General features: G+C 35.9%; 2 protein-coding genes and 1 pseudogene across 2 annotated transcripts; 2 read left to right on the top strand and 1 right to left on the bottom strand.

Annotated features, from left to right (window-relative positions):
* The first annotated feature begins 30,128 nt into the window (after positions 1-30,128).
* On the top strand, positions 30,129-30,434 carry LOC145039651 (secreted RxLR effector protein 161 pseudogene; annotated as a pseudogene).
* A 1,026-nt stretch (positions 30,435-31,460) lies between these two features.
* Positions 31,461-35,273, top strand: LOC145038538 (GDSL esterase/lipase At1g29670-like). Its single transcript, XM_078986870.1, has 5 exons — positions 31,461-31,830; positions 33,733-33,857; positions 34,132-34,377; positions 34,550-34,787; positions 34,916-35,273. Exons 1-5 carry the CDS (start codon positions 31,578-31,580, stop codon positions 35,128-35,130), a joined length of 1,077 nt encoding a protein of 358 aa, XP_078842996.1. The 5' UTR covers positions 31,461-31,577; the 3' UTR covers positions 35,131-35,273.
* Positions 35,274-44,366: 9,093 nt separating this feature from the next.
* LOC145041961 (GDSL esterase/lipase At1g29670-like) lies at positions 44,367-50,900 on the bottom strand. Its single transcript, XM_078990219.1, has 5 exons — positions 50,592-50,900; positions 50,384-50,508; positions 50,024-50,269; positions 44,924-45,182; positions 44,367-44,790 (listed from the first exon to the last, which is right to left on the bottom strand). Exons 1-5 carry the CDS (start codon positions 50,830-50,832, stop codon positions 44,567-44,569), a joined length of 1,095 nt encoding a protein of 364 aa, XP_078846345.1. The 5' UTR covers positions 50,833-50,900; the 3' UTR covers positions 44,367-44,566.
* Between the last annotated feature and the right edge of the window lie 21,189 nt (positions 50,901-72,089).

The following is a 72,089-nucleotide window of genomic DNA, read 5'->3' as shown; positions in this document are numbered from 1 at the left end:
CTGTAGCACCAAGACCTGATATGCGATCAGTTCCACCAGATACACGACGACAAACAAATACCTGACCAAATCCACCTTTCCCTATTTTTCTTTCGACCTTATATTGAGGTGATCCACCTACTTGAACCTGAAAATCAATCCTTTTTATAAGTAAAAAAGCATTACAAAAATCGAATGAGGAATAGACAAGATACCCTTTCATGAAATAGGGCGGTATTCTCTTCTTCTTCCTGGCCTGTAACCCTGTTAGCGCTTTAGCCACCGCTTACATCCGCCATTGCTACTTTGAATGTCTCTTCTTCGGTTTCCTCTATTCGCTTTTTATCCTCCTCTACTTCAGAAATGACAACCACCGACTATTTTGCTAAACCCTCTTTCTTCTTCTTAGTCGGCAGCCTCGGCTTCTTTTGTTGCTTCGGCTCAACACCAACCGTCGCCGCTTCCCTAGCTGCAGTCGCTCGAGTTTTAACGTGATTACCCACCAAATGCTCCGATCGCTTATTGCGCCTACCTTCTCTCTTCTTCTTCTCGACTACAGGAGCACGTGCACGGCGTACTCAAAATTTGTTCAAATTGGGGACAGGACAAATGGAAATGGAATAAGCCCTAAGTTGGAAATGAGGATGATGACACGTGATTCACATCAGGTTATGACTTTAGGGTTGCAGTGGAAGAAGGAGAAAGAGAGTTGTTGGGATAGTATTGCTTTCTTCACCCGATTTCTTTCTGCATATACAACACACGTTACGAGTTACAGTTCGTATGGTTATCTACTCTTATTTGGATCCGATTCCGACCCATTTTTAGCTTTGGATCTGACCCGACTCATTTTAACTTTAATATCTTTAATTAAATTCACTGGTACACAATATAAACAAATATACAAATTATGTTATAAAAAAATTATAATTAATAAGTTATCTAAATTAATGAAATATTATTTTATTAAATAATTAATTTTTAAATTCAATTCAAAATCAACACCTGTGGGTTCCACGGGTTTTAACCTAATTGTTTAAATAGTTTTTTGAAACTTTATAATCAATTTGTATAGCTTATAATCATTATAATTTAAGAAAGAAAGTAGATTAACCTTATTGCTCATAAATATCAAATCTTTTCTCGCAAAAAAATGATTAACCATTTTGCCCCTAAATATTACACTATGACATTATAAATCTTGCCTTATTTCTTAATAACGTTTTACAAAATAGCCAAAAAAAAAAAAAAAAAAAAAAAAAAAAAAAAAATTAGTGTTTTTTTAAAAAATAGTCAACCAAATCATAGGTGATATCTCTCTTGTGATTTCATGGTTGCTAAGTGCGATCTTAACTAGTTGGGTTGTAAACTGGACCATTTTCGGTTCATGACCCGAGACTAATGTATAAAATGGTTTTTCTTTTTCTTGAAATCATGGATGGCTAAGAGTGTGATAACACAAAAAAAATTGAATGATAATATTATAATTAACTGAATATATAAGTTTTTTTAGAAATATAATTAGGTGTAATTATGGAAAAATAATGAGGTTTAAACCTAAAAGATAAAATTACAAAAATATCCCTATGGTTTGCTAAAAGTCACAAAATCAGTCCCTGCTAATTTTTTTTGACGAACATGGTCCCTGTGGTTTCCAAAACTTGCATCAATGATCCCTTTTTGCTGACGTCATTACTGTTTATCCGTTAGTGTAAGGGTATTTTGGTCTTTTCAAGTAGCAAAGACTGGGTTTGTGATTATGGGTAAACTATATCGACCATTTATGTATTTTTTTTCTATATTTAATGTCTATGATTTTGTGACTTTTCCACCTATTTACTTTTTAAAATATCACTTTGAACTTTGAAAAATGTTACTTTAACCTCTCTATTTTCTAAATTTTTGTGTTTAACCCGTATTATATATAATTTTTTTTTATTAATAACTTTTGTTCGCTAACCTAAAAAAATTATTTTTACGTGTTTATTTTCAAATATTTGTCGGTATAATTCAAGATAATCAAATGTTTCGACTATAATTTAGAACTTTCTTTCGTTATTTTTTTTAAAGTTATATGTTTTTTTTTTAAAACTTGTCGGTTTAAATTCGAGCTTATTTTCGACGTAGTTTTTTTTTTTTTTTTTTTTTTTTTTTTTTTTTAACTTTATATACGTTTCCTACGTATGAGACGGGTCATATATAATAACTTTTGTTTGTTAATTTTAAAAAATATATTATATTCGAGATTATCTATGTTTTGATGTATTTTGTATACATTTTATGCTTAATTTTATATACATTCCTCCATATCATTTGGATCATATATAATAACTTTCGTTTGTTAGCTTAAAAAAATATAGTATATTCGAGTGTGTCTATGTTTTGACCTAACTTTTGTTTCATGTTTTTTACGTATCAATATAGATTCGAGTTCGTCTATATTTCGACGTAATTTTTTTTTTATGTTTCGTGCTTATTTTTATATACGTGTTTTTTTCATTCATGTTTTTTTACGTCGAAATGCAACTTTTATTACTATAATCACCAACATTCAACTTACAAAATTCAAGCTTATAATTACGTTTTTATCTATTATATGTGAACAAATTTATACGTAGAAACATACATAAAATAAGCACCAAAACGTTTTGCGAAACATATTTTTTTAACGTTTTCGTGCTTTATTTTCTGTACGTTTCCTACTTATGATTAGGGTCACATATTATATATTTTTTATTATTTAAACTTTCGTTCGTTAACTTAAAAAAATCTTACTTATTTTTTATGCACGTGCGGATATAAATTTAAGTTTGTCTTTTTCTTTATTTTTTATGTTTTGATTTAATTTTTTTTGTACATTTTGGTGCTTATTTTATGTATGTTCCTACGTATAAGTTTGTTCATATATAATAGATAAAAGCGTAATTATAAGCTTGAATATTGTAAGTTGAATTTTGGTGATTATATTCATAAAAGTTGCATTTCGACGTAAAAAAAACATGAATGAAAAAAACATGTGCATAAAAATAAGCACGAAATATAAAAAAAAAAAATTACGTCGAAATATAGATGAACTCGAATCTATATTGATACGTAAAAAACATGAAACAAAAGTTAGGTCGAAACATAAACAAACTCGAATATACTACATTTTTTAAGCTAACAAACGAAAGTTATTATATATGACCCGAATGATACGTAGGAATGTATATAAAATTAAGCACAAAATGTAAAAAAATTACATCAAAACATAGACAATCTTGAATATAATATATTTTTTAAAATTAACAAACGAAAGTTATTATATATGACCCGTCTCATACGTAGGAAACGTACATAAAGTTAAAAAAACTACGTCGAAAAATAAACTCGAATTTAAACCGACAATTTTATAAAAAAAAACCATGTAACTTTAAAAAAAATAACGAAAGAAATTTCTAAATTATAATCGAAACGTTGATCACCTTGAATTATACCGACAAATATATGAAAATAAACACATAAAAATAGTTTTTTTACGTTAGCGAACAAAAGCTATTAATAAAAAACAAATTATATATAATACGGGGTTAAACACGAAAATTTAGAAAATAGAAGGGTGAAAGTAATATTTTTCAAAGTTCAAAGTGAAGGGTTCAAAGTGATATTTTAAAAAGTAAATGGGTGGAAAAGTCACAAACTCATAAACATTAAATATAAAAAAAAAAATACATAAATGGTCCCTATGGTTTACCCATAGTCACAAACTCAATCCCTGCTACTTGAAAAGACGAAAATACCCTTATACTAACGGATGAACGGTAACGGCGTCAGCAAAAAGGTCCATTGATGCAAGTTTTGGAAACCACAGGGACCATGTTCATTAAAAAAAATTAGCAGGGACTGACTTTGTGACTTTTAGCAAACTATAGGGACCATTTTTGTAATTTTGTCAACCTAAAAAGACAAAATTGCAAAAATGGTCCCTATGGTTGGCAAATTTATATGCTTTTAATTCAAAACAAAATGTTGGTGCACCAATAGTTCAAAATTTGATATTTTTAGTGATTTTGGTCCCTTAACACCTAAAAAGACTATTATACCCCTCCTAAATTTCATTTTCCTTTTATTTTGACAAAATTACAAAAATGGTCCCTGTGGTTTGCCAAAAGTCACAAAGGTAGTCCCTGCTAATTTTTTTTGATTCAAATGGTCCTTGTGGTTTGTAAAACTTGCAAAGTTGGCCCTTTTTACTAACACCGTTAGTAAAACGCCGTTAGGGACTGAATCTGTAAGGGTATTTTCGTCTTTTCAAGTATAAAGAGACTGAATTTGTGACATTTAATAAACCACAGGGACCATTTTTGAAAATTCTTTGAAAAAATGAATTAATTTGCTGAAGGAAGGAGGGAAGGTTCGAACTCACGACCTCCACCTCCCTTTATTGCCAAAGTCTTAACCAGTTGAGTTGAATGCTCAACTAGTTATTTGTTCCTAAAGCTAATATATATAATAATGAAACCGTTAATATTTAAATAATAAATAAATTAAAAAAACATTTTTTTACCTAATTTTTTTTAATAAAACAAAATGTATTTTAGTCGTATTATAAAAAAAATTTACAAACAATTTTTATGTATTTATTTTACGTAAATATATTTTTTATGTCTTTAAAATATACATTTTCGTATAAAAAATATGTTTTCGTAAAATATATTCTTTTATGACTTAGAAATAATAATAATTAATACTACTCATTACATAAACAATATATATATAAGTTCTTTTGGGTCGCTAGTTCTCAAATACGTATTTCATCTTATTTAACATACATATTTCATTTTATTTAAAATACGTATATCATCTTTATTAAATATATATAACCGAAAAAATGGTTTTAAAAAAACCGATTGAACCAATCGTTTTGTAAAAACTGTTTTTTTTTTTTTTTTTTTTTTTTTGTTGTTGTTGTTTAGATACATAACAAAATCGTTTTTAAGTTGTTTTTAATACACATAACCGAAAAACCGGTTTTAGAGCTTGCAAACAAAAAGAATTTATATATTTTTTTCGGTTATGTGTATTAAAAACAACTTAACAACGATTTTTTTATGTATCTAAAAAAAAAATAAATAAATAAAAATAAAAAAAAACGGTTTTTACAAAACGATTGGTTCAATCGGTTTTTTTAAAACCATTTTTCGGTTATATATATTTAATAAAGATGATATACGTATTTTAAATAAAATGAAATATGTATGTTAAATAAGATGAAATACGTATTTGAGAACTAGCAACCCAAAAAAACTTATATATATTTTTTATGTAATGAGTAGTATTAATTATTATTATTTTAAAATTATAAAAGAATATATTTTACGAAAACATATTTTTTATACGAAAATGTATATTTTAAATACATAAAAAATATATTTTACATAAAATAAATACATAAAAATTGTTTGTAAAAATATATTTTTTTATAATACGATTAAAATACATTTTGTTTTATTAAAAAAAAAATTAGGTAAAAAAATGTTTTTTTAATTTATTTATTATTTAAATATTAACGGTTTCATTATTATATATATTAGCTTTAGGAACAAATAACCAGCTGAGCATTCAGCTCAACTGGTTAATGCTTTGGCGATGAAGGGAGTTGGAGGTTGTGAGTTCGAACATTCCCTCTTTCTTTCAGCAAATTACTTCATTTTTTCAAAAAAATTTCAAAAATGGTCCCTGTGGTTTATTAAATGTCACGAATTCAATCCCTTTATACTTGAAAAGACGAAAATGTCCTTACAGATTCAGTCCCTAACGGCATTTTACTAACGGTGTTAGTAAAAAGGGCCAACTTTGCAAATTTTACAAACCACAAGGACCATTTGCATCAAAAAAAATTAGCAGGGACTGTCTTTGTAACTTTTGGCAAACCACAAGGACCATTTTTGTAATTTTGTCTTTTATTTTAGTTCATTTATTATTTATTATATTAAAAAAAAATTACTCTAAAAGAGGTCCCTCTCGCTATCTCTCTCTCCCCTCCATCTGCTGCTAATTCTTTAAAACACACACAAACACGGACCATCAAGAACACCTCCACCTGACCTCCTCCTGCCATAAACGTTCGCCCCACCACCATCCTTCACCAACCATCTCCATCTTCTCCATCGTTATATCCCACCAGACGTCTCTCTTTCTCATACCTGAAACCCATATCGTTGGAGCTATCTCTCTTCCCTCCCATCATCGGCTGATAAAGAGCTTTAGAAGCTCCAACGTTTGTCACCACCAGTGAACCAGAAAACCATCGTTGACAATCTCCCCAACAACCAGCGTTTATCACGCTTTCTTGATGAGGGCTGATTATTTTCGATTTTTGGATCTAGAAGGGCCATGTTTTTGACCCGAAAAGATTCTCAGCTTTTGATATTCATTGTAGGCTCCAGGTTTGTTCTTGATTTGGTATGGTGTGGTCTAGTGTCGAATTTCAGTTTGATTTGGGGAGAAAAGGTTGATCGGTTGTCTTCTCTGACAATTAGGGTGGGGTAGGTGGGATTTTTTTTTGTGATGTAGATCCAACAGATGGTGGTGGTATGATAACGGTGGTTTTCCAAAGCACTTATTACGTATGCTCTTGAGTTGCAGTTTGAAAACACGGGGCTGTTATGGAAGCGCTATGTTGTGGTAATAACCAAGGGCAGAGGCTAATAGAGAATGGAGATGGCGACTGATTATGGTGGCTAGAATAGATAAACAAGGGTCGCGTTCTGCCACTCCCTTTTCTCGTTGATTATGAAATGGGTTTGATCTTTCATTATTTATGTTGTTGTGAAACCAATAAGATGCACAAAAAATTAGACTATACTCTACATGTTTAGGGATCTAGAAAACAATAGAATACCAAGAGAAACGATTCTCTTGACTCTATCAGGTCGGAAAAGATTAGATGTCGAGCGACAGTTGTGCCTCAATTGTGTCCCACCACAAACGCCTGATATGATATGGATTTTCATGGATGCCAATCTATTGAGGAAGGAAGATGTGGTGGCAATGGTTTATTGAAGTTTTTGCGGTAACAATGGTCGACGATGGTGGAGGCAGTGGGTTGAAGGCCGGTGATGGGTCTTTAACAACATTAGAGAGAGAGAGAGAGAGAGGTAGGGGTGGGGTGTTGACTTAATAGGGGTGGGGTGGGTTTTCTGTTTTTTTTTTAATTAAAATAATATGAACTCAATTAAAAAAAAAAAAAAAAACAATCAGTTAAGGGTATAATCATCATTTTAGGTAGGATATGAACCAAAACCACAAAAAATGATAACCATAAGGATCAAAACTACACAAAAAATCCAATTTTGGACCAGTGGTGGACCAACATTTCGTTTTGTACCAAAAACATATAAATTTGCCAACCAAAAGGACCATTTTTGCAATTTTGTCACCTAAAAATAGTTATTTTCAATGGAGGAGTAAATTCGAGCAAATCTTAAGTTTTTAGCACTATAATGTTATGCATTATATAAATCTCAAGAAATCAAGCAGAAAACCCACTAGAGATGTGAAAAAGATGGAGAAAGGAGTGAGATACAGGAGAAGAAAATTTGTTAATATTTTGGGTATTTTGCTTGGAATTAAGGTATTTAAGGAGAAGAAAATTTGTTAATATTTTAGGTATTTTGCTTGGAATTAAGGTATTTTCTTTTGATTTAAGCACAATTTTGTTGTTTGAGTAGCTTTATGTACAAGCGTGTTTTGGTTCCACCTCATGTGTTAGTCGTTAATTTGATGAAAAAAAAATGTTTAATTTTTGGTGCAAAGACTTATAATTCATCTCGTCATTGATTGATTTTTGATAATTGATAATGGGTATATGTTATAAGAAAGTGGAGATTGTTAATGATTATTTTAGAGATATTTATTTGACTAAGTTTCTAGACAAAACTCAGAAAAAAAAATAGCAAAAATACTCGAGTTATGAAGATGAGTATGTGGATCTCTTTCTTTTTAGGTGGGCTTAACAACAATTAAATTATTAAAAAAACAAATACATTAAAATGTACCAAAAGCTACACTAGATTAATGGTCAAATTTTGTTAAAATCCGGATCTTAATCTTAAGATCTTAAAGTTTTAAGATCCTACAAGCCAAAAACGATTTCAATTTCACAATAATCTATATGAAGCAAGATTTATAGTGGGATCTTATGTACCTGACTGGGACCTTAAGATTTTAACAAAATCCGATCTCACCTCTATAGTTTTATTATGTAGCCGACTCTTAAAATTTGTTTATTCAACTTGAAATTTATCATCGCAAGTTGCAAAAAACTTCATACAACATCATTACTTCATCAATTTATTACAAATTAGATAGGTTATACTCATTTTATTCCATTTATAATCTTAAATCTTTTGTGATATAGATCATAATGATTTTGTTTGTTTTTGTAATTAAGATGTTTTATTCCTAATTTTTATGGGTTACAACAACAAAAATTATTTTCATTTTTAAAAAGTTAAAGTTGACTTCATATCGACGTCTTAATCGACATTGACCGATAATGTATAATGCTCGTTTAAGACCTTACGAACAAATTTGAATATGTTTTCATTTTGATAGGATATTCCGATTTCGATCTAATCTTAAGATTTTGATCTTGCAAAACATAAAATGATGTTAATTAAGATTCCAATCTTGGGTCAAATCTAGAAAATCACATAAATGCCTTGAGCTCCGTCTACTATAATCTTTTTAGGAAAAAAAAATGGACTCTTTCACTCCCTAAAAGTTTGATATATTGTGTTCTTTGAAAATTGAAGTTACATAAACAGACCTTTAACTGTTAATACTTTGACGACTCCAATTTCTTTTATAAATGTCATTGTATAAATGTTACGGAAAATAAGAATTACAAAAAATATGGTCCTTAAAAGTTTTTAGTAAATTACAAGTTATTATTATTGTTATTATTAAAATACGTAGGTTTGTATTTCAAACGGTTCAATTGTTTTAACATTTTAGTATTTTTTTAAGAATGAAACTTTATTAATTTGAAAATGTTGATATAGCAAAATATACTACTTGTATTAAAATTATTACTGACGATTTATTTAATGTAAATGGATGCATGTAGCGTGGCAAGATTTGGTTAAGACCTAATACCAACAAAGTTAATTTTTTGTGTGCTGTAATTGCTCGAAAATAAATGTTTATCATGTGATTTATATGCGGTTTTTTATTATTTATTGACAATATTTTTTATGATAAATATAGTTACATCTAAATATTATTTGGACATGTTCATCTGCTATGTGACTTCTTATGATGACATATTTAGTGGGAACGGGTGGGTGTATGGTTATAAACGAACCGAACGAATACAAACAAGACCTTTTTCTTGTTCGTTCTTTAAAGGTAGCCGAATAAACAAACGAACATGAATGGATAAACGAACACGTTTTCTTGTTCATGTTTGTTCTTTTAACAAATTACCTTGTTTATGTTGGTTTGTTTGTGTGCATAAACAAGTTAAACGAACATACACGAACGAACATAAACGAACAAAGATAAACAAACAAAATTGAACATATATAAAAATAAATAAACATATAATATAGTAGGGGATAGAGAATATACATTACAACCCCACCTAAGATTAGGTACTAAACCTCTAAAATATATCGTTTTAACATGTTAAATATGTCCGGTTTGGTTTCACTTGGTAAATATATCATCCTCCATAACATTTTTTTCTCTCATTATTGTTTTACCATCTTTGTTTTCTTTCCTCAATTATCGTTTACTACTCCACCCAAGTGAACATTACTAAACCCTAGACCTAAACCCTAAACCCTAAATTTAAACCCTAAACCCTAAACCTAAACCCTAAACCCTAAATCTAATCTCTAAACCCTAAACCTTAAACCCTAAACCCTAACCTTAAACCCTAAACCCTAAACCCTAAACCTAAACCCTAAACCCTAAACCCTAAACTATAAACCATATTGTGTCGATCTTGAATTTACATCTTGAAGTATTAACCGTAATCTTTATATAGTAAAACAATGTATTTTCAAGAGGCTTAGTACCTAAGCTTAGGTGGGGCTGTAATGTATATTCCTTTTTCCCAATATAGTATTGTAATACAAAACAACTGAACATATATGAAGATAAATAAATATAATTGAACGAACATAAACAAACGTTCATGAACATAAATAAACAAACGATTATTGTTCATGTTCGTTCGTTTAACACAACGAACAAGGATTTGTGTTCATCTTTGTTAATTTATTAAATAAATGAACATAAATGAACTTCCCGCCGAAGATTTCACGAATGGTTCACCTAACGTTCGGTTCTTTTACAACCCTAGGTGGGTGTTTAATAGTCGTAAGTATGACGGATGTGTGTGATCGGCGAGGATGAAATTTTTTGGATATTTAAAATACTTGTATACAATGGATGTGTTGTGCCAAGGGGAATCAAGCATTTAGTTCTTTCTTTTTATAATTAATTGCTCCTCTAAACTATGTCATTGAGTGATATGTTCTGTTGTATGATTTATTGAAAATATATGATAAAACTATTTGTTATTTTAGTGACATGTATGTGCAACACAAACTCACTATGTCCTAAGATTACCTATTTAGAAATTTCAAATATGGACAACCTAGGAAAGTAGTTAGCAAGTGGTAGTGGAAAGGCCTAGAAAACGATTAATCAATAAGACAACTGATAAGTTTCGCAAAGACATATCATCCGAAGCTCTTCGGTCGAAGACCTTATTTTTTTATTTTCATTGCCTCCGCTATAGTTTACCCAATAAATAACTGTTAGAATTGATCATGGGATGTGTTTGGATAGTTATATTTTCATATTTATTATTTTGAAAAATTGGGGTGTGTAAAGAGCCACCTACCAATTTTTTTTAAGTTCCCAATAAAGCTTGTTAGTTTTACTTCGTTTTATTGATTTGGACGATGATTTCTGACATCTTTGACTATGATTTCGTACAATTACACTAGTCGATATATAAAATTTTCTATAAAAAGATTGAGGTAGTAGACAACACAACAACTCACATGATAGAATATATTACTGCCTTCAACAAAGACTATACAAAAGATCTCAATGTCAAGACTGAGAAGGATGACAAAGTGTTTGAGAAAGCTGAAGAGTTTTTATCTAGTTTTAAAGAGACATTATTCAAACTTGATCTTTCGACTATTCTCACTAAGGGGGAGACTGTAGAATCGAAAGTTCTAGTAAGTAGTCAAATGTTGTTGTTGAATTAGTGTCTAAGCCCGTAAATATATTTGATAAGTACTTGACCAGGTTGTGCATGGTCCTTTTGGGTTGCGTTCACCAAAGCAACTTGACTGAAGAAATGATAGAGAAAGAGGTTATTATGGTTTATTAATATATTATAAGAATAATATATATTAAAAGAGAAATTATATTTGTTTAGTTAATATTGGTCAAGAATTAATTAAGAATTAATTTTGTGATTAAAAGAAGTTAACTAAACTAGGGGGCTAAACTGTAACTATGTGATAGTTGTAAAGTAGGGTAAAGGATGCCCTATAGGATAGGGTGGACTAATTCAAGGGGATAAGACCCTAAAATGCATCCATGTTAGGCTTCTAGACTTATCTTATGGGCTGCTTGGTAGGCAAGCAACCATATAAGGATAATGACAGAAACCCTAATCCCTACACCTATATAAGGACCCCTTGGCTTAGGAAAATCAGCTACTTGATCCTAAAAGTTCCTAGAGCTGATTTTCTGCCTCTCCCCCTCTCTTTCTCTCTCTTTCCTCTCCATTTGCTCTTGGTGTTTGTGAGCCATTAAAGGTACTACAGTTGTGGTACTTGCTTTCAAAGACAAGAAGATTCAAAATTTAAGTTGTTATTACAACATAACAACAAGATGTATGTAATCCTTTCTCCTTCATGAATTTCAAAATTACTAAGAGCATGCTAGGGTTCTTCATGTGTTCATAATGTTGTGTAGATAATAGTGAAAACATAGATCCAAATCTAGGGTTGCATGCACACATAAGATTGTTTATATAAAACCCATCAGTGGTATTAGAGACTTTGGTTTTGTTTTCTATTAGCATTATACAAATGTATGAACTTGACACTTTAGGGTTTATGGCCAATAAACCCTATGAGGCATGATTTTCGAAATTAGGGTTCTTGAACCCTGAATTTCAAAATTTGATAAGGATTTTTCAAACCCTTTCCTTAGCCCCCAAGATATCGAATTCTAGGGTTTGCCAACCCTAGGGTTTTCGAATTTAGCATCCTCCCCAAGATTAGATCCAAAATTTTACGGATTAGGATAATGCCATATCTCGTAATTATCTTTTAATTGTTTAAATGTGGTAATTAAATATTTTGAATTATCACATCCCATATTTTCGAATTTTAGGGGATTTAAGGGATTAGGTTAAATTAATTGTTTGATTTAAAAGATAATCCTTCAAGATTTGATAATTAAAATTAATTGTTTAATTTTAGGATAATTATTAAATCAAGAGTTTTAATATTTAATTTTTTTTAAATTAAAAGGTTTTAAATTTCAAAATTTTTAAATTGAATTAAAACCCTAGTGTTTTAAAATGTTTAAAATATACCCTATAGTATTATAATATTACAAGATTAATATATATATATATATATATATATATATATATATATATATATATATATATATATATATATATAACTTAAAATGCTAGTCTTACCGTTAGTAGGTCACATTCAGGAAGCCGATCTATAAGTGGGGTATAAGGTTATAGCCTATAAAATGATCGTTTAATGGGTGTCCACTCTCACCCACCACTTCCTTGATTGGTCCAGAGTCATTAGCCGAACGGGTAGGATAAGGCAAACCCTTCCTCATTAAAAGTATAATTAATTATAAAAGTAACTAAATGTTTTTACAACAATTCTCAATCTTAGTTACTTTAGGAAAAGTGAATTGATGCAATTCCATGAAATTACACTTTGCACCCCTGCTAAGACGTTAGTGGAGCGCGTGCGGTTAACCGATACACTAATTGGACTCTAAGCATTGGTGGCAAAGGGTGACTCATTGTTTATCATAGTTCGATGGAGCGTGTGTGGCTAATCGGTACATCGAATAGGTGATTGTAACAATGAGGGCACCATGTACATTTGCATGGTTATTCACACCTGCTTTGTGTTCCTCGGCATCCCAGTCACAAACTAGAGGGGGCACATCAAGATTTAAACATGACATTGAAAAGTTGAATGAATCTCAAAGGAATCTAGGAGTTTTCAATACATTTAAAACTTAATCTCTTTTTTGTTTTTCATGTTGGAGAATTAGTGAATCGTCATTCACTTACCTTCAAATTATTTGCATGTTAGATTACGACATCCCTCTTCTAATTTTTAAATAATGTTGTTAGATCCTAGCCCTAATTTCTCATTTGGGTGTTTAATTAGGGATTCATTTCTAATCAAGCTTTGTTCTTTTCTATTTCAGATGTCGAACGTCAACAACAATGCTTCCGGCTCGAATTCTTCCGGCTCGTTCTCACTCATGAATTTGTGTGGGAGAGTGATATTTGACAGGACCAATTTCAATGATTGGATCCACAACATCCGAATGGTCACTCACTACGAGCACAAAGGGTATGTCCTTGATGAGAAGCTGAAGGAAATCAACCTCAACTCTGCCACTGCTGAAGAAATCGTTGGCTTTGAGGCCCATGAGCGTGATGCCACGAAAGTCCATTGTATCATGCTAGCGACCATGACTGCAGAACTCCAAAATTCCTATGAGGACATGTATCCCTATGAAATGCATCGAGACTTGGTGGATCGGTACCACCAAAGTGCGAGGCAAGAAAGGTATGAGATCATCACTTTGATGATCACTGCCAAAATGGGTAATTGAGAGTCCCTTACCGCTCATCTGCAAAAGATGCAGAGATATGTTGATCGCCTGCTGAAGTTAAATGTTAATTTTGATGAAGAGCTGGCAATTGACATCATCCTTCACTCCTTGCATCCCTGCTACAACCAGTTCCGCATGACCTACCACATGAATAAAGAAGAGGTCACCTTGAGCAAGCTTCAAGGCTTGCTAAGGATTGTTGAGAGCAGTCTCAAGGATAAGTTTGTTGCACTGACTCCCACTCGCACTGCTGCTCCTGTCTTGGCAATAAGTCAAGGGAAGGGTAAGAACAGGAAGGCTCCTTCAAAGAGCCACCACAAGGGAAAGTCCCAAGATAGCACCTCTTCTAGTGGAACCAAAGTTGGTTCTGCTAAGCCCCACTCCAACCCTAAGGAGGCAGAGTGCTACCACCGCCACAAGATAGGGCATTGGAAGAGAAGTTACCCAGAATATCTGCAAGCTGTCAAGGATGGGAAGATCAAGCCATCTTTCGCAGGTATCTACACAATTAAATCTAATGATTCATCGCATGATATTTCATGGGTTCTTGATACAAGATGTGGTTTTCACATATGTTCTGATTTGCAGGGACTAAGAAAAATTGTGATGTGGAGCAAGGAAGGATAAATCTAATCATGGGAAACAGAAGAGCATCGCCTGTCACCAAGATTGAAGTTTATTCCTTAGTGATTAGTAATGGATTAGGTTTAGATTTAAACAATTGTTTCTATTCGCCAGATATGGCAAGAAACATCATTTCATTTCATGGTTTATATAGACAAGGTTTTAGATATTCATTTGATAATGAAAAGGGCTCTATTTATGCTTATCTTAACAATGTTTTATATTTTGAAGCATTGCCTTGTAATGGAATATATGAGACTATGATGGTTGTAGATAACTTAGGAAATGATGTATTGTGTGTGGATTCTTCCAATAGTATCGATAAAGCATGCTTGTGGCATTGTCGTCTTGGACATGTCAACAAGAAACACATAGACCAACTCCAAAAGGATGGAGTGCTGGAGTCATTCTACCTTAGGGACGATGACGTGTGTGACTCTTGTTTACTTGGAAAGATGACCAAGTCACCCTTCACTAGCACTTGTGAAAGGGGTGAGGGTCTATTGGATCTCATACACACCGATGTGTGTGGGCCCTTTAGATCCACCACAAGGGATGTGAACCGCTTCTGTGTGACCTTCACCGACGATTATAGCAGATATGGGTATATCTACTTAATCAAGCACAAGTCGGAAACCTTTGAAAAGTTCAAAGAGCTTAAACAAGAAGTAATCAGTTGGGCAGGAAAATCAAGATGCTTTGATCCGATAAATATGTATAGATCTATATAATCGTTAATCTTCGGAGCGAGATAAATATGTATAGATATATATGGGGTTGACATCCCCACCTACGGTTGCTAGCTACAACCTCGACTGATCAATCGAAGTGGGTGATAAGGGTCTACAATTGTTACTACAACGTCGAATGAAGTATTATAGGGGGGGGGGGTACATTTAGTCACATAACTCAGTTATAGAACTCACTATAAGCATTAATCGTCATATCTCTATCATTGCGAACCATGGGCTTGGTTGCTTTCAAAACTATTTTAAGTTTGGATTTACTTATAAAAAGATACATTTTGGTTTTCAAAGAGTCTTTACTAATATGGTTTTAAGTGTGGATTTACTTATAAAATGATACATTTTGGCTTTTAAAGACTTATCGCAAAAACAGTTTTAACTATTGTTACACATACAAAGATAATACTTTTTAGACTTTTTATAAGTATTAATGCTGTTAGTAGAAAACCTATAACTCTCATCAACCTTGTGTTGAGCCTCAAAACTGCATGTATTCTCAGGAAACTACTAAACAGACATTCAAGACCGATTGGATTATAGGTGAAATAGTTTACTTGCTATTGTATTATATGCCTATCTGTTAAGGCAATTGATGTATTATTATTATTTGTAAAATATTGTATTCAAATATCAAGATGGAACACGAATGCTATATTTTTTTATTGTTATACTTGTGCTATATATTCAGTTTACCTGTGATCCATGAACTTAGTTGCGCAGCCCGACATGTTCCGCCGCCTCAGTCGGGGGTGTGACAAATAGGGTGGGATGGAGTCTTTGGGTCATTAAAAAGATTTTTGGAGTCCTCGATATCTAGGAAATTATAGTTGGGAGAGTTGTTTGGAATCATAGATCCAAATGGGAAAACCGTTTCATTAAATGTGATGTGGCGGGAAATGATAAATTGTTTGGTGTGGAGGTTGAGACACCAGATACCCTTGTGATTCGAAAGGTATCTAAGAAAAATGGAAGGAATAGAGCAATGTTGAAGCTTGTTGGAGTTGTTAAGATGATGATAACATAAACAGTTAAAAACACGAAGATGGGTATAGGACGGATGTTTCTGGTAGGGAGTGTCATTTTTGAGAGTTGCGGATGGAAGAATATTCAAAAGATGAGTGGCCATGTGGAGAGCTTACATATAATAAGTAGGTGGAAGGTGAGCTTGAACAAAGAGAGTATGATTAAGTGTACGAAACATGCATTTAGATTTCCCATTTTATTGAAAGGTATAAGGAAAAGAGAAATGCATATGAATGCCATGACTGACACAAAGGGAATGGAAATTGGAGTTGTCATATTATTTTCCATTGTCACATTGGAAAGTTTGAATTTTGGTGAGAAATTGATTTTCAATGTATGGACAAAATGGAGAAATTTAGAGAACACTTTAGATTTATTTCAATGAGGGTACCTACACAAAATGAGTAAACTGATCAAGGAAAATAACATAATAATTAATTTTAGTATTTGACTTTGAATAGAAGAAGTGCATATATAAGATTGAATAACTTAAAACAGAAATAATGCCTTAGTTTTAGACAACTCAAAGGGTAAATGTACATGCTTGCTAAGCTGACATGCATGACACAATAAGGGAGAATCCCTTTTATTACAAGTAATTGAATTACGAGAAATTCTATGTTGAAAAACTGGTTAACCGGGATGGCTAGGTCTTTGGTGCCACAGAGTAGATCGGGCTAGCAGAGATAAAAGGATGTGGAGGAGGACTTGTAACAGAATAGAGATCACTTGAGTTATCACATTGGATAAGGATTTGTTTAGTTTTGAAGTCCTTCGTAGAAAAACAAAATTTGTCAAATTTGATAGAGCGTTTATTATCACGAGTAAATTGATGGACAAATATGAGGTTTTTAATAATTACAGGTAGTACTGAGGACATTTTTAAGACTTAGGTTATGAAAACGTTTATAGGAAATAAATGAGTGAAAATTATTAGTGATCAATTTCGAGATCCATTTCTGACTACCTAAACAAAGAAATTAGAATTAATACGCTTATTACTATAGGAATTGAGTATACCTGAGTCAGTATGGATGTGTGCGGTTTCCCCGGTGTCCATATACTAGTCTGCAGTTCCTAGGTGCTGAAGGATCATGGTGCTAAATGCCTAAGGGTGAGTAGTGACCTAATCCGAATAGTTAAATTGTTGAACAGTAGGCCATGTATTGGGCTGATATGGAGATGAACCAGTAGCAAAAAGAGACTGATGTTGGGCTGTTGGCGCAGAAGCCCAAGGCTGAGAAAATAGGGTTGCTAAAGCAGGCCATTGTTGCTGCTGGTTTCTTGGGGCAATAGAGAGAGCCGACCAGGGAGATGTAGGCACTGGAAGAAGTCCTCATTGAGGAGGTTGCCACGACTGCCAAGGCATGCATCCTCTCTACATACTGAACTGAAAGTGAGATGAGGCTGCACAATCGGATTACCCATGACCCATGTCAGATCGACCTCCTTTGCCACCTCCACGGTGGTTATGAGCACCACCTCAACCACCACTTTGACCATTATTGTGATTCCCACGTGAAGGATTTGGAGCCCGGTTTTGAAGTTTGACAACATGAATTGTTGGAGAGGAAGAGTGATTGTGATAAGAGTTTTGGACCAGTTGACTTTGATCCCTTTGCATAGAGTGTTAACTCGAGTGTAAGCTTGGATCTCATCTCAACAAACGTGGTCAAGGGTTTTTGATGGCAGATTGTGGTGACAACATTAACGTATTTTTGGGACAATCCATTATTGGATGTTATAATAATTCAGGTGTTTTCTTTTATTATTAAGCATGTTTTATTAGTTTAGTAGAATAAATCAACCAAAGGACTCCTAGTTTTTAGCTTAGTTGAGGTAGTTTCTATTTTCTCGCTAGTTCACTCTTCAAATACAGGTAATGTGTACGTTGTTATTTGTCCCCTGATTATAATAAAACCACAAAGAAGCATTTGCCTCAAATTCTCTCCCTTTTATAACTTGTTCTGTTTTTGAAAAGCTTGTAAAAAGCAAGGTAATTCCAACATTGTGGTATCAGAGCAACCTGGTGTATACCCAAGTATCAATCTTGTGAAGAGATGACTGGAAATGACAATGGAAACAGTCAGAAAGATAGCCAGATTTCTCTCCACTATCCGATGCTGACGAGGGAAAATTACACACCATGGGCAATAAAGATGAGAGTGTTCACGATGGCACAAGGCGTGTGGGATGCAGTTGAACCACAAACCTCAAACATAGTGGTGGAGACAAAGAAATACATGATGGCGTTGGCGGCGGTTTATCAAGGGATACCGGAGGATCTGTTACTGTCGTTATCAGAGAAAAAGTCTGCAAAGGAAGCATGGAATGCCCTAAAGACAATGTTCATGGGAGCTGATTGTGTGAAGATTGCAAGGATTTAGACGTTAAAAGCAGAGTTTGAATCCTTGATAATGAAAGACTCAGAAGGAGTGGATGAATTCACTGCAAAAGTGAACCATCTGGTCAGCACAATGCGAACTTTGGGAGATAAAGTTGAAGAAGCTTATGTCGTAAAGAAACTTCTCAGGGCTGTATCTACCAAATTTCTCCAACTTGCTTCCACATTGAAACAATTTGGGGACCTGGAAACGATGACCACTGAAGAGGTAACCGGGAGATTAAAAGCACATGAAGAAATAATGAAAGGGCATGGTGATGCAGATGATCGCAAACTACTTCTAACCCATCAAGAATGGTCTGAGAAGTATAAAAGGGGGGAGATGATCCAAAGCGCAAAGAGAATCGTGGGAGCACTCGTGGACGAGGCAGAGTCCGCGGTAGATGTAGTAATTCTGGAGGTCGTGGGGGACGTGGAAGAGGTCACCCGCACAATCAAAAGGAAGGGCAACGTACGTCTTCAAGCAATCAAGAAAAAAGTAGGGTTCAGTTCTATAATTGCCAGGAGCACGGGCATTATGCAGCTGAGTGTAAGAACCCTAGACAAGAGAGGGTACAAGAAAACAATTTGATCCATGATCATCTTGATAATGAACCTGCACTTCTACTGGCTTCTTTCGAAATAGAAGAAGAAACAGGGGAGGTGTTCTTAAATGAGGAAGGAGTAAACCCAAAGTTGAGAACGAAGAGAGGGCACCAACGACATTCAAAGTCGTGGTACCTAGATACAGGGGCGAGCAACCATATGACCGGAGGCAAGAGAAAGTTCAGAGAATTGGACACGACAGTTAAAGGCTATTTATAATTTGGGAACGAATTGAGAGTTCAAATTGAAGGGAAGGGCATGATCTTGTTTCAATGCAAAAATGGCGAACAAAGACAAATGAAAGAGGTATACTATATACCTGATTTGTGCAGCAACATAATAATCTTTGGCCAATTATCTGAAGGTGGCGATGAGATCACTATAAGGGAACCATATATGTGGGTCCATGAAAAAGCTGGGAGATTGTTGATGAAGGTCCAACGATCTCAAAATCGTTTGTACAAGATAGAATTGGAGGAGATAAACTCACTATGTTTGGTTGCAGAACTTTCTAATCCGGCATGGCTATGGCACACAAGAATGGGGCACGTTAACTTTAGAGCATTGAAAGAAATGTCACACAAGGGAATTGTTGAAGGACTGGCGAAATTTTTTGTCCCAACACAACCATGTGAAGGGTGTTTGATGGGAAAGCAGACTAGAAAGCCATTCCCATCGCATTCAAGCTTCAGAGCAAAGAAGAAATTAGAACTCATTCATGCCGACTTGTGTGGACCAGTCTCACCTCCTACACCATCAGGAAATAGATATTTCATGCTCCTAGTTGATGATTTCAGTAGATTAATGTGGGTGTTTTTGCTCAAAACTAAAAGTGAAGCATTCCAGACGTTTAAGAACTTCAGGGCACAAGTAGAAAATGAGACAGGGGAAATACTTAAGATCCTAAGAACAGATCCGGGGGGGGGGGGGGGTGAATTCTTGTCTAATGAATTTACCAGTTTTTGTAACGAAATTGGTGTAGAACGCCACTACACCTCCCCTACTCTCCACAACAAAATGGGGTTGTGGAGAGGTGCAATCGAACAATTCTAGAGATGGTAAGGAGTAACTTAAAGACCATGAATGTCCCTGAAGTACTGTGGGGTGAAGCAGTCAGCCACGCGGTGTATGTTCTGAACAGAATCAGCACAAAAGCTCTTGACAGCACAAAAGTTCTTGACAGTTCTACACCCTATGAAATGTGGACAGGTGGGTCACCTCCGAGTTTTTGGATGCGTTGCTCACATGAGAATTGACAATAATCATCTAAAGAAATTAGACCAGCGAAGCATGAAAGTCATACAATTAAGTGCAGAGAAAAGGACGAAGGCGTATCGACTATTGGATCCAGACACAGGATCAATGTACGTGAGTCGGGATGTAGTCTTCGAAGAAAATCAAACTTGGTCTTGGGAGAAGACGAAGAAAATTCGAAGCGAACCACACATAACTCTCACTGTGGCTGACTTTGACTTCGATGAAGTCAACGAAAATAGCGAGAATGATGAAGATGGACCTGCACCTTCAAACGAAGCGGGTCACGGTGATTGTCGAAATGATGAAGATTGGGTTAATGAAGGAATGGAGCCCAATGAATCGAATATAAGCCCACCTGGTGTCAGCCCAGAAGATGAGCTTCTAAACGCGTCTTCCGTGACAAATTCACCCACATCCCCAAATTCGCCGGCGACCCCCAATTCACCAATCTCGCCAATAAATTCAGATGACACCGCCTTTAGCTCCACATGCGGTGGTGCCCCAAAGCGATACCATCTTCTCTCCGACTTGTATGAAAATACAACCCCGATGACCGAAGAAGAGATAGCAAGATTAATGCTCGTTCAGGAAGAGGAAGAGCCCACATCGTACCAAGAAGCAAAGTCAAAATGCAATTGGATTGCTGCGATGAAGAGCGAAATAGCATCAATCAAGAAGAACAACACTTTTGTCAAACTCCCAAAAGGAAGAAAACCGATTGGCTTGAAGTGGGTTTACAAGGTGAAAAGATATCCAACTGGAAAAATTGTTAAGTATAAAGCCAGGATCATCACAAAAGGGTACGTACAAAAGCAAGGAGTAGACTACGAAGAATTGTTTGCTCCTGTGGCAAGGATCGAAACTGCCAGGGTAATCTTCGCACTCGCAGGGTCCAATGCGTGGAAAGTCCATCACCTCGACGCGAAATCAACGTTCTTGAATGGGAAGTTGAATGAAGAAGTTTTCGTAACACAACCAGAAGGGTTCGAGAAGAAGGGGTAAATTGGGAAAGTATACAAGCTATCGAAAGCCCTATACGGGCTAAAATAGGCGCCAAGAGTGTGGAATGCGTGCCTTGACAGCTACTTGAAGGATTTGGGATTCAGAAGATGCTACCAAGAATACTCAGTGTATATAAGAAAGAAAGATGGGAATGTTCTAATCGTGGGGGTTTATGTAGATGATCTGTTAGTCTCAAGAAGCTGTAATGAAGACGTAAGGAACTTCAAATTGGAGATGAATGAAAAGTTCGAGATGAGCGATCTTAGACTATTGACTTAATACCTAGGAATCGCGGTCAATCAAAGTGATACATGAATTAAATTGAAGCAAGAAGCTTATGCAAAGAACATTCTCAACAAGACTCGAATGATGGACTGCAATGCAACTGTAACATCCCGGAATAGCAAGAATAGAGTTGAAGGGCTAAAAGTGTGAATCTTGAAGGGCGACTCGGCGAGTCCATGGATGGACTCAGCGAGTAGAGTCGCGACTGTGGTCGTGTGTCAAGCGACCTACTTGGCGAGTCCAAAGATGGACTCGGCGATTAGGTGCTGGGCGAAGAAAACCCTAAATCCGGGGAATGAGCCCTATATAAAGACCATTATGTTTCCTCCACAGCCTCCTTGATCCCCCTTGAGTCCCAGAAACCCTAATTCCGTGGAGGAACCCCATTGTTGAGCAAATTGGAGCTTGGAGAGGTGCTTGTTGAAGAAATCTTGAAGGAGAAGAGGCTTGGATCAAAGGGCTTTGCTTGGATTCGAGTTTCATTGCTGTTGGGGCATTCTTTGGAGGTAATACTTTCGTTCTTGGGCTGTGTTCTCCTAGATTCTCATTTTGGGGTTGTGTGGGAAGCTTAGTTGTGTGACATCTTGAGTTTGAAGGATGGATCTGAGGTTGCTACCTCAGATCTGGAGTGGAGAAGATCTTAAGAGCATTAAAGCCCCTGTTCTTGTGTTGTTAATGGAGCTATCATGTCCCAAACCTTAGTTCTAAGGCCTAGATCTCTTTAGATTCACGTAAAGTTTGCCACTTTACGTGATGGATGGATTGTAGGAGGTTGGATCTATGTTTTGGATCAATTGCATGGTCTGGAGTGCTTCTGAATTGATTCAGATCGGGTTGACTCGGCGAGTCACATGTGTGGACTCGACGAGTTGCTTGAATATGGCCTGGAACTCGGCGAGTTGGAAGAACAACTCGGCGAGTAGGTTGAAGATAGCCTTAGACTCGGCGAGTCTGTTCTTGGACTCGACAAGTCTTGTCGAAGAGTCCCAATATTTCCTGGTTGAGTCGAGAATCGGTGAGTCAAGGGATGACTCGGTGAGTTGGGTACAAGTGGACTCAGAGTTGTTGTACTCGGTGAGTCTTGGGGTGACTCGGCGAGTTGGGTCGCTGATGGAGGGAAGTTCTGAGCATAGGGACTCGGCGAGTCATCGGGTTGACTCGGCGAGTAGGGTCAGTCAGGGGTTGACTTTGACTTTGTCCAAGGTTGACCAGTTGTCTTCCAGGGGTATTTTGGTAATTAAGGGTATTTATTGAATTAAATGTTTCGGTGTTCAGTGGAGAAGTTCGTGTCAGAGTTGGAGCAGCGGGATCTTATCCTTTCAGCCGGCAGTTTCGAGGTGAGTTATCTTCACTATATCAATAGGGTCTAAGGCACCAAGGTCGGCCCTTATCGGATTGAAATCCGGGTAGTTGTTATTATTTTGTTGTTGTGATATGCTTGCATCCTGAGAGTTAGGACGGTATATGTTAGAGACCTGATCGATATCGGTATCCTGAGAGATAGGGAGATGCTATGCTAATGACCTGTTAGGTCGGTATCCTGCTTAGAGTATGTTATGCTATGTGATCTGCTAGATCGGCTTGTTTGAATGTGAACTGTTGTATGATTATATGTTTATGTGTACATGGTTGCTTGGACTGGAGATGGGTTGAGGCGGTCCTGCTTTGTGCTGTAGGCCAAGATACTCAGGGCGGACCGGTTGTTCCGAAGGCCCAGCGAGCGGTCCGGATATGCTGTAGGCCCTACGCGGGCGGACCAGACGTGTCGAGGCACAGAGAGTGGACCAGGCCGACTGAAGGCCCGATGCGGGCGGACCAGTCATACTGTAGACTCAGAGAGTGGACCAGGTGAGTTGAAGGCCCAGTGCGGGCGGACCAACCACACTGTAGACTCGAAGGACATGACTAGATTCGGAGGATGGATCCGGTGGACTGAAGGCTGATACGGCGGACCAGTCACACAGTAGACCCGATATGCATGGTTTTTCTATGTTCTGTTATGTTATGTATGTTTTATATGTTTTGGACCGGAAGGTTGTAGCCTGGAAGGGCGTATATGTGGTTGGTATTTTGGGGGTAACTCACTAAGCTTTCGGGCTTACAGTTGTGGTTTAATGTTTTTCAGGTTCTTCAGGAGACTGTGGCAAGGGGAAGGCGTGATCGTACCGCTCATCATGATTTTGTAGCAATGTGATTCTGGGAATACTCTAAATGATTTGTATTGAAAACCTTTTTGTAAACAATTTAATGAAATCGGGTTGTTTTTTGAAAAATTTAAATTGGTTGTATTTTTCGGTCGTTACAAGTTGGTATCAGAGCCTTGGTTTGAGTGAATTGGAGGAACACTTGTGTGACTCCAGTCTCAAATCGAGGAGGGTTTTCAAAAGAGAATTTAAAATGGTTTTCAAAATAAGTAAAGGAGGACGTGGAGGTACGATCAGCCGGAGTCAATAAGTAACCCCAAAATACCATACATGACAATTGTTTTATTGAGCTTTGATAGAACAGCATGCTAGAGTTAGGCTAGGGATCTTCAGGATTTCTTGATGTGTTGCCTAATTTATGATGCCTGCTAGCCTAGGGTTTCCTTGTGAGAGATTTCTAGTGTTCCTCTAGTTGTGAGGATAGAGCGTTGTTATGTATATTTGTCTCTAGGTTGTTGTGGAAGTACTTCATACAAATATGGGTAGGTGTGGAAGGTAGTATGGGCCCGTACCACTGAAAGCACAGGACCCATACACATATCAGGGAAACCATGACCTCTAGGGTTGGGTTAGGAGTTGGTTCCCGGGATAGTGGGAAGTGTCTGAGATTTCTGGTGGTTTATTTTCAGTATGGAGACTTCAGGACATGCGGGGAGTGGATCTGGGTCAGGACTAGGAGCAGGAGAGGGAGTTCTGGGTGGGTCTGTACAGCCCGAGGTTGTCAGTCAGATGAGTACGCACGAGTTGGATGCGAGGATTCGTGAGATCCTGCATGATGAGGTTGCTGCATTGTTTCGGGCTAAGCTGCCGGAGTTGTTTGGGTCGATCAAGACCGCCATGGTGGAGTATTTTGATGAGCGCTATGCGGCTCTCACGGAGACGGCTGCCGCGGCGGCTACAACAGCTGTAGCAGCGGCAGGGGGAGGAGCTAGTAGAGGTTTTCAGTATCGGGACTTCGATAATACGAAGCCTCCCACCTTTGATGGAGTTCAGGATCCGATCGTTGCTATGAGATGGTTATCAGATGTGGAGGGATGTTTCTTCACGTGTTCATGCCCTGCTGATCAGAGGGTGAGGTGCGCTCTGAACCTGTTAAGGCTCGGGGCAAAGGATTGGTGGAGATTGACCACGGGGTCATACACGGATGCGCAGAGGGCTGCGATTTCATGGGATCAGTTCAGAGGGATGTTCAGTACTCGTTATGTTCCGCAGGTCGAGAGGGAGAGGTTGGCTCAGAAGTTCCTCGAGCTGAAGCAGGATGCGGAGTCGGTGACGGAAATCAGCAGGATGTTTACTGAGAGGGCGATGTTTTGCCCTGAGTTCGCTTCGGAGCAGGCTCAGATGTCCCGATATCTGAGTATGCTAAAGAGAGACATCAGGAAGTTTGTGTCTGCGCAGAGGTGCGAGACATTGTTAGAGTTGCAGGAGGCCGCCAGGCGGCGTGAGTTAGAGATTGAGTTGCAGATGCGTGAGCTGAGGCAAGCTCAGGTTCAGTCGCAGCCGGTGACGAAACGATCTAAGACCGTTGATTCCAGGATGGGAGATCAGGGTAGCCACGTCTGTGGAAAGTGTGGAAGGGGTCATGCCGGAGTTTGTCGGTCCGGTGGAACATGCCGCAAGTGCGGAAAAGAGGGACACTATGCGAGGGATTGTCAGCAGTCAGTGCCGGTTCGGGATTTGAGGATATGTTATCATTGTCATCAGGTTGGACATTTGAGGGTCAACTGTCCATAGCTTGCTGCAGGACCGGTTCAGGCTGCAGCACCGGCTACATTGAGGATCACAGGTGGAGGTCAGGGTGGAGTGGAGCCCCCAAGGGCTTAGGGTCGTGCTTATCGGTTTGCTGTTGCGGGTATGTTTCTTTCCTGTGTCTTGATTATTTATGATTATTGTGGGATTATCGTTTATCTGCTAGTCTCGTGGGATGGTTATGGGTTTGCGTCTCGGGTTCTCGTGTGGTATCCATTGTTCCGTGAGGGTTGGGCGAGTTGTGTTCGAGGTTTCGTTTTGGTATCCTTTGTTCCTTGAAGGATCGATATGGTTAAGGATCAGTGCTTAGAACTATCGTTGATTATCTTTGTGAGGATTGGTGGCAGATGCGACGTTGGTTTGAAGGCCGGATAGATTCTGCAGTCTGAGGAATGGATAGTTAAAGGTTAGGTTCCTTTCAAGCGGGTTGTTCAGTGTGGATATATGTTTTTATGAAAGTTGTTAGCGCTAGTAAGGGACTACGTGCGTGTAAGTGTTGTTTTTCTCTACATTGTTGTGTTGGGAGGTCGGTGATGGCGACCGGTGGTTAATTGTCAGTGTCTTAAGTGGGGGAGAATTGGAAATTCTCTGGATGGTCGTTAGGCTTGAGAGGTTGCTTAGCTGCTTGGGGAATTCAGCGGTATTTCTATCAGCCGAGAGCTGGCTCGTATGGGTGAGTAACAGGCATGCGGGGCAGAAACAGACCTAGGGCATTTGATTGTGGAAGGCCTGGGAGCAGGCCGGGATCGAGTATGTATGATGGAGATAGAGTTCGGAACCCCTAGAGGGCTAGAACGATGTGCATGGGAGGATTTCCTGAAGAGATAGCTCGGAATGATGAATGATTGTTGAGTGGTCCGGATAGACTGAAGGCCGATAGGCGTACCAGTCAGGCCGAAGGCTCGGAGGATGGTCCAGTCAGATTGGCTGAAGGTTCTGAGAGTGGTCCAGATTGGCTGAAGGCCTGGGGAGGCGGTCCAGTCATGCTGAAGACTCTGCGAGTACTGTTGGATCGGTTCGAGGTTATGGGTTGCGTATGTTGCAGTGTGATTACATTGGGAGGTTTGGCCCCGGGTAGCGATCTTGGGCAGCGAAGGTAGTGCATGGGCTTGAGAGTCCTTACGATGAGAGTCAGAGTAGTGGTGATGCATGGATGTCGGGTACGCTTTAAAGAGGTAGTGTAGCGTGGGGTGAGCACCATAGTACCTGTCATGGTGACAGGGCGGACGAGTGGTTTCCTTGGTAAGGAAAGAGGGAGGAAGGAAATTCCGAAAGGGAGTGCGAATTCACGGAAGTGAAAGCGGCAGTGTAGAGTTATGATTGGAGTGGTCCGTCGATGGTTTTTGAGTAGCGTGTTTGCGGCAGTGGAATAAAAGCTCTTTCGGCTTGAGATGTCTGCTCAGGGAGCGGAGGGAATTCAGCAGGAGAGGGGTTCGGAAGGGATGCAGGGAGAGAGTCTTGGACTCTCAGTGAGATTCTGATCAGGGTTTTGGGTATGTATTAGTGGTTCATCCTGGAGGGATGTTTGAGGATATCATCAGTGTATCGGGTTTTCCAAACCTGAGGGTGCTGGAGCTAGATCAGCAAGTGTGTGTGATTGCAAGAGGAGAACTCGGGGGAGTTGCTCCGGGATTGAAGAACGAGTCTTTCTATCGTCATGGAATGGATAGAGTGGGATTCGGATCGGGGATCCGATGGTTCATGGTTTTCTAGCCATATGAGTCAAGTGAATGATGAGAATTGGAGCAGTAAGGCATCATGGGTAATTCTCGGTTGTTGAGTGCGGCTATCGGAGGGTACAGCTGGTGCCCAGGTTGAGTAGGTGGTTGGGACACCGCATGAAGGGAGAAAGTGAGCTTCTGGTTTCTATGGTTGTGCCTTGAGGGACCTGGTCCGGTTAAAGCCAGGTGGCGCGTCGTGGGAGTATTTTGGAGTTGAGTTGCCGTAAGCTTCGAGGACGAAGCCTAATTTAAGTGGGGGAGAATTGTAACATCCCAGAATAGCAAGAATAGAGTTGAAGGGCTAAAAGTGTGAATCTTGAAGGGTGACTCGGCGAGTCCATGGATGGACTCGACGAGTAGAGTCGCGACTGTGGTCGTGTGTCAAGCGACCTACTCGGCGAGTCCAAAGATGGACTCGGCGAGTAGGTGTTGGGCGAAGAAAACCCTAAATCCGGGGAATGAGCCCTATATAAAGACCATTATATTTCCTCCACAGCCTCCTTGATCCCCCTTGAGTCCCAGAAACCCTAATTTCATGGAGGAACCCCATTGTTGAGCAAATTGGAGCTTGGAGAGGTGCTTGTTGAAGAAATCTTGAAGGAGAAGAGGCTTGTATCAAAGGGCTTTGCTTGGATTCGAGTTTCATTGCTGTTGGGGCATTCTTTGGAGGTAATACTTTCGTTCTTGGGCTGTGTTCTCCTAGATTCTCATTTTGGGGTTGTGTGGGAAGCTTAGTTGTGTGACATCTTGAGTTTGAAGGATGGATCTGAGGTTGCTACCTCAGATCTGGAGTGGAGAAGATCTTAAGAGCATTAAAGCCCCTATTCTTGTGTTGTTAATGGAGCTATCATGTCCCAAACCTTATTTCTAAGGTGAATAAGGCCTAGATCTCTTTAGATTCACGTAAAGTTTGCCACTTTACGTGATGGATGGATTGTAGGAGGTTGGATCTATGTTTTGGATCAATTGCATGGTCTGGAGTGCTTCTGAATTGATTCAGATCGGGTTGACTCGGCGAGTCACATGTGTGGACTCGACGAGTTGCTTGAATATGGCCTGGAACTCGGCGAGTTGGAAGAACAACTCGGCGAGTAGGTTGAAGATAGCCTTAGACTCGGCGAGTCTGTTCTTGGACTCGACGAGTCTTGTCGAAGAGTCCCAATATTTCCTGGTTGAGTCGAGAATCGGTGAGTCAAGGGATGACTCGGTGAGTTGGGTACAAGTGGACTCAGAGTTGTTGTACTCGGTGAGTCTTGGGGTGACTCGGCGAGTTGGGTCGCTGATGGAGGGAAGTTCTGAGCATAGGGACTCGGCGAGTCATCGGGTTGACTCGGCGAGTAGGGTCAGTCAGGGGTTGACTTTGACTTTGTCCAAGGTTGACCAGTTGTCTTCCAGGGGTATTTTGGTAATTAAGGGTATTTATTGAATTAAATGTTTCGGTGTTCAGTGGAGAAGTTCGTGTCAGAGTTGGAGCAGCGGGATCTTATCCTTTCAGCCGGCAGTTTCGAGGTGAGTTATCTTCACTATATCAATAGGGTCTAAGGCACCAAGGTCGGCCCTTATCGGATTAAAATCCGGGTAGTTGTTATTATTTTGTTGTTGTGATATGCTTGCATCCTGAGAGTTAGGACGGTATATGTTAGAGACCTGATCGATATCGGTATCCTAAGAGATAGGGAGATGCTATGCTAATGACCTGTTAGGTCGGTATCCTGCTTAGAGTATGTTATGCTATGTGATATGCTAGATCGGCTTGTTTGAATGTGAACTGTTGTATGATTATATGTTTATGTGTACATGGTTGCTTGGACTGGAGATGAGTTGAGGCGGTCCTGCTTTGTGCTGTAGGCCAAGATACTCAGGGCGGACCGGTTGTTCCGAAGGCCCAGTGAGCGGTCCGGATATGCTGTAGGCCCCACGCGGGCGGACCAGACGTGTCGAGGCTCGAAGAGTGGACCAGGCCGACTGAAGGCCCGATGCGGGCGGACCAGTCATACTGTAGACTCAGAGAGTGGACCAGGTGAGTTGAAGGCCCAGTGCGGGCGGACCAACCACACTGTAGACTCGAAGGACATGACTAGACTCGGAGGATGGATCTGGTGGACTGAAGGCTGATACGGCGGACCAGTCACACAGTAGACACGATATGCATGGTTGTTCTATGTTCTGTTATGTTATGTATGTTTTATATGTTTTGGACCGGAAGGTTGTAGCCTGGAAGGGCGTATATGTGGTTGGTATTTTGGGGGTAACTCACTAAGCTTTCGGGCTTACAGTTGTGGTTTAATGTTTTTCAGGTTCTTCAGGAGACTGTGGCAAGGCGAAGACGTGATCGTACCGCTCATCATGATTTTGTAGCAATGTGATTCTGGGAATACTCTAAATGATTTGTATTGAAAACCTTTTTGTAAACAATTTAATGAAATCGGGTTGTTTTTTGAAAAATTTAAATTGGTTGTGTTTTTCGGTCGTTACAGCAACAAGGAGTCCAATGGAGCACAAGCTATGATTGAGCAAAGATGAAGAAGGCGAATTGGTTGACCCCACGGAGTACAGAGGCATAGTTGGTGCTCTCATGTATCTCACTCATACTCGACCTAATCTCTCTTTTACAATTGGGGTAGTTAGTCGATTTATGGACAAACCAACTGTAAAACACTTTCAAGCAGTCAAAGGCATTCTAAGATATATGAAGGGGACACTAAGTTATGGATTGACATACAAGAGAGGGGAAAGTAAGGTCACTCTCACAGGGTATTCAGATAGTGATTTTGGGAAAGATTTAGATGATGGGAAAAGAACAGGAGGTGTAGCATTCTACATGAATGGGAACCTGGTCACCTGGAACTCACAAAAGCAACGAAGTGTGGCATTGTCGACTTGTGAAGCTGAGTTTATGGCGGCAACAATGGCAGCTTGCCAGGGGATCTGGTTAAGGTGACTTCTCACTGAAATAACATGACAAAAGGTGCCACCAGTGACACTCTTTATGGACAATCGATCAGCCCTTGATTTGATGAAAAATCCAATTTTCCATGGGCATAGCAAACACATTAATATAAGATACCATTTTACTCGAGAGTGTGTAGAAAATGGGGAGATTTTCGTAAATCACGTGTGTGGGACAAAGTAGAAAGCAGATATTCTGACAAAAACAATGGCAAGGATAAAGCATGAAGAAATGAGGGAATTGATTGGTGTGAAACCAATCACAAAACACTGAATTAAGGGGAGAATGTTATAATAATTCATGTGTTTTCTTTTATTATTAAGCACGTTTTATTAGTTTAGTAGAATAAATCAACCAGAGGAGTCCTGGTCTTTAGATTAGTTGAGGTAGTGTCTATTTTCTCGCTAGTTCACTCTTTAAATACAGGCAATGTGTACGTTGTTATTTGTCCCCTGATTATAATAAAACCACAAAGAAGAATTTGCCTCAAATTCTCTCCCTTTTATAACTTGTTCTGTAACACTGATATATATATATATATATATATATATATATATATATATATATATATATATATATATATATATATATATATATATATATATATATATATATATATATATATATATATATATATATATATATATATATATATATATATATATATATATATATATATATATATATATATATATATATATATATATATATATATACACACAAAAAAAAAAAACACGGAGTATTAGTCATTTTACATATTTTATTAAATATTAGTTCTTTTTTTCAAATCCAGATTCTCCCAAGTAAAACATATATTATGTGAAAAGAGGTATTACGATTTTATGATTGAAACTCATCTCAATCAAACATTTGCTAATAAATAACACAATGATTGGTGCAATGACACATGGCATAATAAACTAACAAGTAATATCCAAAAGCAAGGTATAAGATCCAAATAAAAACAATATATTTTAATTAAGTTTATACTTGTATTCCCACTTGCACACCTCTCAACGTGTAAAAAAAAAAAAACGAATTCCCACATGGCCAACTCTCATTCTCTCTTTCATTAAGTAGTACGCCTTCTACATTCAAAATCGATCAAATCCCTTCCATTATAGTTCAACAAACATGGCCGGTGAGCTCAGCCTGTTTTTTCCGGTCCTCATATTGGTAGGGTTGTTGCATGGTCAAATTCGTGTAGTTGCAGGTGAACCGCAAGTGCCTTGTTACTTCATATTTGGAGATTCATTGTTTGACAGTGGCAATAACAACGGCCTCAAAACGACAGCTAAAGCCAATTATCCGCCTTATGGAATTGATTTTCCAAAAGGCGTCAGCACCGGTAGATTCACCAACGGCCGTACTGTCGCAGACATCATCGGTATCTTCCTCTCATTATCCCATTTTGTTTGACAATTTAGAATTTAGGATGTTAATTAAAAAAGTAAAATATTTGTTTGGGACAATTTTTCAATTTACTCATTTTCACATTATAATTATTAGATAATGCTGATGTTATATTCCTCTAGTTTTTATAAAATTTTTCTATTTAATATAATCTAAGAACTATTTTTTTTTTCAGACAAATTCCTTTCATTTCTAACCTATTAGATCCTTTTCGTTTGCATTTTTTTTTTTATTTATTTTTTTAATTTTTTATATTTTAGATTGAAATTACTTGTTATTAATATCAAATCGCCAGCTGGAATTTTAGTCAAAGATGATATTTGATGACGTCAACGTGGGTTGGTGGTTAATTCCAAAGTTGTCAAAAAAGCAATTTTAATTTTAGGATTGTTGTAAGTTCGCATATGACCATAGAATCCTAGGTATGATAATAAACTACGATTATAAAATCGGGGATTGATCTAATCCGACCTTTCTTTGATTTTGGTTTTTTAAAAGAAAATTTTAATTATCATTTTTTGTTTCTTTTATTTTTATCAATTTACTGTTTATCATTTTATATTGTGTTTTTATACTTTTTATAACTTTTGAACCAAAAACTAAATGTTTAGGATATTTTTTAAGATTTAAAATTATAAGTTAAAATTATGTTTTATTTTGTGTATTTTAGGATCTCTATCCAAATCTTGCAAACCTAAAAAATATCTTATGTAGAATCCCGATCGTTGATTCCGTGCGTTTTTTGTTTGTATGTTTCTTTCTTTCTTTCTATGTTTTATTATTATTATTATTATTATTATTATTATTATTATTATTATTATTTTTGTATGTATGTGTAGGTTCGTTTATGTTTGTATTTTAGCTTAATTTGGTTCTGTCCAAACATTATTGGTTTTGACTATTTGATTACCCTTTCGTGGTAAGTTAAAAACTTGTTAAACCAAAATATAAAGCAGCATGAAGTTGGATGAACTGGATCATTATATTTTGGCTGGTTTCATGTTTTGTAAGAGTACAAAGAGTAAAAATATAATGTTATAAAACCGGTTTGAACCGGCTGGTCGAACTGGTTGGAAGAGAAATCGGGGAATGAGCGGTTCAACTAAAATCAATTTTATATTTATTTCTGAACTGAAAAGACCTTGCCGATTTTACAAAATTCCGATTGAATCGGTTAAACTAAACCGATTGAACCTGTTAAATTTAAAAGAAAAAAAAACATGAAATTGAAACATTTTCCATAATAAAATTGGGCGAGTTTTCTCACATCTATTAAAATTTTATTGAATAACAGTAGATGATAAATCTTATGAAGTTTTTTGATGCGTTTCATATTCTAGAATTTTTTTTAATGCATGTGAATTGATGTAAAACTTATGATTAACTGTTATTTAGATTGGTTTACAATTTATTTTCATATGTATTTTTAATATTTTTGAACTTGTGGATATCAAATTCTTGATTTATGTATGTATATATGTGCAGAAAAATACAAAAAAAAATGAAAATTATAAAAAACCGGTTTACTCGGTGGTCGAACCGATTAAACCGGTTGAGCCAAAAATCGGTCACCATACCGGTTCAACTAATAAACCGGTTTTTAAAACATTGCTTAAATATTTGAAAATATAATAGTTAGAATATATGAATGCAAAATGTTATAGTAATACTTTTAATTATTTGACTTTGATTTCAAGAAAAAAAAAACCGTTTTTCTATTGTTGTATCTAATAATATACAATTTCCATACTTTACAATACTTCAAATTTATATGAATTCAAACAGTTTATATTTGTGAATTATATCATTCATTCCAACATTGTTCAACCAAAAAGGATACAAATATTGATGTCGGCGAATCTTGTTTTTTATTTAGGTCAACTTTTGGGTTTTGTTGACTTCATACCACCTTACGCTACCATAACAGACAAAGTGATCACCACAGGCGTAAACTACGCTAGTGGTAGTGCTGGTATCCGAGAGGAATCTGGAAGTCATCTGGTAATTAATCACAACTGGCAAATCTACTTTTTATTTTCAACTTTGCATATATTAGAACATCTAAGCTGAAAGAATACTCAAAGGGATCTTACGATGTCTTTGTGTTCATACAGAGAAAGATAAAGCCAATAGTACTTACTCTTCTTTTTCTGTTCTCAAAGCCAAAACGACATTTTTTTCAGCTTCATCGCATTTCGTAGTTACTTCTATTGTATAAGCATAGAGACATATATTAAAAGATATAATTTTATTTGATTGTTGTACTTCATTGCAGGGTGATCGGATCAGTTTGGATAGGCAATTACTCAATCACGTCACAACAATTTCACGCATTTCTGCCTTGCAAAGCAACAAGACATTTACCGCTGAATACCTTAAAAAATGCATTTACTTATCAAATATAGGAAGCAATGATTACATCAACAATTACTTGATATCTAATAATTACCCCACAAGCAACACATATACTGTTGATCAATATGCAACAGTTCTTGTGCAACAATACTCTCAACAACTAAAGGTAACAAGGAATACTGTTTTGTGAATTTTCCTAGAATTGGTTTTCATGGTCATTCTTATCTTTCCTTGCATGTATATATAGTATGGTAGAAATGTTTTCAGCATTCTCATTTAGTTTTCTTTTTTTGATATTGAATATTTTACATACTATATGTGTTTGATTCATATGATAGACGTTGTACAATTTGGGAGCTAGGAAGATTGCTGTTTTTGGTCTGGGTCAGGTAGGGTGCGCCCCAGCTGAGATAGCAAGGTTTGGCACTGATGGAAAACCATGTGTTGAGTGGATTAATGATGCAGTTATGCTATTCAATGACAGGCTTAAGCATCTTGTTGAGAAGCTAAATAGTGATTATTCTGAGGCAAAGTTCACTTTCATCAACCTGAAAAGCATTTCAGCCCCACAAGGAGGTAAGAAACTTGTATAAATTCTTTATATTTATAGTGTTTGATATTCATTGCAACATTATATATGTTTTTTATTAACTTCAATTAAAATGATTTAGTTTATAATAAAATTAATGTTCCCGATATTGCAGATGTACCCGTGCCAAGTGTTCCTTGTTGTCAAGTAAGGGAAGATGGACAATGTGTTGCAAACTCAGTCACATGCCCTCTTCGGATTTTGTCTATTTTTTATGATGGTTTTCATCCCACAGAAGTAGCAAACACGCTCGTTGCAACAAGGTCATACATTGCACTCTTACCTATGGATGCATCTCCATACGATATTAGTCATCTTGCTCGACTTTAACATTGAACAAGGTTGCATGATACATATTGTTTTCTGATTCCTTCTATACATAACAATAAATTACATTGGTGACAATACTTATATCTTATTATATGTTTTTCTATACATCAACTACTTAAATAAAATTCACCAAATTAAATTAACTATTAGGTTTTGTGTTTTCCCCAAAATAATACTACTACGCATGAAACATGGAAAGTGTTATGTTCGAAATGAAGGGCTTGGAATTGTCATTAATTTGATGATCGTTGGTAAAGATACAATTGTTATAAATATGTTTTAAACGCAGATCTAGATTGCAATCACAGAAATCGACAACAACCGAAACACGAAACTTTTGAAAAAAAAGTATCCCCTGTTATTAGGGCTGTAACAAATCAAACAAATACGAATGGTGCATGTTCATGTTCGTTCGTTTAAGTTAACCAAACAAATGAATAAACACGAATGTTAAATAAACGAGTTTTCTTGTTCATGTTCGTTCCATTAACAAATTACACTGTTTATGTTCGTTCGTTTGTATTCGTGAACATACTAAATGAATATAAACGAACAAAGATAAACATTCGTTTGTTTATGTTCGTGAACATACTAAACGAACATAAACAAACATATATGAACATAAATGAACATATAATATAATAATATAATCAAACACAATTAAACATATATGAAAATAAAAGGAACTTATATGAACAAACATAAACAAACGTTCACGAACATAATTGAACGAACGAGAATTTGTGTTCATGTTCGTTCATTTATTAAATAAACGAACAGAAACGAACTTCTCGTCGAACGGTTTACGAACAGTTCGTTGAACATTCAGTTCGTTTACGGCCCTACCTATTATAAAATACAACAATAAAATATAGGGAAATCTTAATAAGTTTTCTGGGCTTAAAGATATGGATTTATTTTAGTGGAAAGCAATTTCTCACATGAAAAGGACAAGAAATGACAATGGTTTACAATTTTGAATTATAGGCTGTAAATTATAGACTTTTTCGGTAGTCTTATGATATAAAAGCAAAAGTAGTGTCATCATCATGTAATTTTACATTATTATTTCTGTCTTATATAGTGTATTTGTTAGCATAACGCATTTTTATTATTTTTGTTATATTATTGTGTATTAGATGTGAGACTGGATATTATATAGGTTTATTAAAAAAAATTAATATCAATTTTCGAACATCAAGTAATTATTAAAGTAATATTTTTACATAAAAACAAAGAATTTATTGCATAAGTATCTAATTGACCCAAATTACTAAAAAATAATAATGAAATGTTTGAAGATGTGAACATGTGGGCTTGAAGATGTGAACATCACCTGTTATGTTTTTGAATAATGAACTACAAAGCTTTATGGGATCAAGCTCTTATAACTAACATGGTATATTCAAAAGGCGTATTAAGTCTTATAATTGACATGGTATATTTTCTTACCAAAAACATGAGAATTTTAGGTATAATTTTTGCCAAAAAGGCAAAAACAATGAAATGTTATAAAAATATACACCAATGGTGTATCTCCTAAACATAAATAGTTGCAAGAATGGTTCGCGTTTAAATAAATTTAAAGAAAAATGGTAACTTACAAGCACTTTGAAATAAATGACAAAAACGTTCCATGCTTTGTTTTTTTTGTTCATTAAGCATTCTAATTTGAAGAATAAGCAACTTAGAGAATTATACAATGCCCGGAAGTCTGTGTGTTTCCAACATAGAAAGTGTGTGTGTGTGTTTCGAACAAAGCAATGGAGCTAGGACTAATTAAAATTAGCTAAAAAATGGGCCAACATAAAAAGTAACAACTTATAACCACTTTGAAATAAGTTACTTGAATGGTCATATTTGTTTTTCTTTTCTTCTAAAGCATTGCACCAAGGCATAGCTAAATTCTCTATCTACTATAATAAATGAAGGTTTTTTTGCCACATATCCTGTTCTCATTCATTTGGACACATGGTATTTTCTAGATTTTTTAAATTTTCTATTTTCCACTTGTCATTTTATTATATTTTTCATTTTATTAAATTAAAATTCCATATTTAATGTGTAAGGTAATATATATATATATATATATATATATATATATATATATATATATATATATATATATATATATATATATATATGTAAACTATTTATTAAAAATAATTTATATATGTAATGTATTCAATACATTAAAGTCTCATTAATTTTAATATTTAAAATTTTTCTTATTTTTCTTATAAATTCAAACTTTTCAAATTGTTAAAATTTTATATTTGTTTTTTTTTAATTCAAAAATATCGATTTTGATGAAGTTTTTGCACCAGTAGCATGACTTGACACCGTAATGCTCATTCTTGCCTTAGTACCTCAACATGGGTGGGCTGTCCACCATCTTGATGTCAAGTCAGCTTTTCTCAATGGTAATCTCAAGGAGGAGGTTTATGTCACCCAACCAGAAGGATATGTTGATAAAGCAAACAGTTACAAGGTGTTCAAGCTTTGTAAAGCTCTTTATGGTCTACGACAAACTCCTCGAGCTTGGAACATTTGTTTGGATAAAAGCTTAAAAAGGCTTGGTTTTACAAAAGGTTCACAAGACCCAGCTATTTACAAAAGGAACTCAAAAGACAAAATTCTTATTGTTGGTGTCTATGTTGATGACTTCATCATTACCGGGTCGAACACTAATGATGTTGTCGAATTCAAAGAACAAATGAAGAAAGAATTCGAAATGAGTGACTTGGGATTACTTTCTTACTACCTTGAAATTGAAGTTTCTCAAAAGAAGTGCGGAATATCTTTGCGACAAACGACTTATGCAAAGAAATTTTTAGAGCAATTTGGGTTGCAAGATTACAATTCAATAACGTCACCAATGGAACCTATGTTGAAGGTCAAGAAGGATGAAGATGGTGAAAAAGTTGATCCAACTGAATATAGGCGAGTGGTGGGTTGTTTAAGGTACTTGACTCACACCCGACCAGACTTGTCCTTTTCAGTTGGAATTGCAAGTCGTTTCATGGAGGAACCGACTACTTTGCATTTCCAAGTTGTGAAACACATCTTACGATATGTGAAATGAATCGTTGATTATGGACTCAACTATGAAGGAGGTCGTAAAATTGAAGATTTGGTTGGTTTTACCGATAGTTATCTTGGAGGTGACCCTGTTGATAGCAAGAGCACAAGTGGAATGATTTTCTATCTAGGAAGGAATGCGATAACTTAGTAATCCTAAAAGCAAAAGATTGTTGCTTTGTCCACATGTGAAGCCGAGTTCATGGAAGCTACAACAGCAACACAACAAGCCATTTGGCTTGCTAATCTCGTGAAGGAGCTCACGGGTCATCATATCATGTCAATAACAAGTCAACAATCGCATTGATAAAAATCTCATGTTTCATGGTCGAAGCAAACACATTGACATTCATTATGAGTTCATACGAGAATGTGTTGAACGTGGGCAAATTATAGTGGAATATGTCAACTTGAAGGATCAATGGGCAGACATCTTTAAAAAGGATTTAGCATACATGAAACATAGTGAAATGCAAAACATGGTCGGCGTAACGAATCTCGAGCCAAGTTTGGTTTAAGGGGGAGAATGTGAGTGTAAACCTGACTTATGTGACTTGGGTGTGAACCTGCGATGAGTAGCTGCATCACCCTCCTTTGTTGACAATAACAACTAGAAATGGTAGCTTCTTTATTTCATACGATAAACACAATAAATTGCCACAGTACTTATAGTGGCTAACTTTAGTATAAATAGATGTTGTAATCTTAGTTGTAAGGTACCACCTAAAACAAAGAATGATAGTGTAAGTATTTGTAATAGAGGGTTGTTTTTATTTTCTTGTAATTGAGCTAGTAAGCTCCTCATTTGTTCTAGTTTTGAATAAAAGTGTGTTTCAACCCCATCAATTACACCATGGTAATTTGAAGCAGAATCAGAAGTGGAAAATAATTACAAAATTCCATGGACTTACATGACGTATGAAAGTATTTGGAGAAGAAAGGTCGTATTCTTTAAAGGCAAAATCTAAAACTTGATGCAATGGTTGTGGAATAACTTGTATGTAACAATGAACATGTATTTTGGCTGATGATATAGATACTATATTATTGAATCGCATTTAAATTTCAAATATCACCAAGTAATACAATAATAGAACCCAATATAAATGCCTTGTAATTCGAAAATACAAGCCAAACATACAACAGGTAAATGCTTGATTTCACGGAATTAACTTTGAAATTATTCAAATCACACCATGTAATCCGAAAATTATGTGAGTGATTTCGGTGTACAACATGAGCAAGAAAAACATAAACAAAGATTAATGTATAGTACCTAGAAAGTGTTGGTAGAAATAAGATTTTTAATGGAAGTAGGATGATATTTAAGTAATATACATACAAAAAAAACTATGCAACACATATAAAATAACCATATATCCCCTAAAGATTTACAATTCTCATTGGCATTATATGCAGGCCCGTCCCAGAGGATGGATGATAGACGCGACCATCCAGGGCCTATCTTATAAAGGGGCTCAATTTTTTTAATGGAAATTGTTATATTTAGAAGATAGTACAAGTAATTTTATTTCAATTATTGAGCTATTATAAAAAACTTGATAACATTTTTGTATTTTAATGGCCTATTTTTTCTCTCACACTGGACCTAAAATATGTTTGAAACGGTCTTGATTATATGTTAATGTGAGAGCATTGTATGTTGATTTCAGAAATCGGGTAAAATTCAAAACCATGACAATTAAAAAAACAATACCATTTTCTTTTAAACATTTTTTAGGAAAACAAATTTCTAGACTTACTTCTACGTACGAGAGTTTATCCTCTAAATAATAATCTAGTTCATATTTCACGGCTTAAGAGGTAACGTTACTTGAAAAATTATCAAAGTCCTGAAACAAACACAATAATACATAACCACATAAGTAGAATGTCATTTCATGAAAGTAGAAGGTAGGTTGCTATTTTTTGAAACTCTTTTTTTTTACCTCGTATAAGACACGATAGATTACACCGTTTTAAAGTAACAAAAAATTAAATAACAGCAATGTTGATTACCCTGTAAACAATAATAATAACTATTATCATCAATTTAAAAAGTGTAAGATAATTAGTTGTCAAATATAAGAGAAAATATCGTCACATTAAATAACAATTTCATTCAACTGGACGTGTTTAGACATAGATTAAAAGAATCATTTAATCATAATGACTAAATTTGTAATGTACTCTCAAATCATTAAGAAGTAAACATTATGATTCTTTCAACCCACCCACTTAGTCCTCAGAAAAATCCAAGAGGTACATTTATGAATATAATAAGCCTTATTCATGCATGAATTCATGTATATATGAATGCAAATTAATTACCTCTTTTCTTTAAGCATAATGATTGGATTACTCTGAGTTATAGACTAGATTGTGTTGGATGTCCCGTATAACTTATCGATCTATTATTATTATTATTATTATTATTATTATTATTATTATTATTTTCTAATTTTGAGATTCGCTAATTTCTTCCAAGTCTAATAAGCAATCAATTGTTTCTCGATCGTTTACTAAAGAAGAATATATACTATTGTAGTTATTACTTGTGAATTAATGTTGTTGCTTGTACTTCTTATATGTTTTTTTATAACAATTATGCTATTCAATTAGCTTCTAATCCTACATTTAGAAATACATGAATCATATAAGGATTAACTATCAATGTATTCATGATGAAGACCCTCTATTTTATGCTCATCCATAGGAAATTGCAGCTTATTGATGTTATTACCAAGCCAAGTCAAGGATCAAAGATCAAAGATAGTGCATATACTTTCCAAGATGTCTCTCCAATATATTTTTTGAGTCCATCCCTAACGGGTGTATCATATATACTTTTTGTAATAGTTGTAATGATGTGGATACTTGGAGTAAATAGATAGCACTAGTTCATAGAGCTTTTGTTGATATTGGTATTGAACCACACCAACAAATATCGTATCAAAAAATACTCCTATTTAATGATGTGGTTATAAAACCGCACCAAAAAACTAATGCTAGAGCCGCACCATTAAAACATAAAAAGGAACTGCACCTAACAAAATATGTTTTTTTAGTTTTCTCCACTTTTATATGTTCCTCTACAAACATATATGCTCCTTTTGAGCTTCATATAGCTCATCTATGTGGTCATGATGTCATAATTCTATCCATGTCTTGCTTCCACAACCCACATGGTGAAATGACCAGAAAACTAAGATGTTTTTTTAAAAAATTTAACTTAATTGATTTGCAGTTAACAGGCTAGAACCAACAGGTTTATGATCCACACTATTATTCTTTGTAGAACTATGAGCCACTATTAGCATAACTTTAAAAAGTTGAGGCAACAAACACGAAATAAAATAATATCATTATATTTTCAAGGACATTAAAGCAAATTAGGAAAGAAAAAACACTTATTGATGGAATGTTCCAGAACCTCCATTGAGGAGGTGGATGAAATTCTTAGGGGAAACCCTAATGATTTCGTCCAAGGGCTTTATATAAGGCCTATGGTATATGCATCAACAATCTTGGAGTGATGCTATTGATTACTTCTTAACATATAATACAAAAAGTTCCAGTGCAAACAAAGAATGTCAGAAGAATCAAATAGTTAAGAATTATGGAGGAACGTTCAACTACGGTAATGCTTGTTTTAAGAATGTAAGCTAAAGTAACGTTTATTCAGTTATAACATATTTTTAATGTTTATTCAAGTATAAACAGAATTTGAATAGACTTGAAGCATTTCACCGCGAGCATGTGAATAAACAAGCGGAATTTGTTGATCCATTAGTTGAAGACCAATATGTAAGTTTTTATTACTTAAAAATGAAGTAGATTGTTGTTTTTTGTGTTAGTTTTAAAGTATTTTGATAATCTTTGTGAAATACATAATTCTTTAGTTGGTGAGGTTGCCTTACAGACCCAGCATGTAATCGACTCCGGTGGTGATCCAGACTCTATTGATTGGATCACAATGTTTGAGAAGCTGTTATATGCTCGAAGGGGGAATGTGAGAGGCATCCAGCCTAAACATCCTTATAAAATTGGTACAAGTGCTCCATCCCAATTCCAGTCACAGTCAATGTACCGCAACCAACACATGTACTTATTAAACTTATAAAGGATTTGGTAGCTTTGTTATATTGTTAAGAACTTGATGCATTTATAGTAATTTTTGGTGGTTTGATACTTTGCTTATTTTTTAAATGGTTAATTCATTTGTTATGAACTTGGTAGTTTGGTAAATTGTTAACGACTTAGTTGATTTTATGGTTTGATATTTTGTTAAATTATTAAGGACTTAATTAGTTTGGTGGTTTAATAGTTTGTTAAATTGTTAGTGACTTAATGTGTTTGTGACTTAATTGTTAAGTAATAATAATTTTTTTAGTTTGATATTTTAACTTATATACTTACTTTGTAGGATGTGGATGTCAATGCTTCTCTCCAAAACCCGACGTTTGTGACGACAATTGGAGATATTATTTGCTCATTTAAGAACCAAGTAAACAACCACGGAGAAGATGAAGATGCCTAGTATTTCTTGTCTTATATTATGGATGATGTTATTTTGGATTTATTAGATGATTTATGGATGATATATTTGATGTTTATTTTGGATTTGTTAGATAATTTTTTTAATATGGTATATTTGATGTTTTATGTAACGTTGTACGTATTGTTTAGGTTATTTAATGTTTTATGTAGCATGGTATGTATTGATTTTTGTATTTCTATAAAACCTGTATTTTATAATATATAAACTAATATCAAATATAAATTGTTTAAAAAAACATAAGCGATGACACCTTTAGCGACGAAATGCATTAATTGCGACAACGCCTACCCCAGGAAGTCTTGTCTAAGAAAACTCTGACCATGGGCCAGAATATCAATAGAGTCAACGGTAACAACGACATCCAAGGCTTTTTGAGAGGACACCTATGAGAGACGACATTAATTGTGACGACAACCGACCATTATCTACGAGGTAATAGCAGCGATCCTTTAGCGACGACATGTTGTCGTTAAAGCTATTAGCGACGACTTTAGGCATTTTTCGTCGCTAAAGGTAAGGTCTTTTTGTTGTGTCATTGAACCAAAAATAAACTCACCGCATTATTAAATATGTTTTGTGCTACCCTTGTATAAATAGACATGTAATAAGGAAGGAAATTGAAAATAAGTTATTGGGGAGCACTAAGGAAATTGACAATAAGTTATTGGAGAGCACTAACCTACTTACCATCTGGTCTAAGTTGGTTCCCAGGAAGATAAATATTTTTACTTGGTGATTGCGTCTTAAGAAATTGTCCACCTGAGTCAACCTTGCTCGGAGCGGGGTTAACATCCCCACCATATGTTGTTCGCTGTGCAATGCTTTTGAGGAAAACGAGGTTCATATTTTTAACAATTGCTCCACTGCAAAAGAGATACGCGGTCACCTTCTCAATTGGTGGAAAGATCTTTCCATTATGAATGATTCCTTCGACGAATTTTTGGGATTAAATTCTTCCTTTACTATGGCTGTCAGACCCCTAGAAATTCTTGAAATGACGTTAAGGGCATTCTTATGGATCATTTGGATGTATATGAATGATCTAGTTTTCAAAGGTAAGGTGAAGAGACCAAATGCTTTAGCTTATGAGATTTAGGCTTTGACATTTTTATGGTTTAAGAGTAGAGCCAAATGGGGTAGCGATTTGTTATGGGAGACATGGGCTAACAACTCCTTGTATTGTACCTTGTAACTCCAAAAATTCGTTGTTCAATATTAAAGTGTAGCTGTTAAAAAAAAAAGACATGTACAATGTAGAAATGGTTAAGAAGAAATAAATAACAAAGGCTTTTTAGTGATGTACAAAGACTAACAAAGAGAACTTCATTTTTTTCACATATTTTTAGTTTACATTTTCCGATATAAAAGAGTTAAGAAGAAATAAATAACAAATGATTGATGTGGATGTAGATTAGAGCTAATGTCTCTATCTTTTTGCTGTGATTTGATTTTGTTTGTCATATTTTCATGCTTTTCATTTTTCTTGTTTACTACGGTTAAATTGATTTGAATCTTTAAGCAACACAATATAGAGACGGCTAATCATTAATTATGAATAATATTTCTTCTTTGAATCACATTGTTAGCGTAAGTCATATATTTGTTCAGCTCTAGCTGTTTTCATTGATTCTATTTAAGAACCTTAGGGTTTCAAAATGATGTAACTACTACATATTAGGCATTAAATGATGACAATTGACAAAGTTAAGCAGATAAACTTTATCAATAACTATTATTACATATCAAAATTTTAGTTGATTGTCAATTGTAAACCACTTACAATGCAAACCACAACTAGAGTTGAACCAAGTGATAAATGTCAATGGGATAAACATCAACATTATTGATTGCAAGATACGACCTTTTGGAGGCAATTTTGTTTGCGGCTTCAGTAGTATGATATGCATCCCAAAAGAAATATTCACTCCTGTTCAAACATGGAACTTCAAATGGTAGACATGTTAGAGCACCATTGTTCAACCCTGTTCCACAACATCCACTATTCGCCACCGTAAATCCTATACCAATGTAAAGAAATAGAGTCAGTATTTGTAAAAGTGGTGGTTATGTGTAATTGTATGAATTATATATTATAACAATGAAACTGCCTGTAAAAAAAATCTGAAGGAAGAAGCAACAGAAAATATTTACCAAAAGCTGAAGGTTGTCGAATGACTTCCATACTCATATCATAGAAGTTCAAGTAGATAAATTTTGCATCTTGTAGGCTGGTATCGTTGTTGAGCTCATCAACGAGTAATTTGAGATTGTGATTGAATAGTTGAACCGCTGTATTTATGTATTCTACACATGATGCATTCGTAGAGTGACGTGACAATTCATATGGGGTGCAACCAACAGGACCCAAGCCATTTAAAGATACTTTCCTCGCTCCATAACTGTATAATGTCTACGATATAGACAATTAAAAAGCATTTAGCTTACATTTTTACAGCAAGGTTCATCATTTTTTATTTTATTTTATTTTATTTATTATTATTATTATTATTATTATTATTATTATTATTATTATTATTTTTTGGTAAAAAACGGTCCTTTTTAAAACTCTGTGCAAGACAGGGGCACTTTCAAATATGTTCATAAAAATGTGGCTGTGGCCCCCTTTGTTTAGAGTTAAGTTACATAGTTGGTCCTTTAAGTTTGATTTAATTATCATTTTCAGTTATAAATTTGTTTTTTTTTATTTTATATTTTCATTTTACACCTTAATTTATGAATAATATTTTTTTTATTATGAATATGTTATTAAATTTTATATATAAACCTTAATAATTTATATGATTTAAAATTTTCGTTTACTTTTAATCAATAAAAAATATTACATATTATTAAAATTATATATATTAAATAGTTATATAGATATTATTAGAAGTAGAGATAAAATAAATAAATATACAAGTTTTATATATAAATTGTCTAATCACTAGGAATGCATGTAAAAACAATTTCAAAATAATTGAATAATCCAAAATTGTTACTTTACACTTGGTATATTGTGGATGAATTGTCATTTCAATTCTTTGTAATCGGGTACAATTTACTTTTTGATGCTATAAACTCCAATTACTAAATTGAGTTTTTTTCATCAATCCTGCAAATTCTTCTATTCTCATAGTTGCATCATTAGTTTTCATACATTTCTCATCTTTGTATTATTTGTTCTATTTCTATCTCAAACATAAGGTATGTATTTATTTCTATATATCTTGCATATATAAATGATGTCAACATAAAATTTAAGATATTAATTTATGTCATTTATCCTATGATTTGCAGTTAAATTCTCTTATATTCGTAGTTATGGCTCTATGTCGTCCCTTTACGATAATTTTATATTAGGGTGGTAATATTGAATATAAGAATGGATTGATCAAGGGTGACCAATCAACTTTGTCTGCTTCAGATATTCTTAGGCACAAAATACAATATGAAGAATTTAAAGATTTGATTTATACACATGTTGGAGTTGAAAAGTTTGCCTATAAGTTGAATTTGTCACTATGTTACCAATATGGTGGGATATCTAACATGGCACCCCTCTTAAATGATTCATGCTTAGACATGATGTATTATTTAGCTGAGAATGATAAAAATTATTGTGGCCAAATTTGTGTTGACATAGAACAAAAAACAAAACCTATAAAAACTAGTTTTGTACAACCCCTTCGTAATTGTCGAGCACCATTTTCTTTGTCGAATGATGATAGATGTTAGATGCACATAATTGTTTTGGATCTTGTATTGGCAATGATAACATAAATTTGAACTTTGCAATGATTGCTTCATACATCCTCCACTCAATTGAAAAAGATGTTCCTTATCTGGCGAAACATATACAAACAAATATTAAAACTATTCTGCATGTTGATGTTTCTTATGATAAGGAATGGCATGGTAGGAGAAAAGACATTGAGAAGATTTATGGAACTTGGCAAAGTAACTTTGTTGAGTTACCGAAGTATATTGCAGCTTTACAGTCTTTAAACCCTGATATAGTTGTCATGTAGTTTCAAAAACCAAATAGCACATCACGTGTAGGAATATTCAAATATATATTTTGGGATTTTGGACCAGCCATTACAACATTTCATTTGTTTCAGCTAATTATTTATGTTGATGGTACTCATTTGAAGCGTTCGTACAAAGGAAAAATGCTTGTTGCTGCTGCAAAATATGATAATAATCATATATATACCGGCTGATTATGCTATCATTGATAAGGAGATTGAGCATAGTTGGTGTTGGTTTTTTGATCAGTGTAGACAGTTTGTTGCTCAAAATAGACAATTATGTGTTATTTCAGACAGGCATCAAGGAATAATTCATGCATTGGCGAATTTACCCGAATTGTAACATCCCCTTTTTAGCACGTATGCCAATATTATCCGCTTTAGGCTCCCGGTACGAAAACTTCCCAGAGTGTCACCCATCCCTAAGTTGCTCTCGCCAGGGGACGCTTAGCTGCAGAGTTCTTATGGTGGTTTGCACCTGATTAAACATCGGCTTGGAAGGAGAACGAAACATTTCCTTTTAAGGAGTGTGGATACCTTCCTTGTCACAACGTGTTTTAAAGTCATAAGGCCAACAGATCCCATAAGAACTCTGCAGTTAAATATGCCCGGGCGAGAGCAATCCAGGGATGGGTGACCCCTAGGAAGTTTTCGTGCCGGGAGACCAAAGCAGACAATATTGTGATACATGCCAAAGGGGATTGTTAGAAATGGTATCAGAGCTGGGGTACAGGTCGATGTGTTTGACAGAGACGTCGAAACCTATAATGGGGGTGAAGGTGGGCAGGATAGCTGCACCTAATCCCACATCGGCTTGGAAGGAGAATGAAACATTTCCTTATAAGGGGTGTGGATACCTTCCTTGTCACAATGTGGTTTAAAGCCGTAAGGGAAACTGATCCCATAAGAACTTTGCAATTAAGTGTGCCCGGGCGACAACAATTCAGGGATGGGTGATCCCCTGGGAAGTTTCGTACTGGGAGCCCAAAACGGACAATATTGTGATACGACGCCTTAAAAGATTTTGTTGGTCTATTGGTAGCGCCACACAAAAAAGAAAATTCATCAAGTATATGAAAGCGATAAAAGAAATCAATGTTGAAGCTTGGCAGTATCTAAGTCAAATCGATAAAAGTTAGTGGTGTCTTTTATATGATAAAGATCACAGGTGGGGTTCCTTAAGGATGAATATCTCTGAGAGTATGAACAATACATTGTGTGGAGCGAAACAGTTATTGATTAGGACATGTATTTACCTTACATTCAATAGAACTGTGTAACTTTTCATAAAGCATAATGATGTTGTATTGAAATGTAATACACCTCTACCATCGCGAATGTGACACTTTTTTGTTAAATGTGACACTTACGCATAAAGTCATACTTTATATGAGTTTTGCTACAACGAAGGTGTATACATCATCAATACTAGGCCACAAATAAATGGAACAAGTGGAATTACGCATACTGTCCATCATTTCCAACACACATGCACCTTCGGTAAGTGGCAAATGGAAAGGTTTCCATGTTTGCATGCTCTTGCAGTTTGTCGAAATAGAGAGCATAATCCTATTTCAATTATGAATGACATGTACACTAGCGCTACCTATAAACTACAAAATAATATCGGTTTTGCACCACTTCCCCATGTTGATTATTGTTTGGATTCGGATTGGACGATTGAAGCGGATTACTCAAAAATTTCTATTGCTCGAGGTAGGAGATGTGCAAACCGAATACGTAACGAGATGGACATGCATCATCCCGATGAACCTCGTAGATGTGGATTATGTCACTAACCAGGTCATAATAAAAAAAGTTGACCAAATTCTCAAACAAGGTTTAATGCGATGTAAACAATGTATTTTATTGATCTAGCAATTTTAAGTTTAATGATTTTGTAAGTTTATGTTTATTTGATTTTGTAATTTAATATTGAATTGGTTTGTGATTTCTTAATGTTATAAATCTGATGTGAAATATATGTTTTATTTATTATATAATTTTAGTAATATGTAATTTTATTTTAATTGAAGATGTTAATGATATATTTTTAGTTTTATAAATTAGTAACGTCTATATATAAAATTTAATAATATATTTATAAATGAAAAATATTACATTAATAATACACTTATAATAAAACAAAATATTATGTATAAAGTTGGTAAAGATAGAAAACAAAAATAGAATGTAAAAAGTAAATATGTAATTGAAAAAATATATAATACAAAACTGAAAAAATATATAAAAAGTAAATATGTAATTGAAAAAATATATAATACAAAACTGAAAATTTTTACTGTGTTATATAAGGGTCATTTATATAATTAGAAACTCATACGTAGACTTCAAGGGCTACAACCCTTTTTTACAAACCATTTTGAATCAACCCCTTTTACAAATGATTTTCAAAAGAAACCTCTTTTTACAAAAACCTCAATTCATATATGCTATTGTTAATACTACATTAATCTTTTCTCATGTAGGAAGGTCTTTTCACAATCAAATTCAACAATCTATTAATAACTAGATTCTATCTCTTCCACTACACAACTCAATAAACCAATTTTTTCCAATAGAAACAATTTTTTTAGAAATACATCAACATTTGTCTTTATTTATAAAGAAACTCTTTTAGGCATTTTAATATATATATATATATATATATATATATATATATATATATATATATATATATATATATATATATATATATATATATAGTTTCTATTAGAAAAAATAAAGTAGGATTTATAAATTAAAGCTTTTGTTAAAAACTAATTAATCATGAACCAACAGAAGAGGTCCATATGGCGGTAACATTGTACTTGCTGTAGTGGGTATGCTGTCTAGAAAAGCTTTTGATCGTTCACGGTTTTCCTTTTTTCTATTCTTTTTAATTAAATACTGTTTTTTTTATTGATAACCGAACCTAGTTTGGTCATTAAAGGAGGCAGTCTTATGAACTGCTGATCCTGGAATATTAAGGCACCATGTACTTATAAATCATGCTAGTAGCAAATAACATAATATATAAGAGTGCAACAAGTTATTCAAAGCTTAAAAGTGCTTATATCAACCAAAATAGTCTAAAAAGCAATCTCAAAGACCCCATATAAAAATCCAACTACCTGGTTTATTTAATTTATGGCGTGGGTATATGTTGCCAAAACCAAGAAAAATGGTTGCTAGAGTGGAGGCATATGTAAATACTCACCAATATCTGTCTACGATATTGTCGAATAAGGGCTTGTGTGAATTTCTCAACTGTAAACATGCTGCTGGTTTCATACACCGCTGGTATAAAATAGTTGTTAAGGTAATCATTGCTGCCAAATCCTACATGATAGAGACACTTCTTTAGGTATTTTGATGCCAACCCAGGCTCCCTTAGAATCTCTATGATACTCGACACTGTCATTTCGTGATTTTTCAGTTGTTGGTCAAATGTTATACGATCGCCCTGTAAGGCACAATAGATTTTCGTTAAATTTCCAATATATTGTACGTTTGAAATGATATATGCCGGCAACTATGTAACTGTTATTAATTAGTGTCACATTTGTATGAAAATCACCAGATGGTGGCCAGTTTCACTGCGAATTCCTGCTGCTGCTGATGCGTAATTTAGTCCTAGTAGTATATCGGACCCATTTGAAAGGGCAAATGGAGGAATGCGACTATTAAAACCTAAATGCTCAGCTGCAAATACGTGGAAAATGTATCAGATTAGGCGCAGATACATGTAAGTTATAATAAAAGGAAAAATGAAGCAAGAGAGAAACCCATGAAATCAGCAAAGGTTCGCCCATTGCAAAACCTTCCAGTTGGCCCAGAACTGAAATCGATGCCATGAGGAAGGTAAATGGCTTTGGCAAAGGTGACCAAATGGTTGTTGTTGCCGTTGTCAACTAAGGAGTCTCCAAAAATGAAGTAACATGGCACTTGTTGTTTTCCAACTACCCATGTTGGTAAGATAACACTGTGAAACACTATGATCATAAAAACTTTGTGGAAACATGACATGGCTGATATCTAGGATCTTGATGAATTGTATGAAGGGACTCAAAGAGAATAGATAATTTATAGCTTTCAAGTTGAGCAAACGTAACCTAAACCAATGAGAGATGACCCACCCACGTAACATTGAATGGAAACTTGACAATAAAATGTTACCGTTTTAATCATCGAACCTACTAAACTAATTGCCTACCCTATGGAAATGCAATGGCACCTAAATGGATTAGGAATGGATAAAAAAAGTTGGAAAGAAGTTTAAGTTAAGAAAAAAAATCATAAAAAGTCCGTGTGCTTTTCCAGGATCTTAAGTTTAGTTCTTAATTAAGTTTAAAAAATTTACGAGATGGTTCTTATGCTTTAAAAACTTTTGATGTTTGGTCCTTATTGCTTACTCCGTTAAGTTTTGTCCGTTAACTGAAGAGCATTTTCATCATTTCATTACCACAAGACCATTTATGATGTTTTTTGTTATTTAAAAACAAAGAAAAAATATAATATAATTAGTTAATATATAAAGGGTCTCTCTCTCTCTCTCTCACACACACACACACACACTCATAACCATGGATTACAACCATAACACTTTCGACTTTGTTCTTTATCTTCTTTCCCCTTTCATCGACTTCCCTCGTTCCAAAAACCTAAAATCTCTCATCAAAATAAAAATAAACAACATCTATTCAGTAAACTAGTAACATATTAACATACATAACTCAAAAATCGATTCTGATCATTTCAATAATTTTGATTAACAGAGTTAGAAAGAATTACAAAAAGAAAAAAAAAATCAGAAATCAATGTAGGGCTTTTGAGTTGCAAGTTTCAGAACGAGGGAGGAGAGCTTAGGTTATCGAGTTCTTCTTATAAATTAATCCAACCTATGTGATGTAGAAGCTCTGTATTCTGAAATTAGTTTGAGACTGTGACATCCCTAATTTCACGGCCGGAAAAAAAGTCCGATTTGTTTATACTTTGTTTTTAAAATCAGAGTAATCGTTTAAAGAAAACTGTTGCGGAATTTGTTCCCAAAACAAAATATGATAAGAATTTATCAAAACATTTCTTAAAGAAAAGTATTTTCATTATATAACAAAATCTCAGGAGGTCATGTTCCGATGCAGACACATAAACATAAACAGAATTCACTTTTATTTACACTAATGATTTACATCTCCTTTAATCTCTCAGTGAAATATGTTTTCGTATTGATACCTGTGATACAAAGAACACTGAGTGGGTCAAGTTTGGGAGCCTGGGGAGTATATTGGGTTTTCAACCCACAATCATACATTTATTATTTAATCATCAAACAATTAACCTAAATACCCACCCCCATAACTCCTTTATTTCTTAAGGGTTTACCCTAAGAACCAACTATCCTTCATTAATTCATTCCTAAGGATTTAACTAAGGAACTGGCAAAAAGTCCATTTGCTACCACGGTTTATACAATAGGCACTACGTTACATAGTCGCCAGGGTTTATACAATTGGCACTATGTCTCATAGTCACCAAGGTTTATACAATAGGCGCAAAGTCACATTGTCACCAAGGTTTATCAAATAGGCAAGAAGTCACATCGTCACCAATGCTTTACTAAATAGGCACGAAGTCGCATCGTCACCAAGGCTTTACCCAATAGGCACGGAGTCGCATCGTTACCAACTAGTCCATCTACCCATGTTCTACCCAACATTTTTGTAGATATAAATACAAACACAGTTTAAGTCATTTAACACCCGTATAAAAATATCAATTCCATGCCCATCTCAAATAGACAAATAATATATAACACATAGTGCTTATTTCATAGCTAATACTTTATATTTATGTGTTATAAGAAAGTAACTATACATTCACTTGATCAGAAGATGATCGGATAGTACTACAGCTTGTAAAAGTAGTATTCTTCGGTAGATTTACACAAAAACCGGCTTTTCGCGGGCAGAGCTTCGGCTCAGGAATTTCACTTCACAGGATCTTCGGGGCCCCGGAACTCGCTTCGAGGCTCGGGAGTAATACTGGGGTTTCGGGGTATTTCTTGCACGCAAGACGATGCAGAAATGAGAGAGAAAGGAAGAAAAGTAGCAAAAAGATCGGCGACTTTCGACTTTTATTTATAGGGGATGAAACCCCGAGTTACACTGGGCATAACCCCAAATTACACTGGATGTAATCCTCCATCGATATGTACGTTGGGCGTACATCTAGGTACGCTAGGCGTACTGGGTGGATAAGGCCGGATGAGTCACGGGTTTGGTATTATTCGATTTTATAATTCAATAAATATATTTTAATTATTTAAAAACTTCAGAAATTTATATCTTCCTCATAAGAACTTCGTTTTCAACGTTCTTTATAACCACGTGTAGGTGAGACTATACTCTACAACTTTTGTTTAGACTCCGTCGGCTAATTTCGAATTTATTTTTATTATATTATTTTTAGTAGGCTGGGAGAAGAAAACTTCGTTATAAATTCATAAATTCTTCCTCCGACGTCCATTTTCGTCTGTCTTCTGACAATTGCACTACTAATAATGAGATCTTCGATTGTCGTTTAGATTGCTTCGACCAAAAATCACCCGATCTCAAATTCGAGTTTCGGGTTGCATACTATTAAGTTGAAACTTAGAAAAATCATAACTTCCTCATACGAAGTCAGATTTGGGCATTCTTTTTATGCACGCTCTTAGCTTATTATATTCTATGACTTTTGTTTAGATCACCAGGGCTAAATGTCGTTCTAACGTAAATTCACTATTTACGTCGCGCTGTGTCGTGCCAATTCTGTTGCGAAACTTCGACAGGTCATAACTTCTTCATTATAACTCGAATTTTGGCATTCTTTATATGTTCGGAAACCTCGTAACATATACTACAACTTAATTAAGGTTAATATTTGTGAATAATCTTCCATCAAAAAGTCATTTTTGACGCTTATCATCTCTAAATTGACTAGCCCTGATCTACGGGCGTTACAATTATCTCACCCTTAGGATGATTACGTGCTGAAATCATCAACGAAATAGGGATTGGATAGTGATTCCATACATTATCTTTTCATCCTAAGTACTAATCGTAACTTCTATGTTCCCTCAAAAAAGTATTTAACTTTAGGGCTTCTTGACTTTAGATGATGCTCAATCTTCCATCTGCTTTTCGTACAAAGATGTACTTTCAATCATAACCTTCGAGTTACCAAATAAATCCTTATTGTGGACTCCTTCTTCTTCTTAGGATAAATACATTCATTTATCTATTGTAACTGACCGATGAGTCATGTTCTAATGACCTCTCATCGTATGATGCAACGTTTAGACTCAGGTCTCTTAGAGTCAAATTCCAGAATGGAATATTCCTTCCTTCATATTCTAATGCGAAATAATCACATTTTTGCATGTAGCATTTCTAGCTACAAGTTTCTTTATCATTGAGAGTGATGTTATCGATCGCATTGATTTCAATCTTCTGACTTAAGTCAGATGTTAAATCGAACTTGGCTCTCCGAACCACGTAACAAACTCATCATAGTCGGGCTCAATTTGATATGACCACTAGGGTCAGAATATCAATCATCTTCTTAGTCATTACCGAAACGATGGTAACAACATACTTGAATAAAACGAGACCAATCACTAGCTTCTTGGTAACCTTGTGACTTTCACTAATCCAAGTGCGAGTCCTGTGCTTCTGATAGCACAGATCTATACTACCATTCACACCTACTCATACTCGTCCTAAGTATTGTCTCTCAGTCTCACCAAGTCATTATACAAAAATCACACAATCATTTAACACATCAGGTATTAAAACCATAAATATCACATAAATATCAAAACCAGGGTTTATATTATAACTTGAAACGATTACACAAAAATTCAAGTTCACCCTATACTATTCCTGTAATAGGCTACATCATAAGTTGATCCTTGGATATAAAATCCTCACCCTTGATTTGCTTGGTCGAGGATCATGTGGAATGACCTTGGCTGTGGCGGTGCATTTTTCTTTGGGCAGTCTCTTGAAACATGCCCTTCTTCGTTACACCCGTAGCACACCTTTTTGTTGGATGCGCACTTGTTGGCATAATACCCTGTCTTCCCACATTTTTAGCAAGTCATTTCCTCGCTACACTTCCCGATGTGTTTATTTTTACACTTCTCACACCACTTAGCTTCATCTCTTCCCCTAGATTTCAAGAATTTTCTTTCTTTGTTGATCATTGAAGATCCCTCATGCTTCCTCCTCTCTCTAACTTCGGCTCTCTCCAAACCTTTTCTCTCTTATCCGAGTCTCGATATTCCTAGCAGTCCAGATGGAGACTTTCAAAGTGGTAGCTTGTTTGACCACTGGACCACAGTCCGTTGGTAATCCATTGGCAAACTTGTTGACCTTGGAAAGTTATGTTGGAAGTAGATATGAGATAATCTTCATCTTCTCCGTAAAGCTTGTAGCGTATTCAGTAACACTCATTTTTCCCTTTTTCAAATTCTGAAATTCATTGTTGATTTCCAGAACATCATGCTCAAAGCAGTATTGTAGTTTCAATTGTACCATAAAATCTTCCCAAGACATTTTGCTTGCTTCTCCCTTGGGCATAGAACCATCCAGTAGCTTCCACCAGCTCAATACGCCTAATTTTAATAGAGGAATTGCAAGAGCAGTCTTCTGTCGATTGCTGCATTTGCAACTTTCAAACATTGTCTCCATTTCGGAGATCCAGTCCATAAGTTGTACTAGCGCTGGGTTTCCAGAAAGACATGGGGGTTTGGATGCCATGAATTCCTTGTACTTGCATCCTTTTCCATCGTTTCCTCTACCCTGGTTATTCTGCCTTACAATCGGTGGGTCGTCTTGACCAATGATCCCACTAAAGTTTCCTCCTTTAGACTGCCCTCCATTTACTTTGGGCTCTTAAACTTGAATCGACAATTCTTCGCGATTCTGCCTAATCAGACATCTAGTTTCTTCCATCTGACAATCCAACATTTCCTGGGTCATCACTTGAACTCCAGCCGTTGTCATTGCCTCAGGTGCTATTGCTGCCACAACTACTAGTTCAATCACAGGTGCTTGATTCCTGTGTTCATCAGTGTTTCCAACTACACTTCTCGTTCTCACCATTGTTGATCTATACACCGAATAAGGTGAATTTAGATCGTCATTCACGGTAGATATTCAAATCATCCTTATCACTCCGAACCATTTACATGCTAGTTCTAATACCGTACTCATACACTTAGAATCCTAAACACATAAGGTTTCTAGATCAGGTCGGAAACAGACCATAGATCCGAAAAAAATCATGTATAACAAGTATATAACATTTAGCACATAAAAGCATTTTAGACATCTTTCATAAAATAAACTAGTGCTAGTGTCTATTTATGTGTACTACCTAACTTCATTTGACACACTCCTCATAATCATTGCCTAGCATTTTAAGTTTAAGTCTAGAAATTTCCTACAAATTCCTAGTTCGCTTAAACTAATGCTCTGATACCAACTGTGACATCCCCAATTTCACGGTCGGAAAAAAGTCCGATTTGTTTATACTTTTTTTTTTAAAATCAGAGTAATCGCTTAAAGAAAATTGTTGCGGAATTTGTTCCCAAAATAAAATATGATAAGAATTTATCAAAGCATTTCTTAAAGAAAAGTGTTTTCATTATATAACAAAGTCCCGGGATGTCATGTTCTGATACAAACACATAAGCATAAACAGAACTTACATTTATTTAAACTAATGATTTACATCTCCTTTAATCTCTCAATGAAATATGTATTCGTATTGATACCTGTGATACAAAGAAAACTTAGTGGGTCGTTCTTGGGAGGCTGGTGAGCATATAGGGTTTTCAACCTACAATAATACATTTATTATTTAATCATCAAACAATCATCCCAAATACCCACCCCCATAACTCCTTTATTTCTTAAGGGTTTACCCTAGGAACCAATTATCCTTCATTCCTTCATTCCTCAGGATTTAACTAAGGAACTGGCAAAAAGTCTATTTGCTACCACGGTTTATACAATAGGCACTACGTCACATAGTCGCCAGGGTTTATACAATTAGCACTATGTTTCATAGTCACCAAGGTTTATACAATAGATACGAAGTCACATCGTCACCAAGGTTTATCAAATAGGCACGAAGTCGCATCGTCACCAAGGATTTACTAAATAGGCACGAAGTCGCATCGTCACCAAGGCTTTACTCAATAGGGACGAAGTCGCATCGTCACCAACTATTCCATCTACCCATGTTCTACCCAACATTTTTGTAGATATAAATACAAATACAGTTTAAGTCATTTAACACCCGTATAAAAACATCAATACCAAGCCCATCTCAAATAGACAAATAATATATAACAGATAGCACGTATTTCATAGCTAATACTTTATATTTATGTGTTAGAAGAAACTAACTATACACTCACTTGATCAGAAGATGATCGGATAGCACTACAGCTTGTAAAAGTAGAATTCTTAAGTAGATCTGGAAGATCTTCACAAAAACCGGCTTCTTGCGGGCAGAGATTTGGCTCGGAAATTTCACTTTTCGGGGTCTTTGGGGCCTTGGGACTCGATTCGGAGCACGAGATTAATACCGGGGCTTCGAGGTATTTCTTGCACACAAAATGATGCAAAAATGAGAGATAAAGGAAGAAAAGTAGCAAAAAGATATGCAGCCTTCGCCTTCTATTTATAGGGGTTGAAACCCCGAGTTACGCAGGATGTAACCCCAAATTACATTGGGCGTAATCCTCCGTCGACATGTACGATGGGCATACTTCTAGGTACACTGGGCGTACCGGGTGAATAAGGCCGGATGACTCACGGGTTTGGTATTATCCGATTTTATAATTAAATAAATATATTTTAATTATTTAAAAAATTTATAAATTCATATATTCCTCATACGAACGCCGTTTTCAACGTTATTTATATCCACGCGTAGGTACGACTATACTCTACAACTTTCGTTTAGACTTCGTCGGCTAATTTCAATTTTTTTTATTATATTAATTTTAGTAGGCCGGGACAGGAAAACTTTGTTATAAAACCATAACTTCTTCCTCCGACGTCCGTTTTCGTCTGTCTTCTCACCATTGCACTACTAATAACTAGATCTACGATTCGCGTTTAGATTGCTTCGACCAAAAATAACTCGATCTCAAATTCGAGTTTCGAGATGCATACTGTTAAGCAGAAACTTGGAAAAATCATAACTTCCTCATGCGAAGTCAGATTTTAGATGTTCTTTTTATGCACACTCTTGGCTTATCATATTCTACGACTTTCGTTTAGGTCACTAGGACTAAATATCGTTCTAACATAAATTCACTATTTATGTCGCGCTGTGTCATGCCGGTTCGGTTGCGAAACTTCGATAGGTCATAACTTCTTCGTTATAACTCGGATTTCGGTGTTCTTTATATGTTCGGAAACCTCATAACATATACTACAACTTAATTAAGATTAATCTTTCTAAATAATCTTCCATAAAAAAGTCATTTTTGATGCTTAACGTCTCTAAATTGACTAGCCCTGACCTACGGGCGTTACAAATATTATATGTTTTCCTATCTATGCTTCTCTCTGCTATTGTGTCTTTGACTGTATGATTGATCCATAACAAAAAGGGTAGCTCCACGCTGTTTCCTTCCGATTTATGCTCGCAAGAATCGTATTGACAACCCAATCTAGCATGGATAATGGTGGACTTTGGTGGCTGACAGTGGGTTGTTCGTCCCTACCACTGATGGTTATTGAAACTCCATTAGCATCATCATCATCATCAAGCCCACCACCAAACACAACCCTCTTACCCGTTTCCATGATGCCCTAGATGTGCAACACCATCTCCACCCTATAGCTTCGTCGACCACCCTTTAACCACTTATTAACCACCGTTGCTATTATCTCAACACTACCTCATGTTGGTGATTTGTTTCACTAATTGTATTTAAGTGTAATGGATTGACTTGTTGCCCAAAATCAATCTTGATGAATATTAAACAAGTAAGGAAGGTGCGGAGTGCACACTTGCTTAAGTTTATTGAAGATTAAAAGTAGACTGGCATTTAGGGGCAAAGCCTGTGAACGAACAGGGGTCCGAGGGCAGCGCCCCTAGGAGCGGGGTCCAAGGGGCGGCAGCCCCTGGCAGTGTCCAAGGGGCAGAGTGTAACGCCCGTTTTTCGGGTCTAGGCATTAATAGATGATGTGATAGTCTAGGTCAACTATTGTAACTCTTTTTGAAGTAATAAAGATGAATTATTTGAGTATTATGTGAATTTATGTGTTCTATACTTAATTATAAAGGTATATAATTACCAAAGAATAAAAATAAGCATCAAAACTAAAGTGTGAGACAAGCCCAATACTTTGCATAAAGTTGTAGTGGTTGAAACAAGGATTCCGAAGATATAAAGAATGCCGAAATCCGAGTTATAACGAAAAAGTTATGATCTGTTGAAGTTTCGCGATGGAAGCGACATGACAACGGGAAGACGTAAATAGTGAATTTATGATAGAGGACTTTTTAGCCTTAGTGATCTATAAAAAAGTTGTAGTATACGTTAAACCGAAAACATACAAAAATAGAACGCCCAAATCGGACTTCGTATGAGGAAGTTATGAATTTTCTAAGATTTGGCATAGTAGTACACGACCTGAAACTCGAATTTTAGTTCGAACGGTTTTTGGTTTAGACCTAAATGAGAGTTTAAGATCTCATTAATAGGAACTTAGCGGTAAAAATACAGACGAAAATGGAGTCCGTATGAAGGAGTTACGAATTTTTCGCGGTCATTTAACAGTCTAATCTCCTCTAACTGTTAAATTTAAGATTGGTCGAGAATTAGCCGACAGTGTCTAAATGAAAGCTTTATATCTTGTTTTTACCTATGTGTGGAATAAAAGAAAATCGAAAACGAAGCTCATATGCGAGAGTTATGATTTTTCTAAGTCGGGAGGGTACTGTGCGAGTTTGGGTGACGTGGCTTAATCACAACTGTTGCCTTCTCTCCAAGGAAAGCCATCAGATGATGACACATGTCACTGACTTGGCGAGTCATTGGAACAACTCGGTGAGTCCATCAGGAATTCAACCTATAAATAAGAGTGTTGGGTTCCCTCATTTCCTCACCCCTCTTCTTTCTCTCTCTATACTCTCTCTCTCTCTCTCTCTCTCTCTCTAAGCTCCCTTACCCCCCTAAAGTCTAGGTAAACCACCTAGCACCTGAAGGAAGCCCTGAGGCTCCTGAAGTCCCGATTAAAAGAGTCTTTCGGCTCGAAAACGCTGCTCCAACGAAGTCCAGTTTTGCGAAAAACCCGCTGTAAGTGAGCTACCCCTACCCTATCGTTAGTATATCTTGTGTTACAATATAGTAATGTTATTTGGACCTTATAATAAGTACTTGTGATATTATTATGGGTTATATAAGTATCGTTTAACGCTTATATAATAGTAATAATAGCTAGACTATTAATTAGTCTCGGTGAATATTAGACTAAACTCTAGTGGTAATGATACTAGGTTTTGTCTGAGGAAAACTTTTATTAAGAGTAACGAAGTGCTATTCGAGTGCCGAGTCACCACCTTCTCAGGTGAGTGCATAGTTACTTTCATCTTACAAATAGATATGAAGTATTTTATATAAATTACATGCTATGTGTGCATATTGTCTGAATACTTGCTGTCTATGCTGATGAAAGATTTTTATACATGTTTTAAATGATTTAAACTGTATATGTATTTTATATCTACAAAAATGTTGGGGTAAAACATGGTAGATGTACTTAGACGATGTGTGATAAAATGATGAGAGGCCTCGATGTTGTTGTTGTTGATTCTATCATCTAGCGGAGTATGGATGACGACCACGTACTCTTCTAGACAGTCCAGTGGAACGCCAGCAAGCTCCCAACCTGTATGTGTTTGTGAATGATGTGTTCACCGGTGTAATACATCCCCCACATGGTTTCCTTAAGGAGATTTATTGCTGAGGAATCCCCTTATAATTAGCGTCCATCCTGATGTTGACGTTAGTCTAGGTCCCTTATGATAGGTGTCTTAGGGACTTAATATGAGGATAAAGGGAATGGGTAATCGGGTTATTGTTGGTTGATGAAATTATTTAACTTATTTATTATGTGTTGAAAACCCTATGTGCTCACCAGGCTCCCAAGCCTGAGCCACTCAGTTTCTTGTATTACAGGTAGTGGCGCACGAGCATAGATACGGTGTTTGGGATGAGAGATTATGGATATACACCTGTAGATATGAATAAATGTAGGAAGACTTATATTGTACTGTTTATGCTTTTGATCTGTATCGAACATGACATCCGAGGTTTTTAATGAAATACATTTCTACGGAAATGCTTTGATAAATCTTTATCATATTTTATTATGGGAACAAATTCTGCAACACTTTTATTTAAAATGTTACTCTCATTTCTAAACAAAGCATAAACAAAATCGGTTTACTGGCCGTTAAAATGGAGATGTCACAGTTTGTATAAGAGCATTAGTTTAAGCGAACTAGTAATTTGTAGGATTTCTAGACTTAAATTTAGAATGCTAAGAGATGATTTTGAGATGAGTGTTTAGTATATTTTAGACACAAGCACTAGTGTATTTTAGGAAAGATGCCTAAAATGATTTTATGTGCTATAGGCTATTATTTGTTCGAATCTATGGTCTGTTGTCGACCGGACCTGGAAACCTTATGTGTTTAGGATTCTAAACATAATACTACGATATTAGAACTAGCATATAAATGTTTAGGAGATATAAGGATGATCTAAACGTCTATCGAAATAAAGTTCTAAATTCACCTTATTCGGTGAATAGATCAAAATGGCAAGAACCCGCAGTGAAGTTGAGAATGCGAATGAGAACATAAATCAACCACCTGTGATTGAACAAATACCAGTTGTGGTAGCCGCTCTTGAGCCAATCAAGATGGCCGAAGTACAAGCGATGATCCAATTGATTTTGAATCGTCAAATGGAGGAAACTAGACGTTTACTCCAATAGAATTGAGAGGAAGTTACCATGCCGATCGAATAGCCCAAACTGAATGATGGGTAGTCATAAGGAGGTAACTACAGTGGGACTGTTGGTCAAGTGAACCCACCAATAGTTCGCCGAAACAACCAAAATGGAGGAAATGACGGGCGTGGATGCAAGTACAAGGATTTTATGGCATCCAAATCACCGTGTCTATCTGTAAGCCCGAAACTGATGGAAGTCATAAACTGGATCTCCGAGATGGAGACAATGTTTGAGAGTTTCGACTGCAACAACAGGCAAAAGACCATTCTAGCGGTTCCTCTGTTAAAATCTGAAGTACTGAGCTGGTGGAAGTTAGTAGTTGATTCAATGCCCAAGGGTGAAGCAAGCAAGATGTCTTGGGAGGATTTTCTAGTATAGCTGAAGATGCAATACTGTTCTGAGCAGGATCTTCTGGAAATGAACAATGAGTTCCAGAATCTGAAGAAGGGAAGAATGAGTGTTACTGAATACGCTGCAAGTTTTACAGAGAAAATGAAGCTTTTTCGTACCTAGTTTCAACTGAACTCTCCAAGGTTAAAAACTTTGCCCTCGGATTACTCACGGACTTTGGTCCAATGGTCAAGCAAGCAACCACTCTGAAAGCCGTCATCTGGGCTGTTAAGAATGTGGAGCCCCAGATACGAGAAAAAGGTCTAGAGAGAGCAGAGGTTGGAGAGAAAAGGAAATTTTATGGGTCATCAAATTTCAGCAAGAAGAGCAGGTTCTCAAAATCTAGTACGAAGAATTTTGGAGGAGGTGAAGCAAAATGGTGTGAGACATGAAAGAGTAAGCACCAAGGAAAATGTGATGGAGGGGTCACCTGTTTCAAGTGTGGAAAGCCCGGGCACTATGCCAACAACTGAACGTTCACTATGAAGGTCTGTTATGAATGCAACGAGGAAGGGCACATTTCGAGGGACTCCCCGAAGAAGAAGGAGGCAGGAAGACTCAACCTTCCACTGAAGTCGAAGGCAAGAGCCTTCCAAATGACACTCGAGTTTGCAAAGGAGGCAACACATATCGCTTTAGGTACATTTCTTGTAAATGGTTTGCCTGCAAATATACTGTTTGCTTCTGGAGCGAACTACTCCTTTGTATCACATAGATTTGGAAGGAAACTGGCATTGCCTATAGAAAAACTTGATAATTCCCTAATTGTGGAAGTTGCTAGTGGCAAGTTCGTACCTGTTAGTGATTGTATTAAGAACATAGTCAGCGGCATAAACGGAAATGAATTCCACGAAGAGCTGTTACCCATAGAGTTGAACGGTTTTGACATCGTTATGGGAATGGATTGACATAGCGCCAACGATGCCAAGATACTCTGCATGAAAAAGATAGTGATGGTAAACCCACCCGAAAAAGAGTTGTTTATGGTGTATGGGGACAAACACAGAGTGAATTCTAGAATCATCTTCCTGTTGAAAGCTAGAAAATGTTTGTCCAGGGGATGTGCATCATATTTGGCATTTGTTATCGATGGTAATAAGGAAAACAAGGAGGTACAGAACATACTGGTCGTGTGTGATTATCCGGAGGTCTTTCCCGAAGATCTTCCTGGATTACCGCCTGATAGACAAGTGGAGTTCAAATTAAACTTGTTACCAGGAACAACATCGATAGCTAAAGCACCACACCGATTAGCACCGACGGAGATGAAGGAGCTCATGATGCAACTTTAGGAGTTTTTGGACAACGATTTCATTAGACCGAGTTCATCACCTTAAGGAGCACCGGTGTTGTTCGTAAAGAAGAAAGACGAAAGCATGCAAATGTGTATAGACTATAAGGAACTGAATAAGGCAACGGTGAAGAACAAATACCCATTACCGAGAATTGATGATCAGTTCGATCAGCTGCAAGGTTCGAGCTACTAATGAAAGATCAATCTTAGGTCAGGATATCATCAGTTGAAGGTGAGAGAGTAGGATATTGATAAGACAACATTTAGAACTAGATATGGACACTATGACTTTTTAGTTATTTCGTTTGGACTAACCAATGCTCTAGCAGCATTCATGGATTTGATGAACAGGGTTTGTAAACCATTCCCTGATAAATCCGTGATAGTGTTGATAGACGACATTCTGATCTAATTAAGAAGCCATGAAGAGCATGGCGAGCATCTATGAGAAGTGTTGGAAGTACTGAAGAGGGAATAGTGGACGACCCAACAAAAACCGAAGCTGTAATGAAATGTAAACGACTGAAAAGTCCCATGGAGAACCAAAGCTTTCTAGGATTAGCTGGATATTACTGAAGGTTTATCCAAGGCTTTTCTTCGATAGCTGCTCCATTAACAGCTTTGAACCACAAAGGATCTACTTATACATGGAGTGAGAAGCACGAAAAAGCGTTCGAGAAGCTAAATTAGAAGTTATGGGAAGCAGCACTTCTTTTTCTACCCGATGGAGTTGAAGGCTTCGCAGTCTATAGTGACGCATCTGGAGTCGGGTTGGGTTGTGTTCTGACTGAAAGAGAAAAAGTGATAGCATACATGTCTCGACAATTGAAGGAGCATGAAAAGAACTTCCCCACTCATGATTTGGAGTTGGCAATGGTAGTTTGGCTCTAAAAATATGGAAGCACTACCACTATGGCATGAAGTGTAAACTTTTCACTGATCATAAGGCCTCCAGTATCTCTTTAATCAGAAGGAGTTGAATATGAGGCAACGACACTGGCTAGAATTACTCAAGGACTACGACTGTGAGATACTTTACTACCCTGGTAAAGCAAATGTTGTCGCTGACGCTCTCAGTCGTAAAGTCAACCTTGAAAAGAAAAGGCCAAGAGCGTTGAGAATAGAAGTTGTCTCAACAATTGTGGAAAGTATCAAGAAATCTCAGGAGGGATCTTCAGAGACGAATTACCAAAAGGAAGAACGTTTGGGTAAAACGTTGGTGTTCGGTACAAACAGTCAAGGACTGAAGGTATTCCAAGATCGGATTTGGATACCTAACACGGGTGGAATAAGAGATCTTCTGATGGAAGAAGCTCACAAGACCATGTACTCGATTCATCCTGGTAGCACAAAAATGTATAGGGACTTAAAACCCTACTAATGGTGGCCGACGATGAAGCTCGATGTTGCAAAGTGTGTGGCCGAATGTGTAACCTGTGCAAGAGTTAAGGCACAACATCAAAAACCATATGGGAGTTTAGAACCTTTACCTGTACCCATGGGTAAATGGGAAGACATCACCATGGATCGTTTCACCAAAAGTGCACACTTTATAGCAGCCAACGAAAGGTGGTCTATGGATAAGCTCGCAAATGTTTACGTGAAGGAAGTGGTAAGACTTCACGGTGTTTATCTAATGATTGTATCGGATAGTGATAGTCCTTTCACGACACGGTTTAGGAGAAGTCTACAAGAATAATTGGCTACGGAGTTGTGTTTGAGTACAACTTACCTTCCGCAAACTGATGGTCAGAGTGAAATAACAATACAAACACTGGAAGATATGATGAGAGCATGTACCCTAGAGTTCCAAGGTAACTGGGATGAGCACTTACCTTTGGTAGAATTTTCCTACAACAATAGTTTCCACTCGAGCATCAAGATGGCACCTTATCAAGCTTTGTACGGACAAAAGTGTCTGTAACGCCTGGGTTTTAGGGCTAAGCATTTTTAGACAATGTAATAGTCTAGGTCAACTATTGTAACTCTTTCTAAAATAATAAAAATGAAATATTTGAGTATTATATGAATTATGTGTATTTATATGCTTATTAATCATTTATAAATGTATAATAAATAAAGGATAAAAATAAGCATCAAAATTAAAATGTGAGATAAACCCGATATCTTTACATAAAGTTGTAATGGTAGAAACAAGGATTCCGGAGATATAAAGAACACCGAAATCCGAGTTGTAACGAAGAAGTTATGACCCGTCGAAGTTTCGCGATGGAATCGGCACGATACTAGGAAGCGTAAATAGTGAATTTATGATAGAGTGGGTTTTAGCCTTAGCAGTGTACAACTCGAAACTCGAATTTTAGATTGAACAGTTTATGGCCTACGCGACCTAAATGAGAATTGAAGATCTTATTAATAGGAACTCAACGGTAAAAATATAGACGAAAACAAAGTCCGTATTTAGAAGTTATGAATTTTATGCAAACATTTAACAGTATAATCTCCTCGTACTGTTAAATTTCAGATCGGTCGAGAATTAGCCGACGGAGTGAAAATGAAAGTTGTAGGTCTCATCTTTACCTATGCGTGAAAATGAAAGTTGTGAAAGTTACGGATTTTAGAAGTCTGAAGTGTACTGTGCGAAAATGGGTGACGTGGCATAATCTTGGCCATTGCTTTCTCCCCAAGGCTTGCCACCAGATGGTGACATGTGACACCAAGTTCAACCACATTTCACCCTATAAATACCACCTCTCCCACCCTCATTTTCTTCACACATTTCCCTTTCTTTCTTCTCTTTACTCTCTCTATAGAACCTCTCTCTAGCCCCGAAAAGCCTAGGGAACCTCCCTAGCACGAGGCGGAAGCCCCGGAGTGCTCGACAACTCCGAGAAGAAGGATTTTTCGGCTTGGGAACGCTGATCCAAGCAAAGCTTGGTTTTATATAAAACCCGCTGTAAGTGGCTACGCCTACACTATTTTTAATATTGCTTTTATTTAATTATAGTAGCGTTATTAGGAACTTATAATAAATACTTGGGCTATTATTATGGCTTATATAAGTATTACTATTATGGCTTATATAAGTATTTTTTTAACGCTTATATAATAGTAATAATAGCTAGACTATTAATTAGTCTCGGCGAATAATAGACTAAACTCTAGTGGTAATAATACTAGGTTTCATTGAAGGAAATTATTTTTAAGAAGCAAAACGTTGTCTGAGTTCGGAATCACCACCTTTTCAAGTGAGTGCATAGTTACTTTCATCTTACACATAGATATCAAGTATTTTATATATTATGTGCTATGTGTGCATATTATCTGTATACTTGCTATCTATGCTGGATGAATGTTTTTATATAAGTTTTAAATGATAAAAACTGTATATGTATTTTATATCTACAAGAATGTTGGAATAAAACATGTGTAGATGTAATAAGATGATGTGTGATAAAATGATGAGAGGCCTCGATGTTGTTGTTGTTGATCCAGTAATCTAGTGGAGTATAGATGACAACCACATACTCTTCTAGACAATCCAGTGGAACGTTGGCAGGCTCGCAACTTGTAGGTGTTTGTGAACGATATGTTCACCGGTGTACTCCATCCCCCTCATGGTTTCCTTTAGGACATTTATTGCTGAGGAACCCCCTTAACAGTAGTGTCTATCCCGATGATGATCCTTAAGATAGGTCCCTTATGATAGGTGTTTAGGGACGTAATGTGAGGATAACGGGAACGAGTAATCGAGTTATTGTTGGTCGATGAAATTAATAAACTTATTTATTGTGGGTTGAAAACCTTATGTGCTCACCAGGATCCCAAGCCTGACCCACTCAGTTTTATGTATTACAGGTAGCGGCTTGTAATACGGATATAGGCCTGTAGATATGAAATAATGTAGTAAGGCTTATATTGTACTGTTTATGCTTTTGATCTGTATCGAACATGACATCCCAAGTCTTTTAATGAAATCTATTTATATGGAAATGCTTTTGATAAATCGTTATCATATTATTGTTTTGGGACAAATTGCACGACTCTTTTATTAAAAGGTTACTCTGTTTTTGAAATAAAGTATAAACAAAAACTGGTCTTTTCTGGCCGTGATTTTGGGGATTTTACAGTGTCGTACGCCGTCTTGTTGGCTTGAGGTTGGGGAAACGTAGTTTATGGGCCCTGAGATAGTTCATGTGACTGCTGAAAAGTTGAAAGTAATCAGGGAGAGGATGTTAGCAGCTTAGGATCGTCATAAGAGCTATGATGATAAGAAGAGACGAATGATGACATTCAAAGTTGGGGATTTAGTTTTGCTTAAAGTTTGATCGTGGAAGGGACTTATAAGATTTGGGAAACGAGGAAATTTGAGTCCAAGGTTTATTGGACCATTTAAAGTTCTTCAGAGTATTCAGAACTAAGCTTACAAGCTTGAATTGCCCAAAGAACTGGATGGTATTCATAACACCTTCCATATGTGTTATTTAAGGAAGTTCATGGGAGAAGTTCCCAACATAATTGCAATCTTAGAGTTAAGAATGGATGAGAATAAGAGGTTGATTGAAGAGCCTAAGACAATTATTAATCGTAAGACTAAGAAGTTACGGCGCAAGATGGTCGATTAGTGCTAGTCCGTTGGAAACATTCTAATGGGCCGAATCTCACTTGGGAAACACAGAGTGACATGATGAGTCGCTACCCACATCTGCTTGTTGATGCATGATTCCGGGGCAGAATCATCCTAAGGGAGAAAGAATTGTAACGCCCGTTTTTCGGGGCTAAGCATTAATAGATGATGTGATAGTTTAGGTTAACTATTGTAACTCTTTTTGAAGTAATAAAGATGAATTATATGAGTATTATGTAGATTATGTGAATTTATGTGTTTTACACTTAATTATAAAGGTATAATTAATAAAGAATAAAAATAAGCATCAAAATTAAATTATGAATAACCCCTATATCTTTACATAAAGTTGTATTGGCCAAAACAAGGATTTCGGAGATTTAAAGAACGCCGAAATCCAAGTTATAACGAGGAACTTATGACCCATCGAAGTTTCGCGACAAAACCGACACGGCACTGGGAAGACGTAAATAGAGAATTTACGATAGATGACTTTTTAGCCTTAGTGATCTAAACTAAAGTTGTAGTAAACCTTAAACCGAGAACATAAAATAAAGAACGCCCAAATCTGACTTCGTATTAGGAAGTTATGAATTTTCTAAGATTTGGCATAGCAGTGCACGACATGAAACTCGAATATTAGTTCGAGCGGTTTTTAGCTTACACAACCTAAATGAGAGTTGAAGATCTCATTAATAGGAACTCAACGGTAAAAAGACAGACGAAAACGGAGTCCGAATGAAGGAGTTACGAATTTTTCGCGGTTATTTAACAGTCTAATCTCCTCCTACTGCTAAATTTAAGATCGGTCGAGACTTAGCCGATGGAGTCTAAATGAAAGTTGTAGATCTTGTTTTTACCTACATGTGGAACAAAAGAACATAAAAAATGCAGCTCGTATGCGAGATTTATGATTTTTATAATTCGGGAGGGTGCTGTGTGAGTTTGGGTGACGTGGCGCGATCACAGTCGTTGTTTTCTCTCCAAGGAAAGCCATCAGATGATGACACATGGCACTGACTCGGCGAGTCCATCAGGAATTCACCCTATAAATAAGAGTGTTGGGTTCCCTCATTTCTTCACCCTTTAACCCTCTTCTTTCTCTCTATATACTCTCTCTAAGCTCCCTTACCCCCCCTAAAGTCTAGGTAAACCACCTAGCACCTGAAGGAAGCCCTGAGGCTCCTGAAGTCCCGATTAAAAGAGCCTTTCGGCTCGAAAACACTGCTCCAACGAAGTCCAGTTTTGCGAAAAACTCGCTGTAAGTGAGCTACCCCTACCCTATCGTTAGTATATCTTGTGTTTCAATATAGTAATGTTATTTGGACCTTATAATAAGTACTTGTGATATTATTATGGGTTATATAAGTATCGTTTAATGATTATATAATAGTAATAATAGCTAGATTATTAATTAGTCTCGGTGAATATTAGACTAAACTCTAGTGGTAATGATACTAGGTTTTGTCCGAGGAAAACTTTTATTAAGAGTAACGAAGTGCTATCCGAGTGCCGAGTCAGGTGAGTGCATAGTTACTTTCATCTTACAAATAGATATGAAGTATTTTATATAAATTACATGCTATGTGTGCATATTGTCTGAATACTTGCTGTCTATGCTGATGAAAGATTTTTATACATGTTTTAAATGATTTAAACTGTATATGTATTCTATATCTACAAAAATGTTGGGGTAAAACATGGTAGATGTACTTAGACGATGTGTGATAAAATGATGAGAGGTCTCGATGTTGTTGTTGTTGATTCTATCATCTAGCGGAGTATGGATGACGACCACGTACTCTTCTAGACAGTCCAGTGGAACGCCAGCAAGCTCCCAACCTGTACGTGTTTGTGAATGATGTGTTCACCGGTGTAATACATCCCCCTCATGGTTGCCTTAAGGACATTTATTGCTGAGGAATCCCCTTATAATTAGTGTCCATCCTGATGTTGACGTTAGTCTAGGTCCCTTATGATAGGTGTTTTAGGGACTTAATGTGAGGATAACGAGAATGGGTAATCGGGTTATTGTTGGTTGATCAAATTAATATCTTATTTGTTATGGGTTGAAAACCCTATGCGCTCACCAGGCTCCCAAGCCTAATCCACTCAGTTTCTTGTATTACAGGTAGTGGCACACGAGCATAGATATTATATTTGGGATGAGAGGTTACGGATATAGGCATGTAGATATGAATAAATGTAGTAAGGCTTATATTGTACTGTTTACGCTTTTGATCTCTATCAAACATAACATCCCGAGGTTTTTAATGAAATACATTTCTACGGAAATGCTTTGATAAATCTTTATCATATTTTATTATGGGAACAAATTCCGCAACACTTTTATTTAAAATCTTACTCTGATTTCCTAACAAAGCATAAAAAAGATCGGTCTTTTTTGGCCGTGAAAATGGGGATGTCACACAGAGCCCCTGACTGCGGTCGAAAATCCAAATTTTGATATTTGACCTGTTTTTGGCTTTGAATTAATCCTTATAGAAAACCTGGATTTATGATAGTTTTGACTGTTGAAAAAACTGTTTATGATAGTTTTGACAGTTTTCAGACAAAGAAGGTTTTTAACCAAATTTTGGTCATTTTTCTGGGACTCACGAAATTCGTACATTTCATTCTCTGTTCTTTTTCTCTTCTGAGTCTTATCCTATCAAAGATTAGGAAGTACCACCCAAATACTTTGATTTGAATGTGGAATCACAATACTCAGAATATCGAAATGCCTTTATTACCCTGAATTTCTAACAAAAATCAATGTATTTTTTGATCATGGAAAGTGGTGATTCTATGAAGGATATGACAAGCAAGTTTGACAAATTGAACAAGTTTGAAGGGCAATATTTTTTTAGATGGCAGAAGAAGATGCACTTTCTTCTTACTACTCTGAAAGTGGTGTGTCTTCTGAGTACACCCATGCCAATCTTACCAGAATCTGTTGAAGATGAACCTTTGGAGGCAACAAAAAGGAGACCAAAGTGGGAAAATTATGATTACATATGTCGTGGTCATATTCTCAATGGTATGTCTGACTCTCTTTTTGATATCTATCAAAATTTAGAATCTGCAAAAGAACTGTGAGATTCTCTTGAATCCAAATACATTGATGAAGTTGCTTCTAGCAAGAAGTTTCTTGTTAGTAACTTTAATGGTTACAAGATGATTAACTCCTTGCTTGTTATGGAACAATTCCATGAAATGTTAAGGATCTTAGGACAGTTTTCTCAACACAATCTGAAAACGGATGATGCCATTTCTGTGGCTATGATCATTGAAAAACTGCCCCCTTACTGGAAAGATTTTAAACATAATCTGAAACATAACAAAGAGGAAATAACTTTGACTCAACTTGGAAGCCATTTATCGATTGAAAAGTCCTTAAGGACTCAAGAACTTGATAACAATCCTGAAGGCAAGAACGAAGTTAGTACCTCTTCTATGAACATGGTGGAAGAAGAAAGTTCAAAGATTCCCAAGAAGTCTAATAGGAAAAGGAAGTTTAAAGGAAATGATGAAAAGTCTTCCAACAAGAAGGCTAAGTTGGTTTGTTGGAATTATAACAAACCGGGTCACTTCAAGAAAGATTTTCGTGTTTGCAAAGTGAACAAGGATGGTGCTGGACCAAATGGATCCAAAGATCCATAAAAGCAAAAATGTTAGATTTCTGTTTCCATGCAGAATTCTAAATATGTTCAGAATTGTATTTTTGTGATTTCTGAAGCATTTTATATGCAGGATGATGATGTTTCATGTGTTGGATTAGTGTCTACGTCCATAACTATTTTGGTATGTACTTGACCCGATTATGAGCATGGTCCTTTTGGGTTACCTTCACCATAGTAATATGTAGGATGAATTACGGAGAGAAAGGATTAATTATGATTTATTAATATATTATGAG

Source organism: Lactuca saligna, chromosome 4, assembly GCF_052625555.1.
Source record: "Lactuca saligna cultivar CGN05327 chromosome 4, ASM5262555v1, whole genome shotgun sequence".
Classification (NCBI taxonomy): domain Eukaryota; kingdom Viridiplantae; phylum Streptophyta; class Magnoliopsida; order Asterales; family Asteraceae; genus Lactuca; species Lactuca saligna.
This window is presented reverse-complemented; position numbering and strand designations above follow the sequence as displayed.

What these genes read in the sequence shown, in the direction of transcription:
- LOC145038538 (XM_078986870.1), top strand. Translation starts at nt 31,578, where the DNA reads ATGGCCGGTGAGCTCAGCCTGTTTTTTCCGGTCCTCATATTGGTAGGG. An exon ending in TACTGTCGCAGACATCATCG is followed by an intron (nt 31,831 to 33,732) that starts GTATCTTCCTCT and finishes TTTTTTATTTAG; the next exon opens with GTCAACTTTTGGGTTTTGTT. An exon ending in AATACTCTCAACAACTAAAG is followed by an intron (nt 34,378 to 34,549) that starts GTAACAAGGAAT and finishes TTCATATGATAG; the next exon opens with ACGTTGTACAATTTGGGAGC.
- LOC145041961 (XM_078990219.1), bottom strand. Translation starts at nt 50,832, where the DNA reads ATGTCATGTTTCCACAAAGTTTTTATGATCATAGTGTTTCACAGTGTT. An exon ending in AATATCGTAGACAGATATTG is followed by an intron (nt 45,183 to 50,023) that starts GTGAGTATTTAC and finishes TCTATATCGTAG; the next exon opens with ACATTATACAGTTATGGAGC. An exon ending in TCGACAACCTTCAGCTTTTG is followed by an intron (nt 44,791 to 44,923) that starts GTAAATATTTTC and finishes ACATTGGTATAG; the next exon opens with GATTTACGGTGGCGAATAGT.